General features: G+C 43.0%; 2 protein-coding genes and 3 pseudogenes across 2 annotated transcripts in view; 2 read left to right on the top strand and 3 right to left on the bottom strand.

Annotated features, from left to right (window-relative positions):
- Positions 1–9,123, bottom strand: part of LOC109571940 (zinc finger protein 665-like) — a 348,725-nt gene extending 339,602 nt beyond the window's left edge. The window contains exon 1 of the mRNA XM_070771587.1: positions 9,063–9,123. The gene's annotated coding sequence lies outside the window, so the exon portion shown is untranslated. The remainder of the gene's footprint in view (positions 1–9,062) is intronic.
- Positions 1–9,197, bottom strand: part of LOC109571942 (zinc finger protein 665-like) — a 16,086-nt gene extending 6,889 nt beyond the window's left edge. The window contains 3 exon segments of the mRNA XM_019978471.2: positions 2,316–2,442; positions 7,703–7,784; positions 9,063–9,197. Coding sequence (XP_019834030.2) covers positions 2,316–2,442; positions 7,703–7,717 — 142 coding nt within the window. The 5' untranslated portion in view covers positions 7,718–7,784; positions 9,063–9,197.
- Positions 3,270–3,666, top strand: LOC139177256 (ATP synthase F(0) complex subunit C2, mitochondrial pseudogene; annotated as a pseudogene).
- A 30,620-nt stretch (positions 9,198–39,817) lies between the features above and the next one.
- On the bottom strand, positions 39,818–49,918 carry LOC139177323 (zinc finger protein 83-like; annotated as a pseudogene).
- Positions 49,919–58,745: 8,827 nt separating this feature from the next.
- Positions 58,746–59,114, top strand: LOC109572287 (glutaredoxin-1 pseudogene; annotated as a pseudogene).
- Positions 59,115–72,089: the final 12,975 nt, after the last annotated feature.

Genomic DNA, 72,089 nt, shown 5'->3' with positions numbered 1-72,089 from the left:
ATCTTGTAAACTGCTGTATACCTGAAACACAACATTGTAAATTAACTATACTTAAAAACTGGAGAAGGAAATGGCAACCCACTCCAGTACGCTTGCCTGGAGAATCCCAGGGACAGAGGAGCCTGGTGGGCTGCCATCTATGGGGTCGCACAGAGTCGGACATGGCTGAAGTGACTTGGTGTACATGCATGCATGCATTGGAGAAGGAAATGGCAACCCATGCCAGTGTTTTTGCCTGGAGAATCCCAGGGACAGAGGAGCCTGGTGGGCTGCCGTCTGTGGGGTTGCACAGAGGCACCCATGACTGAAGCGACTTAGCAGCAGCAGCAGCATCATACCTAAAAAGAATGGTTAAAACAAAAACAAAAACACCTCTTGTGCAAATGTTCAAAAGATGTTTCGCAAGGGTGTAAAAACTACTAAATGGGGGAAGCAGTCTATGAAACAAGACATGTTGACAAACTGAATACCCACCAGCAAAAGAATTTACTTGGAACATTATCTTACACTATAGACAAAAATGAACTCAAAATGGTTCAAAGACCTAAACCTAAGTCCCAAATGTATAAAACTCCTGGAAGTAAACATACAGGAAATGTTTCTGGAAATTGGACCCACAAATGATTTACCAGATATAACACCAAAAGCACAGGCCACAAAATAAAACCAGATATCAATAAATTGAACTATATCAAAATTATAAACTACTGTGCATTAAAGTGCAGTGAGTTTGAAAAGACAATCAACAGTAAAAGAGAAAATATGTGGAAGTCATACATCTGATAGTAAATGAGTACAAAGAATATATCAAGAATTTTAAGAGGGACTGATCACCAGTTCCACCATAGGGACCATTTCCCAATCAACCATCCAACGCATTGCAAATACAAAACAGAAACATTAAGAGTAATACAGAAATTTGAACTTAATGATAAAATAAAAAATACCTACAATGCCCAGAACAACAGTGCAGCCAATAGCCTCATAGATATGAGAATGTGAACTTGGACAAAGCTGTCCTGAGATAAATTCCCATACCATTTACAGAGGCTAAAATATATGGTCCTTGATACACATGAACAACACTGTCACGGTGCCCTTAACAGAGTCTCCAAAGCCATAAAATAACCTGGAAAGATGTATCGGGCTCTCGTGATACTTTCTCTCTCATAATCCTAGAACATACTGACCACTCTACTGGATAGCTTCAAGTGGTGACTTTGTACAGAGCAAGAAAATAACATTAGGGATAGTGTCTCCATCACAGTTTTCTGTTACCTAGTAAATCCACTCCAAAGAGACTCACCAGAGGTTGCCAATTAAACATAGGTGGATTATCACAGCAAGGAAACTAGATAAAATTTCAGACCCTCAGGAATATATTTCAAAGAAATTTAAGAGGAAAAAGGATACAAAGTAAGGAGAATGTAACATCAGGAACAGTTCACATTCCTAGACTGGGTAGGGCAGTACAAGAGTAAAAATAATACAACATGAACGTCAGACATCACAGCATCTTGAGATGTGACCATGCTCTCAACCTACAGATGGCAAGCTAAGAGCCTGCGAGATTCACATATGCTCCCCTCGTAGGATCTAGGATCAAAAAGACGATCTCTCTATCCACTCTCCTTACATTTTCCTAAGTAACAACCACAGAGGATCCAATCCACCAACTTGTCCCACTCCTAAACAGAAAAAAACAGCCCTTTTGAAATACTCGTTTTTCTTTATACATTGTATTTTTGGCTACCTTTACATCACTCCCCACTGTCCAGAGCTTTTTCTCCTGCTCCAATGTTGAAATACTATTCAGATCAGAAACAGAAATTCTGGGACTCCCCTGGTGATCCAGTGGTTTAGACTCTGCATTTCCAATGCAGGGGGTGCAGGTTTCATCCTTCGTCAGGGAACTAAGATCCCACATGCAGAATGGCACAGCAAAAAAAAAAAGTAAACAAGCAAGCAAAAACAAACAAATAGATATTCAGCGTTATCAGAAGAGAGAAATCTAAAGTGCTGTGGATTTTTTAAAACACTGAGCCAAAAGTCAAAAGGTAGAAAATAGGAAATCGGGTTTTTTGGTATTTTTTTTAACACTTGCCAGTGAGCTTTGTACATGATAAAGCTCTGGGACAACCTCAGATATGACATGAAACAGACACAGCATCTGAAGAGGGTCAGTTTAACCTTGTGAAGCTGTGTCATGCCCCAGTCACCAGAACTCTCAGATGAAAGACATCAGGGCCTCCCAAGGGGGCACACAGGGAAAATGCAGATACCCAAGGGCAGCTCGGGAAGGAAGTCATCCTCACCCACAGATAGCAGGTTCCTATAGGTCTCCAGCATCACGTCCCTGTATAAGGCCCTCTGAGCAGGATCCAGAAATACCCACTCCTCGTGAGTGAATTCGATGGCCACATCCTCACAGGTCAGTCGTTCCTGAAATGAAACCACACGTCACCAAAAGGGCCATGAAAAGTTCTCATTTTCATGCAAAAGAGAAAGGGTAGTAAGGGCTAAGGATTGACTTGGTTCAAGTATGTGTTCTAACAGATCCATGCAGGGGTATCTGGAGAAATTATGGATCTCTAATTTTAATTTTTTATGCTTTTCCCTAAGACCTTATGAGATCCTCCAGTTAATATGGATTTTTCATCATTGTTCAAAATCCATGAAATAAATAAAGCTCAAAACTGTTGTGGCTATACAGAAGTGTCAGATATTATGTTCTACCCAGTGATGCAATTCATTATCTAGATGAGGTACAGCATGAGTGGTGTCTTCAGAGATGATGAAGTCCACGGCACTTTTAATGGAAAGGTCAAAATTTTCAGTTATGATGTTGATAACAGCAGCAAGGACCAAAAGTGTCTGAAGGCTTCCTGTTGCTCTAAATTACTCTAATACTACTCTAAACATTAAATAAGTACTTTACAGGCAAGAATCTGTCATCAATGTAATAGCTCATTAAACAATGATCTGTTCCCACCTTACAGAAGAAAACCTGTGTCACAGACACTCTGAGAAACTCGACTCAGGTCAAGAAGGTAAGAAATGTTACGTGAAGCACCTGAACTCAAAAGCTTGGGCTCAGCAACTGAAGCTTAAACATCTAACAGTTAAGTAATACAGAGAACATTAAAAGTCCTTTGACAGAGGGCTTCTAAAGAAAACTTGAAAGAAGTCCAAGGTGAGCCTCCTCCCTGCCCGTCTGTCTTCTCTGCAAGGGGAGCAGCTCTCGGGCCTTGGGCCTTCATCCCTTGAAAATGGACACCTGCGCCAAATTAGTCTCTACCCCCTCCCTGATCAGGAGAACCTCCTCCCTGTTGAGTGATCACTGTCCACAGTGGTGGTGAAGGACTGGAGATACTGACCGATGAGAGCCACAGCAGCTTGGCAGCCCCAGGTCCCCCGACCGTCTCACTTATTCCTAGCCTCAGCTTCCTAACCAGTGCCATTTCAAAGGACTTTGACACAGCAGCCAAGTTCCCTGAAGCTGGAGCTGCCACAGCAAGGGTGGCTGGCTCCAGGCCTGGAAGTGGGACTGTGTTCGGGAGCTTCAACACTGTTATGCCAGGAACCCTTCTCTCAAACAGGAGCTCTTCTACGCCATGGGCTTGGCCCTCAAAGGCCATGGGGCTCTTTTGCCTGATGGTGGTCTAGCTCATCTTCTTCACGATATGAAGGAGCTGTTTCCACTTCCCATAGTTCTTTCTCCTTTGTCTGCCCTGTATGTTCCCTTTCCTGTAACTCCTCAGGCAGCCTGGGAAAAGTGGTGGGCTCAGGGTTTGACAGAAGGAAAACAAATAAATATTGTATTAATATGAAAAAAAAAAAGTCCATGGTGAACAATTTGGACTGGCATGAAAGGTCATTATAGACGTGGATACAGAAACACAACTGTTAGTGATTTACTACTTAAAACACTAACAGGATTGTTTAGAAAATTCCAAGGCCACAGATTATACTGATAACATAATTTCAACTTAAAAAAAAAAGGTGATACGTAGTTTTTAAATCATGATGTCTTCTATCTAAACCACAGACTTGCACATGTATGCATGCTTATCTATAAAAAATTAACTGACACGAGAGGATTTGTCTTTTGACAGATTTTTTGGACAATTTTATATCATCCTTTTATTTACATGTATTTCAACACCTTTGAGATGATAAAAATGTATCCTTTGTACTCAGTTGAGTTTGTCAACAGGATTCTATACTAGGCTACCAAGAGAAAACAGGTAAAAACAGTAAAAAAAAAAAAAAAAGAATACTTGAACTCAATTCATAATAAAATTACCATATACAAAGATACAAATAAAATTTTATCCATTTAAATTTACATAGCAAGGCATTAACAGAAGCCAAAGACTTTCTTTACTTTTTTTTTCCATTAATAAAACAGTGATTTGAAATTAGAAGAGTCATTAGATTATGACAAAAAAAAGTATCACAATAGCAAAGTAAAAAAACTTCTTGGAGAATTAAAAATCATGGCAAAAAAGAATATGGAAAAAAATATAGTTATTAAGCAAGACTATGTCAAGAAACATCATGATAGGAAGGAAACATTCAATACATTCTTTCTGAAATTACAGTGGCATGAAAGGAGCAGTCCTGGGGGCCTGTCTTTCACCACAATACGATGCACATGAGCAGGGGCCACCAGAAGTAACAGGAGGAAAATCCCAGGGCAAGAGACACAGAGTTTGTCAGAGACGTGAAACAGGTAGTACTCATGTTTGTGAGGACATGGAAAGGTGAAAAGTGAAAGGATGGAAAAAGACAGTCCATCCTACAGAGAGCAGGGGAGACTGTTATATCAGACAAAATAAACTGGAAAAAAAAAAAAAAAAAACTGCAACGAGATAAATATTGTATAATGATAAAATGGTCAATTTACCAAAAAGCTGTAACAAGTAAAATATACATATACATCTAACATTAAATATCTCAGAAAAATGAAGCAAACATTGAACAGGCATGTACAGACCACATGGCCCAACAAAAGCATAAAACACATGTATCTCAAGGACACATGAAGCATTCTCTATCAGAGACCACATGTTAGGCCAAAATTAACCATCTTAAGAGACTGATAGCAGGAAAGTATCTTCCCTGACAACAATGAAATAAACACAAGAAAAAAAGAAAATTCCTCAAATGTGGACATTAAACAGCTCACTCTTACACCACAAATGGGTCTAAGAAAAAATCACATGGAAATTTTTAAATACATGGATGAAAACGAAAAGAAAACATTACAAAATTTATAACACACAGAGAGCACTGTACTAAAAGGAAAGTCTGAACTGTTAAATGCTTACAGTAAAAAACAGAAAAGATCTGATATCTGAAATCTATTTTTAGACCTTTAGGAAGCAAAAAACGGAAAACAAACTAAACTCGTTTAGCAGAAGGAAACATGTAAATAAGAAAGATTAAACCAGAGATACAACAGAAAGTAGAAAAATACAAAAATCAACAAACCAAGAGTTGATGTTTTGAAAAAACTATGTAGGAAAATCCCCACCTAGACTAAGGAAAAGAGAAAAAAAGATTCAAGTAACTAAAAACAGATATGAAACAGAAGTGAATACAACTGAGGTCAAAGAAAGTTTCTAAAGATAAGGAAGTACTATGACCAATAATGCCAATAAATGACAGAATATAGGAGATACTGGCAAATTCTCAGAAACATACAAACTATTTTACTTATTAAGAAATAAAAAAATTGATAAGTGTTGAAAGTGAAAGTGTTAGTCACTCAGTCATGTCTGACTCTTTGTGACCTCATGGATTGTAGCCCACAAGGCTCCTCTGTCCATGGAATTTCTCCAGATAAGAATACTGGACTAGATAGCCATTCCTTTCTCCAGGGAATCTTCCAACCCAGGGATGGAACCTGGGTCTCCTACACTGCAGGCAGTTTCTTTATGATTTGAGTCACTAAGGAAGCCCATTATAACTAGAGAGATTTAAAAAGTAGTCAGAAACCTCTAAGAAAAATACAGGACCAAATTCTACCAAACATTTACAAAAGAATTACCACTAATCCTGTAATTCTATGGAGCAAGCATGATTCTAATAGTTTGCTGATTTCCCAAAGACACAAGAAAGGAAAACTAGAAACCAATACCCCTGACAAATACTGATGCAAAATTAAAATACTTACAAACCAACTTCAACACATATTTAAAAGATCTGGAGAAATGGAAACAGAACAGATGGGGGGGGGGGGGAGGGGAGGAAGGAGAGGGTGAGTGAGATGTATGCAGAGAGTAACATGGAAACTTACATTACCATATATAAAAGTAGAGAGCCAATGCGAATTTGCTGACTGACTCAAGGAACTCAAACAGGGGCTCTTTAACAACCTACAAGGGTGGGATAGGGAGGAAGATGGGAGGGAGGGCACATATGTATACCTATGGCTGATTCATGTTGGTATTTGGCAGAAAACAACAACTTCTGTAAAGCAATTATCTTTCAATTAAAATAATTTAAATAAATAAATAAAAAGATCTGACACCATAACCAAACGGATTTTATTCATATAAGGCAAGGAGAAGTCAACATACAAAAATCAATTAATATGACACACTACATTAACAGATTAAAGGGGAAAAAAAAAAACAGGATCATCTCGATGAAGGAAAAAACCATTCGACAAAACTTTGACAACCTTTCAAGATGGAACACTCAATAAACTACAAACAATACATTATACCAACATCAACATAATAAATGCCATTATGAAAACAGCACAACAATGGGGAAAGAATGAAAGCTTTTCCTCTGAGGTCAAGAAGAAGGCAAGGATGCACACTCTGCACTACAGTTCAACAAAGCACTGAAACCCTTAGAGCAATTAGATGAGAAAAAGAAATCAAAGGTCCCCAAATTGAAAAAGAAGTAAATTTATCTTCTTTCCCACAAGACAAAGTTTCATCAGTAAAAATCATAAAGATTACAAAAGAAACATACTATATGAAAAAAGATTCTTTAATAACCAAAGGATCAATAAACCAATTAATTCATTATCAAAACTGCCAAGACAATCTTTATAGAAGCAGAATAAAACATGGTGAAATTCATAGAACTATTCAAAGAGCAAACAGCAAAACTCTTGAAGAAGGAAGATGGAGGTCTTTCTATTTCAACAACTATTACAAGGTAATCAAGGTGAGGTGGTACTGGTATAAAAACAGACAAATAAACCAACTGAACAGAACACAGTACTCAGACATAATTCTTTGTGGATATGTAAAGTATATTCACAAGGATGTCAAGATACACAAAAGGGAAAGGACAGGCTCAATTGATCTGATTCCCAGATTTGACCAGCTACTGTGCACACACCTGACTTCCACATGCAGTTTCCTTACCCTGGTTGACAGCAGACAGCGCATCCAGATAGGCCCTAAGCAATCCCTGCTGCCCAACAGCACTGAGACCCCGTCTCCAACCCATGGGTGAGAAGTCCGGCCCAGGATGGTGCCCAGGGGAGCCTCCTCACAAGGGCCAGGTCACCGGGTCATGGGGAGACGGGATCTAAGTGGAGACGACAGGGCCTGAGGGAAGGCCCCAGGTGAGTGTGCGTGTACAGGAGTCACACAGGACACTCCAGAGTCAGACATGATTAGCGAGTCCAGAGAAGGGCATTTCAGGAAGGACAGACTAAATATGACCTTACCTGAGAAAGAGCCATGCCTCACTCCTTTTCTTTCCTCTTCCTTAACTTCAGGGCTTCCTAGGCAACACGAGTCTTCAGAGGTCTATTATCAAAGTTGAAAACATGCTGTTTAATGCTTAGAGTCAACACATCCTCTTCCTGAGCCCCAGCCACACACAGCGAAGCCCTCACCATGAGGAACAGACAGTCCCCTGTGGCCACTGTCTCAGGAGGGACTCAGGACAGTCAAAACCTGCAGAGAGACCACCATGGGACATTCCCACACTTTCCCTCAGATCACACTCCCCTCCTGGTGAGGCCTCATGTACACAGCAGCAGGAGGCACCTCTGCTGACCAGGCAATCTCCTTCAGGTCACACAGCAGGCCCTGATCCATCCCCACTCAGAACAGAGCATCCCCTCCTCAGCCCAGATCTGAGCCCTCAGGACTGGGAAGACTCAGAGTCCTGATGCTCAGTGGAGGATCCAGACTGGAATCAACTGGGGCATCTTAAACACTCTCGAGCTGTGGACCAACACAAACTACCTGAAGGGGAATCTCTGGTCAGAGGGTACAAAACGTGTGTCGGGAGCCGCGTTAGGCATTACTGACAAAATGGAGGCACGGCCCCAAACCCCTCTATTTGTCCCACAGGCATGGACCCGGGATGAAGGAGTTAGGTCTTGTGATTCTGACCTGTTTTTTCATTTCCTCGGTTGAGTTGACTGAAAAGAATGTTAAGGTGCTTATTGTCCTTGAGAGGAGGATGAGAAGGCACAAAGCCTTGTGCAGTTGTGCCCAGAGAAGAATCCATAAAGTTAACCATTGACATTTGTTCAAGGATCTTTACAAAGAGTGTTCCAGGATGAGCACGTAGGCCACAGCTTGAGGCCATGGGAAGGATTGTCATCTGAGATCTATTTGTGAGGGAAATGTTTATGGCAAAGGAAGTTTGCTGAATTTAGGGTTTAGGAATAATTAAGAATAGTTAGAAGCTAAAAATTTAAGGAATGTTGTAGTGCTAGCATATTTTACTATAGCTTATAGAGATTAAGAATTTCAGAGATATTAACAGCTAGAAGCCATTTCAGGAGATAGTGAGCTTAGGATGCTAGGGGCAAACAGGATTTAGAAAGATAAGAAATAAACTGAGGAATGTGGTATGCAGCCCAGACATAAGCATGAGTTACAATGTAATCACAAGTTAAACAGGATTCTGAGAGAATTGCTGAAGCAGAAACTCTGTTTGAAGGGCAACAATGTTTTATGGAGACAATAAATCTGGGTGAGGGGAACTGAAAATGCCAAACTTCTGACTTAATGCTTTTGTCAAAGTATAAAAGAGAACCTGAAGCTTGAAATAAACATGCAGTCCCGTACCTTGAGTCAGAGGCTGCATCATCCTCCGCCGACACTGCTCATCTCTTCAGGCTGATTCCCTGGCTGCTAGAGCTGGACTCCGGCACATGTGTATGCAAAATGTGTCATCAATGAAACGTGAAGCCCGGACTGAGCACCATTCAGAGGAGAAAAGCACCCCCCAACTCTCTTTTTCTTTCCCAGCCTTACTAAGGTGTAACTAACAAAAATGGTATAAATGTACTGTGTACAAAGTGATCATGTCATAGACTCGTACACTGAATAATTATTATACTCGAGTAAGTTACACATCCACCTATGAGTACACTGTATTATTTCTCTCTGGGCGAATTTCAAGGATATAGAAACACTACAGGCAGCATGCAGTACCTCAGATCCCCAGACCTTACTTATTTTACAATTGAAAATCTCTACTCTTTGACTACCAGTGCCCCATTTCCCCTTCCACCCGGCTCCTGGTAACAGCCTTATTACTCGATGGCTCTATGAGTTTGACAATTCTAGTATCCACATAGTGTCTGTCCTCCTTTGTGAGGCTTATTTAACTTGGCATAATGTTCTCTAGGTTCATTCATTCTGGCATAAATGCAGGATCCTTGATTTTTATATTTATATACAGAGAAAAAATAGTTCATGAATATACAGTATATAATAAATATTTCTATACCACACTTTTGTAACCTATTCTTTCGTCAAGAGACATCTGGGCTATGTCTATGCCTTGGCTACTGTAAATCCAGTCACACTCATGGGACTGTGGACATATCCCTGAAAAACTGATTGCTTTTCCTTTGGATATCTGTCAGAAATGGGTTTGATTGACTGTAGGCCTGTAGGCCTGTTCTAATGGAGAAGGCAGTGGCACCCCACTCCAGTACTCTTGCCTGGAAAATCCCATGAATGGAGAAGCCTGGTAGGCTGCAGTCCATGGGGTTGCTAAGAGTCGGGCAGGACTGAGCGACTTCACTTTCGCTCTTCACTTTCATGCATTGGAGAAGGAAATGGCAACCCACTCCAGTGTTCTTGCCTGGAGAATCCCAGGGTCGGGGGAGCCTAGTGGGTTTCTGCCTATGGGGTCGGACAGAGTTGGACACGACTGAAGCCACTTAGCAGCAGCAGCAGGCCTGTTCTATATTAATTTGTTAAGGAACTTCCATTTTATTTTCCCACATAGCAGTACCATTTACATTACCACCAACAGTGCAGTTAAGATTCCGTGTTTTCTGTACTGTGCCTGTATGTGTGCTTACTAGGGGAGGGACAGTAGTGGATAACAGAGAACACAGCCTGGCAGCAAGACAGTTGCAGCTGCATCTTCTAGAGGACAAGCCTCCAGGCTGCAGATCACTGTGGCATCGCTGCCCTCTGATTTTTTGGAGCCATCCTCCCCTACATCACAGGAGTTTATGACTCTTCTCAGGTTGGGCCCAGAGATCGCTATCGAGCAGGACCACCTTATAACAAGCATTCTGTGATCTTAACCTTAGTACTCCTATTTTCCCGGCGGGACTCAAACAAACTTACAAACTTTCATGGTGTCCAACAGAGTGTCCACAGAGCCCACAATGAGCCTCTGACCCTCTTGTACAAACACAAAGCATTCCAAGCCCTGATAACTCATGCATGAGGCAAAATACAAAGAGGACACCCAAGGATCCACAGACACAAGACACCATATTTTCATTTACAGTGAGTGATCCAGGTCAAACATCAAAATCTCCAAAGACTATGAAAACGACGGATCATTCCAATGATGCACATGGCCCACTGAGACCTCAGCATCTTCCAAGGAAACACTCCAGATTCTCTTGGCATCTTCCCAAATGCACATGAAGCTTTCTTCACCGGCAACCCCAAGTACACAATGATACCAAAGTTGATGCAAAAAATGACCTGAGATGTTCCCTGTTATTCTATGGTGCCTGCCTGCTAAAAGAGCCAACAAAAGCCAGGGAGTGAGTGGATGCTGGGGGCACCTGCTAGAACCAGCCCCTCAAGCCCAAGGCTCCCATCCTCCTGCACACACAGGTATCTGCGGGCTCAGCCCAGGCCACAGTTCTAACAGTGGAAAAGACTTCTCTTGGCTGAATTCCACGTCCTTCGTTGCTGCTCACGTGTGGTCACAAGTTGTCAAATCAAACCTGCGCAGGCAAGTGTCAGCCTCAGCACTGCTGTCCCAGGAACACGAGCTAAGGCATTGGAACCTCAAACCATTCCATGCAGGCTTTCCAACAAACCCACTTCCAGGTTCTGCAACCTGAACTGAGACACTATTTTCCAACAGATCCACACCTGCCTTGTCCCTGCAACTACACTTGGGATGGGCGCATGCTCCATTCACTGGGCTCACCTTGATGCCCCCAAATACTGCTCCAAGCCTCCTGCAGACCCCACCAGGCTCCCTCCACTTTCCCCATTTGTCTACCTCTCCTCCCTGCATGACTGAACTAAGCAAGACTAAAGCACACAGGGATTTCTTGGCAAAGGGGATCACAAGACGTGTGCACACGAACTACCACCCAAAGGACACTGCACATTTAGTATGAAAATCAAGAAACTGGCCCTCCTGGGAAAGTCTGCCACCACCTGGGGACATTATGGAGTCCACGTACAAAGGCATTTGTGATGAGGAAGTCTCAAAGCAAGGGTGTCCAGGTCTCACCATCTCCTGTTTTCTCCATCCACACCTATTTGGAAAATATTCTACCTCTTGGGGGGAGCGGGGGGCAGCGTCCCCTTCCTGCCCCATTAGGTTTTGGATTTCTGCTCATCCTCAGTGCACTGAAATCACAATCACTGACAAGAGCACATGAACTCCTAGATGGCAAAGCTGCTGTCCACGATGGTGACTGGTCCTGGATGGACAGAGCTTAGATCTGGGGGCTGCAGAGGACGAAACCCAGCAGACTAAACATGGGGACATCTTAGCACACTGCTTGAGGACACCAGCTCTGTAGGGCTTTTCAGGACTTCCTATATTTCTTGGCTCATCTTTTGAGTAATTAAGTAGTCACATGGGGTAAAGATCAATTATAGCTGAAATGTCCAGAACATGGGAAACATCTTCATCACCTGCCCTGTTCTCTTGGTCTTCCCTGAGGATTATTCAGCTCAACCCATAGTCCAGTCATCTAAAGACATTTCCAGTATCAGGTACTGCAGCCACACTGGGAAGAAGAAGAACACTATCAGCCCTAAAAAGAGGGGAACCAGGAAGGACTCAAAATAACCCATGAAGAAGGGCCTTAATTTCTGCTGATGGCAACTGATACAGAGGCAATAAACCTGGGTAACATGAGAGAGACTGTTAGGAGGGGATGGGGAGACCTCTCTGAGCCTAAACTTGAAGGGTGACAAAGGGCCTGAGCCAGGGTGACCTGAAGGTGAGAAAAGGAACTATGATGCCAGACAGAAATGGTTTTGGTATTTAGAAACAGAGAAAAGGTAAATGAGACCAGGACAGGCTAAACCATGAGCAAAGGGTCAGCTCCCGGGATGAGGCTGGAGACACTGACAGGGCCCTGAGCTTGACAGAGAGTTGTGGAGCCACAGCAAGGAGTAAGCTTTTGTCCCAAGAACAAATGAAAGCCAGTGGAGGTCTGAATGTCAGGACATAAAAAAAAAAAAAAAAAACTCCCTTCAGATTTAGCCTTATTCATAGAAGTCATCTAATTCTGAGCCTGTGATCCTGCCTCCATCCTACAGTTTTCCTTTTCGTTTTTCATTGAGGGAGGATTGGGATCTATTTAAAATTCGAATTACCACCAGAAACTCCCTCCAAACCAGAACTGCCACACACAGACACACAGCCAATTTGGCTAATCATTTCAGGGGTCAGTGTTGCTCACGCTCAGAGTTTCCGGTCTAGTTTCTCATCTCCATGTTACAAGTGGGCTCCCTCAGGCCCAGAGAGAAGCCGTTTATGAGAAGGTCTGAGCTGAGTGAAGACAACTGGGTATAACTGAATAGTGAAATGGGAGGCTGAAGGGCAAGGGGGCCAAGTTTGTCCTTATTGCCCATCCCATTTAAGACCATGAACATCTGTCATGTATCTGAGCAAAAGAAACTTTTCTTTCAAGATTGGGTCAAAGTGATACCAAGCAGGTAATTCTTTATTATAAGACTGCAGTAAAATATTTTAAAAATACAGAATTGCAAATATATATCCACTGGTACAAAAAACAGTGTAACGGGTCAGCTTAGAAATAGGATCTGAGCAATCTTTTTCATTATGAATAGAGAGGCTCTGTTGGAAGGTTCCAAGTCAATCCAGTCCATCCTTCCTCATTTGCACAGAAAAGTCAAAAAGGGACCTGAGGGAAACATCTTCATATCACCACACAGCTCACTTTTTTTTTTTCACTGATCATAGAAAATGGAGAAAACAGACCACTAAACTAACCAGTTAAACTAGGTGTTTTGTTTTGTTTTTCTTTTTTTGAAAGGAAAGAATGAAGCATGTTGGGAGCCGCGTTAGGCATTACTGACAAAACGGAGGCACGGCCACAACCCCTTCTCTTTGTCCCGCAGGCACAGAACTGAGATGAAGAGGTTAGGCTTTGTGATTCTGACTTGCTTTTTCCTTTCCTTGGCTGAGTTGACTGAAAAGAATATTAAGGTGCTTACTGTTCTTGAGAGGAGCATTCTAATGCTAAGTCGCTTCAGTTGTGTCCGACTCTGTGTCACCCCATAGATGGCAGCCCACCAGGCTCTGCAGTCCCTGGGATTCTAGAGGCAAGAATACTGGAGTGGGTTGCCATTTCCTTCTCTAATGCATGAAAGAGAAAAGTGAAAGTGAAGTCGCTCAGTCGTGTCCGACTCTTAGCGACCCCATGGACTGCAACCTACCAGGCTCCTCTGTCCATGGATTTTCCAGGCAAGAGTACTGCATGAGAAGGCACAAAGCCTTCTGCAGCTGTGCTCAGCGAATAATTCATAAAGTTAATCACTGACATTTGTTCAAGGAGTTTTACAAAAGAGTGATTGCTATCTGAAGCCTATTTGTAAGGAAAGTGTTTTTGGCAAAGGAGTTTGCTGAATTTAGCGCTTAGGAATATTTAAAATAGTTAGAAGCTAAAGACTTAAGGCATGTTGTAATCTTAGCATATTCTATTATAGCTTATAGAGTTTAGGGACTTTAGAGATATTAACAGCTAGAAGCCCTTTCTAAGAAATAGTGAGCCAGGATACTAGGGGCAAACAGGACTTAGAAAGATAAGAAATAAACTGAGGGATGTGGTATGCAGCCCAGACATTAGCATGAGTTACAACGTATTCACAAGGACACAAGAGAAGAAGTAAATAAGAGAATCTCTGAGGCAAGAACTCCTTTTGAGGGGCAACAATGATTCATGGAGACAACAAATCTGGGTCAGGGGGAACTGAAAATGTCAAACCCCTGACCTAATGTTTTTGTAAAAGTATAAAAAAGAATCATAAGCTTGAAATAAATAGGCAGTCCAAGAAAACTGAGAGGCTGTCTCGTTTCGTGCTGACACCGCTCACCCCTTCAGGTTGAATCCCTGGCTGCTGAAGCTGGATGCCGGTAGAAGCATTTTATTTTGTTGGTTTTATCATGTTAAATGTTCTTTTTTCCCCCCATTTCTCAAAGAAATGCCTTTAATTTCACAAGATCTAATGTCATACCTCCGTTATTCTCTGGTAAAGAGCTAAGACCAGAAATATCCATTTGTGTGTGCACACATAACAACATACACACAATTCATGTCTTTGGTAAAACCACAGTTGAAAATATGTCTGTTTTATTACACGATGTTGAGAGGGTAACAGGCAGGAAGGCCAGGGGGTCTCCAAATGGAGGAAATAGGCTGCAAGTGTCAGACATTTTTATCTCTCTTAAGCGGCAGGAGGAAACAAACTAGCGATATTTTTTTCCTTCTCTATACAAACTTAAAAGGAGGTTTCTCTTAAAATACTGTGTTGTCATAATGATACCTGAGGTCACACTCTCAAGACAACCAGGACTGAAGGTGCCCAGGGGTCCCCACACAAGCTCCCATCCTAATTACACCTGAGGAACCCCAAGTATTAATAACTGTGGGGGGCCAATCTGTCGATTTTCTTTTAGATACTGGGACAACTTACCCCGTGCTTACTGAATCCCCTGGCCCACTTCCTTCCCAATCCACTTCCGTAATGGGACTGTCTGGACGAGCCAAAGGGTATTATTTCAGTTATTCTTTATGCTGTAACTGAGATTCTGTGCTATTTTCATTCGAGTTTCTGATTGTGCCAGAGTCTCCATCACCCCTTTGGGGAGGAATATACTGATCAGTTTGCATTCCAATCTCAAAGAAAGGCAATGCCAAAGAACGCTCAAACTACCACACAATTTCACTCATCTCACACGCTAGTAAAGTAATGCTCAAAATTCTCCAAGCCAGGGTTCAGCAATATGTGAACTGTGAACTTTTTGATGTTCAAGCTGGTTTTAGAAAAGGCAGAGGAACAGAGATCAAATTGCCAACATCCGCTGGATCATCAAAAAAGCAAGAGAGTTCCAGAAAACCATCTATTTCTGCTTAACTGACTATGCGAAAGCCTTTGACTGTGTGGGTCACAATCAACTGTGGAAAATTCTGAAAGAGATGGGCATACCAGATCACCTGACCTGACTCTTAAGAAATCTATATGCAGGTCAGGAAGCAACAGTTAGAACTGGACATGGAACGACAGACTGTTTCCAAATAGGAAAAGGAGTATGTCATGCAGAGTACATCATGAGAAACGCTGGGCTGGAAGAAGCAAAAGCTGGAATCAAGATTGCTGGGAGAAGTATCAATAACTTCAGATATGCAGATGACATCACCCTTATGGCAGAAAGTGAAGAAGAACTAAAAAGCCTCTTGATGAAAGTGTAAGTGGAGAGTGAAAAAGTTGGCTTAAAGCTCAACATTCAGAAAATGAAAATCATGGCATCCGGTTCCATCACTTCATGGGAAATAGATGGGGAAACAGTGGAAACAGTGTCGGACTTTATTTTTTGGGCTCCAAAATCACTGCAGATGGTGACTGCAGCCATGAAATTAAAAGACGCTTACTCCTTGGAAGGAAAGTTATGACCAACCTAGACAGCATATTCAAAAGCAGAGATATTACTTTGCCAACAAAGGTCCGTCTAGTCAAGGCTATGGTTTTTCCTGTGGTCATGTATGGGTGTGAGAGTTGGACTATGAAGAAGGGTGAGTGCCGAAGAATTGATGCTTTTGAACTGTGGTGTTAGAGAAGACTCTTGAGAGTCCCTTGGATTGCAAGGAGATCCAACCAGTCCATTCTGAAGGAGATCAGCCCCGGGATTTCTTTGGAAGGAATGATGCTAAAGCTGAAACTCCAGTACTTTGGCCACCTGATGCGAAGAGTTGACTCATCGGAAAAGACTCTGATGCTGGGAGGGATTGGGGGCAGAAGGAGAAGGGGACAACAGGATGAGATGACTGGATGTCATCACTGACTCGATGGACATGAGTCTGAGTGAACTCTGGGAGTTGGTGATGGACAGGGAGGCCTGGCGTACTGCGATTCATGGGGTCGCAAAGAGTAAGACACGACTGAGCAGCTGAACTGAACTGACACAGAACAAGGTCCATGCCTCTGTTTTCCTGATTATGGAGCCCTCCCTTTCTCTCCCTTTAGTTGAACAAAATATAAATCCTAGAGTATGGGCTGATGGAAAATCTGTGGGTCGAGCACAAAATGCTATTCCTGTAGTTGTCAAGCTCAAAGACCCACACTTACTTCCACATAAGAAGCAGTATCCACTGAAACCTGAGGTTAAGGAAGGGTTAAAACCCATCGTCGAAAATTTAAAGGTGCGGGGACTATTAGTTCCCTGTAACACTCCATGCAACACTCCTATTTTGGGTATAAAGAAATCAAATGGAAAATGGAGACTAGTTTAAGATTTACGAATAATAAATGAGGCTGTAATTCCTTTACACCCCGTGGTGCCTGATCCTTATACTCTATTGTCTGAAATTCCTGAATGAGCCAAATATTTCTCAGTAGTTGATTTAAAAGATGCTTTCTATGCTGTGCCTTTGGCGGAAGAAAGTCAATTTCTATTTGCCTTTGAAGACCCTACACAGCCAGCTTCTCAGTTAACCTGGAGAGTTTTGCCCCAGGGATTTCGTGACAGTCCTCACTTATTTGGACAAAGTTTGTCACGGGATCTACAAAACTTTAATAGCTCTGAAGTGGTGGTGTTACAATATGTAGATGATATTTTGCTCTGTGCTGAGACAGAATAAGCTTGTTCAAGAGCCTCAGAAGATTTCTTAAACTTTCTGGCAGGCTGCAGTTATAAGGCATCAAGAGAAAAGGCTCAGCTTTGTCAACCATCGGTTAGATATCTGGGCCTAATCATATCAGAAGGGATTAGGGCCATAGGCCCTGAAAATTAAACCCATACTAAATCATCCCCTACCTATGACTTTAAGACAATTGCGAAGATTTCTGGGAATCACAGACTACTGTCGTATTTGGATTCCGGGTTATGGGGAACTTGCCTGACCTTTATATAAACTTAGAGCTGAAACTCAGCAGGCCCCAACAGACAAACTGGTTTGGTCTCCAGATACTCAAAAGGCTTTTAAGGTTCTTCAGACTGCCCTCCTGCAAGCTCCCACTTTGAGCTTGCCCACAGGGTCAGGATTTAATTTCTCACTGAAAGAAAAGGTATGGCCTTGGGAATTTTGACACAAGCCCGAGGCCCACACCAGCAACCTATTGCTTATCTACGCAGAAAATCAGATGTAATTTCATTTGGGTCGCCCCACTGCCTAAGAGTAATTGGGGCAGCGGCTTTATTAGCACCTGAAGCTTTAAAAATAATTAATGGACAAAATCTTACTGTACTGCCTTCTCATGATGTGAATGGAATCTTAAATTCTAAGGTTAATATTTGGATGGCAGACAGTAGACTTTTAAATATCAGTCATTGTTGTTAGAAGGACCAGTAACTAAGCTGAAAGTTTGTGGAAATTTAAATCCTGCCACGTTCCTTCCTGAGAAGGAAAATGAAACACCTGATCACGACTGTTCCCAATTTCTAACTTTAAACTATGCAGCTTGGGAGGATCTAATGGATACCCCATTAGACAATCCTGACATGGAAATATTTACAGATGGCAGCTCTTTTGTTTGGGATGGAAAGCATAAAGCAGGTTACACCTTGGTGACTGCTGAATAGGTTTCAGAAACAAAATCTCTCCCCCAGGGAACCAGTGCTCAGTTAGCAGAGCTTGTGGCTCTGACCCGAGCTGTAGAGTTAAGCAAAGGGCAGCTAGTAAATATCTACATGGATTTTAAGTATGCTTATTTGACTTTATATGCTCATGCTGCAATATGGAACGAAAGTTTAAAACAGCAAGAGGAGAACCTATTAACTGCTATATATTGTCCTAAAGAAGAAGCTGTTATGCATTGCAAAGGGCACAGCAGGGATGGGAGTAAAGCAGCTGAAGGTAATCAGCAGGCTGACTGCCAAGCCAGAAAAGCAGCACTTTAGGAAACCCCTTCACTGCAGAGGCCTTTGATCTGGACAGGTCCTGTGGAACAGGAAAAACCACAATATACTGAGGAAGAATTAGAAAGATATGAGAAAAGAGGAAGTAAGATTACAGATAACGGATGGTTACAGTCTGAGGATGGACGATTAATAATTCCTGAAAATGCTCAATGGAAAATTCTTAAAGGGTTTACACCAGAGTTTTCATTTGGGTGCACAGAGTACTTACCAAATGGCTTCGCGTTTGTTTGAAAGTAAAAACGTAATGAAAACTTTAAAGAACGTATCAAAATATGTGAGGTTTGTCAGAAAAATAACCCGAAGACTGAGAACCTAGCAATATCTGGATTACAACGAAGTGGAAAGTATCCTGGAGAGGCCTGGGAAATTGATTTTACTCATATGCCAAAAGCTATTTGATATTCTTGCTTACAAGTTTGGGTAGATACTTTTACTGGATGGACTGAGGCTTTTCCCTGTCGTAGTAAGCAGGCTAAGGAAGTTCTAAAGATTTTAATCCATGAAATTATCCCCAGGTTTGGGCTGCCAAGGAGCCTTCAGAGTGACAATGGCTCCGCATTTAAAGCTGCTGTAACTCAGGGGGTATCTAAAGCTCTAGGAATAAAATATCACTTACAGTGATAAATGAAGATTGGGAAACCCCAATCTTCAGGAAAGTTTGAAAAAGCTAATGACATTATCAAAAGACATCTCTGCAAATTAACTCAAGAGATGGAGGACAATTGGATTAAAGTCCTACCCATAGCTTTAGTGAGGGCTTGAACTGCCGCCAAAAAGGAGGGACTGTCCCCCTTTGAATCTATTTATGGAAGGCTTTTCTTGTGCACAGACATCGTTATAGACCCTGAAGCCTTGGAATTAACTAGTTATGTAACTCAGCTCTCAGCTTTTCAACAGGCATTAACAGAACTCTGGGAGACAACTCCTGACCCAGGCTCTGAGTCAAGCAAGCCTCTATTTGAGCCAGGAACCAAGGTCCTCATAAAAACATTGGGATCTGGGGTCCCATTCCTCGAGCCCCTCTGGGAAGGCCCTTAACAGGTTATTCTTTCTTCTCCCACAGCTGTCAAAGTGCCAGGAATTGATTCGTGGTTACATCACACTTGAGTTAAGAGATGGCACCCTGACCAGAACTAAGTGACTTCATTTTATGTCTTTACTTTCTATGCTCTGACTTTGTACTTTTCAGATAGGCCTGTAATCTATGTAAGCCTACTTCTGCTGACTCCAAAAATCCTGAGTGTGCCGTTTGATCCTCAAGACAATGCCTACCTGTCCTGGGCTCACCCCTAGGCTGCATTGCACATTGGTCTAACTGCTGGGTCTGCGGAGCGCTCCCCTCTTCATCAGTGAAAGGCTTCCTGTGGTGGACATCTCACTTCAAGAAAAAGACTTTCTCCAAGTCTGTGAATACTTTTGACAACAATCATATGTCATGCCTCTTCTTCATCTGATGACATCTACCAGCCCTAAAATGGACTGGTGCAACACTTTGTACTTTAACTATGGACATAACATGACGTTTAATTTTGATTATACATTGTCTCGGTTTAATGACTATTGTGCTACACATAACACAAATGGGTCTGGATCTAATGGTTTTTTACCTGATGTTTATCAAATATGGGATGAGGTTATATGGCTAACTCCTGAAAAAGGACGTCAAGTATCTACTGCCCCTATATGCTGGGAACAAACAGAGCCATCCCCAAAAGTTAGCCAACAACTTAATTACAATGATTGGAAACAATTGGGATTTTTGCCTCAGGGAATATGCACCACAATCATTCCCCTGTTTTCCAACCCCAATTCAGGTCCTCCCTTTGTCTGGCCAGGCACTAACTGGGACTGGATATCTCAGTCAGGTGGCTTGCTCCAAAAGGGACCTATTGGATATGTGGCTCTTACCTATGGGCATGGCTTCCCCCTGGTTGGATAGGGAGATGCACCCTGGGTCTAGCCTTTACTCACAGCTTTATATTTTCAGAGCTTCCAGAAAAGCCTGCTAATTTACACCACCTTAAAACTCGGTGGGCAAGGTCTGTATTTCACTGGTATGATTATTTGGCTGAAGTCTTTGTTCCCTCTTTGGGAACTACAGATGTTATGCTACGAGTGGATGCTTTGACTAACTTTATTCAACAGGCATTACAAGATTCTCAAAAAGCTATTTCAGCTCTTAATGCTGAACAAGCACTAATTAGAAAGGTAGTTTTACAAAACAGATTGGCTTTAGATATTCTGACAGCTGCATAAGGAGGAACTTGTGCCATTATTCATACCCAATGCTGTACATATATACCTGATAGGAGCACTAATGTTACTCATTTTACTGAACACATGAACAAGATGACTGGGGCTATGGATATTCCTGAAGCCTCAATTGCCTCATTTTGGGAGATGGTAACTAGTGCCCCATGGTGGAAAACTATCTGACTTACAATAATTCTGATTGTTTTGTTTTTGCTGTTTGCTCCCTGCATCTGTAACTGTGTAACTGGATTTGTTTCTAGTTGCATGAAAGCTTTTAAGTGACAAATGGTTGTGTTAGGGGAAGCACACTGATTGAAACCGCCCACCCTGGCCAGGCACCATAGTAACCATTTGCATGAGTTGTTTTATGACAGGAGATCCTGATAAGGAATATGGAACTAATGAGCCACCACCAACCTGAAGAGTTCGGGAAAGGTTGAAAGGAGACACGGAGTGTCTGTCCACTTCCCAGAATCCCTCTTGCTAGCATCCATCTTGGCTGAGCGATGCATGTGCCACCAGGAAAGACTCTGAATTAGAATGATTGGCTAAAGACCACCCGGAAACTAATCTCATCACCATAAAACCCGAGACTCGGAGCCACGTGGCAGAGCAGTTCTCCTGGGTTCCGTTTCCCTACTGCTCTACACGCGGGTGCCCTTTCCCAATAAAATCTCTTGCTTTGTCAGCACATGTGTCTCCTCGGACAATTCATTTCCGAGTGTTAGACAAGAGCCCAGTTTCGGGCCCTGGCAGGGGTCCCCCTTCCTGCAATAGTTGCTCAAACTCCTGCTACTGCTGCAGCTTCTTCCAACTATTATTTGGGGCCCCTGGATCAGACATCTTCAGTACGAGGGTTAGGAGAATATGTTGCCCCACCAATTTAGGGACAATGCCCCTTGTCAGCTCGAAAGCAGTTATGGAACGAGAACGATGCCCCTTTCCCCTAGGCAACATAATTCTTCTAAAAGAAAAGGGGTCAATGAGACGGTAACAGGCAGGAAGGCCAGGGGTCTCCAAATGGAGGAAATAGGCTGCAAGTGTCAAACATTTTTATCTCTCTTAAGTGGCAGGAGGAAACAAACTAGCGGTATTTTTTTCCTTCTCTATACAAATTTAAAAGGAGGTTTCTCTTAAAATACTGTGTTGCCATAATGACACCTGGTTTCACCTGAAGTTAACTATTCTCAAACCTTGAGTAAACCAATGCATGTTTTTTATGGAAATGTTTGTCTTAAGCTATGTTAATAGACTATGCATTTACCCCAGACTCTGTCTTCAAGTTGGTTCTGCCTAATGGCTCAGAACCTACTTCACAAACCAGTATGTTGTACTCAGATATTGTTCCCCTAATCTATGTAAACAAAACTATTTGTATGGTAATCTGCTCTTCTACAAGATTCAAGTTAATCATTTTATGGCCTGGGATGAATCATCTGGTGCCAAGATTATCCCAAAATGCATCTTATGGACCAGGGGCCTGGTGCCATTCTGAGTTTTAAAACATTCCTTTCCTTCATTTACAGACTGCTACTGACTATAATGGCACCCACTCCAGTACTCTTGCCTGGAAAATCCCATGGATGGTGGAGCCTGGTAGGCTGCTGTCCATGGGGTCGCTAAGAATCTAAGAGTCGGACACGACTGAGCGACTTCACTTTCCCTTTTCACGTTCATGCATTGGAAAACGAAATGGCAACGCACTCCAGTGTTCTTGCCTGGAGAATCCCAGGGTCAGAGGAGCCTGTTGGGCTGCCGTCTATGGGGTCCCACAGAGTTGGACACGACTGACACGACATAGCAGCAGCAGCAGCCCCCCCATTCTGAACCCTCTCCCACCTCCCTCCTTACCAGATCTCTCTGGGTTGTTCCAGAGCACTGGCTTTGGGTGCCCTGCTTCGTGCATTGAACTTGCACTGATCATTCTATCTTACATATGGTAATTTACATGTTTCAATGCTATTCTCTCAAATCATCCCACCCTCACCTTCTCCCACTGAGTCCAAAAGTCTGTTCTTTACATCTGTGTCTCCCTTTGTTGCCCTGCATGTAGGGTCACTGGTACCATCTTTCTAAATTCCATATATATGCATTAATATACAGTATTTCTCTTTCTCTTTCTGACTTATTTCACTCTGTATAATAGGCTCTAGGTTCATCTACCTCATTAGAACTGATAAACGAGGTGACATTTTTGCTAAGTATGCCACAAAATAGTCTAAGATGATTTACTACTTACCAAAGAAAATTTCAAATTTATGAGATGAAGGGAAGAAAGCACTCAGGCAAGGAATGAATCTGAAAAAAAGTTGAAAAAAAAAAACTGTGAAATATTTTTAATCTAAAATTCTGGTGTCAAAGTTTTAAAAAATGTGGAGAATAATCATATTTAGAAAAGGATGATACAAGTCGAATACTGGAAACTAACAAAGGTTATTTCTAAAGTTAAAAATGATTACAGAAACTGAATGAATTAAGACCTATTCCAAGCTACAAAAAGCACCATACATAAAGAAAGGAGAAAATGTGAATCCGTTTAAAAAAAAAAGTGTCCCCTTAAAAACGCTATCCGATAATGATACAGTGAATAAGAATCTGCCTGACATTGCAGGGGACATGGGTTCTATCCCTGGTTCAGGAAGATCCCACAAGTACAAGCAACTAAGCCTGTGCACAACTACTGAGCCTGTGCTTTAGAACCTGGGAGCCTCAACTCCTGAGCCCAGGGCACAGAACCGAAGACACACAGCCAAAAAATTAATTAAAAAAAAAAAAAAAGCTACCACAGGGTGACACTCTAGAGTCAGTCATTTCTTGCCCCAGGTCTCTTCTTCCCTGACCTCTATCTTATGATAGGACAAGGGAAGGGGGTCACTCACAACTCAGTGAATCAAGCCACTGCCCCAGGCTCAACAGGGTTTGCAAATGAAAGTTATCTTCTGCCACAAGTAATAAAAAAAAAAAGACACAAGCCTTATAGACAGGAGTTTTGAAATTCTCAGCCTCCTCTGTATAACTAAAAAAATCATCTGTATCCAAACAACTGGCCACACCTGGATCGAGCTTACCCCTCTGTTCACCTATCTACCTGTTTCATCTAGGTCTCTTTTTCTCCCCCTCTGCTCTCCTGCTGTTCCTGTCCTATTTCCTCCCTCACATGTGTCCTGTCCCAGGCTGCTGCAATTCGTTCCCCCTCGAAATGCTCTCTCTCTCCAACCTTCCTGAGTCTTTCAAAAATCCATACCTATGTCTGCCTCTTTCTTCCCCCATTTGGGCTCCCTCTCTGCGCTCCAGATTACTCCCCTTCTCTCGCCGTGACTCTCCCTTCCTCCCCACTCTCTGGCAGGCCATGTGGCTATGCTTCCTTCCAGCCCCTTTCTTCCTCTGCTCCTTACCTCTTTCTCTGCCAGCACCATAAAACCGGCCACCTCGGATTGAGACGTGAACCCTTGTGGCGGGACTCCATCCGGGTGAAAACACAACCCCGGACTGTAACCCAAGAGGCCTGGACTCAAACCCGGCCAAAACCCAGTTAGGGACTCTCCACCTCTGATGTCCTCATCGCCCTTCGCCTCCCCGCTCTCATCACTGATACAGGGCAGTTCTCCCTACGCTGTTTTCCAATCCCTGGAGATCTGGCTTTCTAATTTATTAATACTTCTCTATTTTACTCACTTGGCTATTTTCAAGGCTTAACCTCTTTGACTTGCCTATCCCTTTGCAAATCCCTCAGCCATTCTCAGTTTTCCTATTGGTTCTCCCTGATGCTTTTCTCCTCAGTTGCAGTTATTTCTCTCAGTCCTTCTGACTCTGCTTCTCCTGATCCTCCTGCCTCCTGAATTTACTGAGTGGGCCACAGAACGAGACGCCCCCGGACCGGAAGATCACCTTTTCCGACCGAGATGAATTGGGCATGGAACAGCACTGGCGGTCACAAGGCTGGACCAGGTCACCTACCCTACGCAGGGTGAGGGGACGGGCTGACAGGAAAGGGGGCTGCTGCGGGGCAGAAGGACCGGCCTCAGGAGACGCGAGGACAGACGGGCTGGGAGGGACAGGGCTCAGGAGCGAGACGGACTCTCCGGAATCCCGGGACCGGGGAGACGGCGCGGCCTCTCTGGGCTCTGCCTCTAGCGGTCGAGAAGACGACGCGGCGGGCGCGACTCCAACTCGCGAGAGAGGGCTTTACTTGGCGAGGCCAGAGGTAAAAAAGGGTTTTAAGCCGGAAAATGTCGCCAGAGGCGGTGCCTACGCGGACCGAGAGCCGAAACCGCCTCAGCAACACTTAAAAACCAAACGAAAAGATAACTGGGCCGCCAACGGCAGCGGCAGCGTTTTTTCGGTGCTGAGCACCGGGTGCCACGGTTTTCAGGTCGCTGGCAATTCCCACACCATGAGGACGAGTGAGCGGGGTCGGAGGTGTGGATTTGAGGGGTGGCGTGCTCTTCAAACTTACTCTAGAAGGAAGCTTAGGCGCAGCTCGGGGACCTCGGGTCCGCGCTCTCCAACTTCCGGCTCTGTGTGAAAGGGGTTTTGGTATTAGAGCTGAGCTGAGGCTTCCGATCGGGGGCGGGGACGAGCACCGGCTGCGCGCAGAGTTCGTGGGAGGAGCGGGCCGCGAAGGGGGCGGGGCCTGTTACCTTGACAGCACTAAGTTACCTTCTGTAACACAGCTCAAGTAAAACTTCAAGCTTCAGCTGAGGCTGAAACTCCAATACTTTGGCCACCACGTGCAAAGAGTTTGAGAGGGTAACAGGCAGGAAGGCCAGGGGTCTCCAAAGGGAGGAAATAGCCTGCAAGTGTCAGACATTTTTCTCTCTCTTAAGCAGCAGGAGGAAACAAACTAGTGATATTTTTTCCTTCTCTATACAAATTTAAAAGGAGGTTTCTCTTAAAATACTGTGTGGCCATAATGACACCTGGTTTCACCTGAAGTGAACTATTCTCAAACCTAGAGATAACCAATGCCTTTTTCTTATGGAAATGTTTGTCTTAAGCTATGCTAATGTGCTATGCATTTACCCCCAAACTCTGTCTTCTAGTCGGTTCTGCCTCTTGGCTCAGAACCTACTTGACAAACCAGTATGTTTTACTCAGGTATTGTTCCCCTAATCTATGTAAATAAAACTATTTGTATGGTGGTCTGCCCTTCTTCAAGATTCAAGTTAATTATTTTATGGCCCAGGATAAACCATTTGCTGCCAAGATTATCCCAAAATACATCTTACGTGGGAGGGGCCTGGTGCCATTCTGAATTTTAAGACATTCCTTTCTTTCATTAACAGACTGCTAGTGATATATAACATCCAGCTGAAGACTAGCAGGGGGTTACTCTTTCTGCCCACTTCTGATGCCTATATCAGAAGCTTTCTCTATCTCCTTTATACTTTAATAAAACTTTATTACACAAAAGCTCTGAGCGATCAAGCCTCATCTCTGGCCCCGGATTGAATTCTTCTCCTCTGGGGGCCAAGAATCTCGGTGTCTTTGCGTGATTCAACAATAACCTTTCATCTTGGGGGCTCGTCCGGGATCCTCAGGACAAGGTAAGGACGCTTGGAGCTCTAGTTCTTTGTTCTCTTAGCGAACACGTTTTCTGGTGTGCTTTACTAACGCTACGGTGTGCTTGTGTGAATGAATGACATGCCCTGCGCGAAGCAAGTGAGGAGCCCTACTCTGCGGTTCCACGGTGATCTCATACGGCTTATGGCAGAAACCTGTCGGGGGTTTATACCGACCTGCCAATGCCAAGAGGCACCCAATGTTCAGAAACTGACCAGAAATGGACAACGCGTGTGGACCGAACTCTCCCTTCTCGGTCAAACTTTTCCGTCTCTTTGACCGTTTCATAACTCCTTGGGAATTAGAAGTACTAACCTAATCTATCAGATCATAGACTTTCAAGGGACTGGTGATCTATACTGTTACTGTGTACTGTGGCTTAGGTCCCAAACTTAGATTGGTAGTCAAGAAAGCGCCTAGCCTCGCTAGGAATCAAAAGTTCGGAAGCTAGATGGAGCTCTAGCTCCAAGAACATCTCTAAGGTTAAAGGTTACTCAGATTGGGACTGCAATGGTTTTTTTCCCCTTTGGTAACGCTGGCTCTTAGTGGACCAGATGGAGGCTCTTATATTGGTGTGGTGATGCTTGGTAAGAACATCTCAACTTCATGTTCGTATCAGTCTTATTGTGGTCAGGAATATGCTCAAGGTTGTGCACAGGCACTCAGGTCTTAGCTTGGGAGACATTCCGGAAGGTTACTCTGATTCACCCCTGGTGACATCAGAGGCAAGCAAGGTTAAAGGTGAAGAGCTGGACGTCAAGTAGGGATGCTATCAGGTCTACCCCTGGTACATCCCCACCCCATCTCGGTTGTAGAACCGGGAGGGACGCGGACAGCGCCTACGTCGGTAAGGGACAGACTAAATCCGACCAGGAAGGAAAAGCTTTTGGTGTAAAGTCTGTCTACACCCCCATCTAGCGCACGGAGGGACGCCTCCAGTAGAAAAAATGGCGCTGGTTGCTTTTTTTCTCTCTTACAGACGGGAGCTAACAATTCCAGCCTCACTCCTTTGAACTGTATCCTGAAAAACTGGGATAGATTTGATCCCCAGGGCTTAAAGAAGACACACCTGGTCTTCCTATGTGATACTGCATGGCCACGGTATCCATTGGAGGACGGCGAACGGTGGCCAGTTGGAAGGTCTCTTAAGTATAATACTGTTTTACAATTAGACTGGTTCTGTAAGGAACTAGGAAAAAGTGATCTTAAAAGATAGCTTTCTCACTCAGTTGGCTCCAGATATCCGCCGTAAGCTATTAAAACGGGCGTATAGACCAAATCAGTCTTTAGATACTCTGTTACAACTGGCTCAGACAGTCTATTATGGTAGGGAATATCAGGGAAAGAAAGAAAGGCAAAAAAAGACAAAGGAAAAGGCGGAAGCCTTCACCATGGCTATGAAAATCGTTCTTAAACAGCCTGAAAAAAATGCCCAGGTAAAAAGGGATGGGCTTGCTATTACTGTGGAAAGGAGGGGCACCTCAAGCGGGATTGCCCTCAGGCATGTAAGCCGCCTCAGGCATCTAAGCCACCCCGGCTCCATGTCCGGTCTACAAAGGACCACACTGGAAGAGAGACTGCCCTCAGAAGCCTAGGTCTCCGGGGCCGGACTCTCAAGACAATCCGGACTGAAGGTGCCTGGGGGTCCCCACACAAGCTCCCGTACTAATTGCACCTGAGGAACTCCGGGTATTAATAATTGTGGGGGGCCGATCCGTCGATTTCCTTTTAGATACTGCGGCAACTTACTCTGTCCTTACTGAAGCCCCTGGCCCACTTTTTTCCCGATCTGCTTACATAATGGGACTGTCTGGACGAGCCAAAAGGTGTTATTTCAGTTATTCTTTATTTTGCAACTGGGATTCTATTTTCACACGAGTTTCTGATCGTGCCAGAATCTCCCTCACCCCTTTTGGGGAGGGATATACTAAACAAGGTCCATGCCTCTGTTTTTCTGATTATGGAGCCCTCCCTTTCTCTCCCTTTAGTTGAACAAAATATAAATCCTAGAGTATGGGCTGATGGAAAATCTGTGGGTCGAGCACAAAATGCTATTCCTGTAGTTGTCAAGCTCAAAGAACCGCACTTATTTCCACATAAGAAGCAGTATCCACTGAAAAACCTGAGGTTAAGGAAGGGTTAAAACCCATCATCAAAAATTTAAAGGAGCACGGACTATTAGTTCTCTGTAACAGTCCTTACAACACTCCTATTTTGGGTATAAAGAAATCAAATGGTAAATGGAGACTAGTTCAAGATTTACGAATAATAAATGAGGTTGTAGTTCCTTTACACCCCTTGGTGCCTAATCCTTATACTCTATTGTCTGAAATTCCTGAATGAGCCAAATATTTCTCAGTAGTTGATTTAAAAGATGCCTTCTATTCAGTGCCTTTGGCAGAAGAAAGTCAATTTCTATTTGCTTTTGAAGACCCTACACAGCCAGCTTCTCAGTTAACCTGGACAGTTTTGCCCCAGGGATTTCGTGACAGTCCCCACTTATTTGGACAAAGTTTGTCACGGGATCTACAAAACTTCAATAGCTCTGAAGCGGTGGTGTTACAATATGTAGATTATATTTCCCTCTGTGCTGAGACAGAGGAAGCTTGTTCGCGAGCCTCAGAAGATTTCTTAAACTTTCTGGCAGGCTGTGGTTACAAGGCATCAAGAGAAAAGGCTCAGCTTTGTCAACTATCTGTTAGATATCTGGGCCTAATCATATCAGAAGGGACTAGGGCCATAGGCCCTGAGAGAATTAAACCTATACTAAATCATCCCCTACCCATGACTTTAAGACAATTGAGAGGATTTTGGGGAATCACAGGTTACTGTCATATTTGGATTCTGGGTTATGGAGAACTTGCCCAGCCTTTACATAAACTTATAGCTAAAACTCAGCAGGCCCAAACTGACAAACTGGTTTGGTCTCCAGAAACTCAAAAGGCTTTTAAGGTTCTTCAGACTGCTCTCTTGCAAGCTCCAGCTCTGAGCTTGCCCACAGGGTCACAATTTAATTTGTTTGTCACTGAAAGAAAAAGTATGGCCTTGGGAGTTTTGACACAACCCTGAGGGCCTCACCAGCAACCTATTGCTTATCTAAGCAGAAAATTAGATGTAAGTTCACGTGGGTGGCCCCACTGCCTAAGAGTAATTGGGGCAGCGGCTTTATTAACACCTGAAGCTTTAAAAATAATTAATGGACAAAACCTTACTGTACTGACTTCCCATGATGTGAGTGGAATCTTAAATACTAAGGTTAATATTTGGATGACAGACAGTAGGCTTCTTAAATATCAGTCACTCTTGTTAGAAGGACCCATAACTAAGCTTAAAGTTTGTGATCCTGCCACTTTCCTTCCTGAGAAGGAAAATGCAACACCTGATCACGATTGTTTCCAATTCCCAACTTTAAACTATGCAGCTCGGGAAGATCTAATGGATGCCCCATTAGACAATCCTGACATGGAAATATTTACAGATGGCAGTTCTTTTGTCCGGGATGGAAAGCGTAAAGCAGGTTACGCCTTGGTGACTGCTGAATAGGTTTCAGAAACAAAATCTCTCCCCCAGGAAACCAGTGCTCAGTTAGTGGAGCTTGTGGCTCTGACCAGAGCTCTAGAGTTAAGCAAAGGGCAGTGGGTAAATATCTACACTGATTCTAAGTATGCTTATTTGACTTTACATGCTCATGCTGCAATATGGAAAGAAAGACAGTTTAAAACAGCAACAGGAGAACCTATTAAACATTTCAGAGAGGTCGAAAGACTTTTAACTGCTATATATTGTCCTAAAGAAGTAGCTGTTAAACATTGCAAAGGGGACAGCAGGGATGGAAGTAGCCAAAGGTAATCAGCTGACTGACTGCCAAGCCAGAAGAGCGACACTTTATGAAACCCCTTCACTGCAGACGCCTTTGATTTGGACAGGTCCTGTGGAACAGGAAAAACCACAATATACTGAGGAAAAATTAGTAAGATATGAGAAACAAGGAACAAAGATTACTGATAAAGGATGGTTACAGTCTGAAGATGGACAATTAATAATTCCTGAAAACGCTCAGTGGAAAAATTCTTAAGGGCTTACATCAGAGCTTTCATTTGGGTGCAGAGAGTACTTACCAAATGGCTTCTCGTTTGTGTGAAGGTTAAAATGTAATGAAAACTTTAAAAAATATTATCAAAAGGTGTGAGGTTTGTCAGAAAAATAACCCAAAGACTAAAAAGCTAGCAAAATCTGGATTACAACGAAGTGGAGAGGACCGCGAAATTGATTTTACTCATAGCTAATAGATATTCTTGCTTACAAGTTTGGGTAGATACTTTTACTGGATGGATTGAGGCTTTTCCCTGTCATAGTGAACAGGCTAAGGAGGTTATAAAGATTGTAATCCATAAAATTATCCCCAGGTCTGGGCTGCCACGGAGCCTTCAGAGTGACAATGGCTCTGCCTTTAAAGCTGCTGTAACTCAGGGGGTATCTAAAGCTCTAGGAATAAAATATCACTTACACTGTTCCTGGAGACCCCAATCCTCAGGAAAGGTTGAAAAAGCTAATGACATTATCAAAAGACATCTGCGCAAATTAACCCAAGAGACGCAGGACAATTGGATTAAAGTCCTACCCATAGCTTTAATGAGGGCTCGAACTGTCCCTAAAAAAGAGGGACTGTCCCCCTTTAAATATATTTATGAAAGGCCTTTCTCACGCACAGACATTGTTATAGACCCTAAAGCCTTGGAATTAACTAGTTATGTAATTCAGCTCTCAGCTTTTCAACAGGCATTAACAGAACTCTGGGAGACAACTCCTGACCCCACCTCTAAGTCAAACAAGCCTCTATTTGAGCCAAAAACTGAGGTCCTCATAAAAACATTGGGATCTGGAGGCCCATCCCTCGAGCCCCTCTGGGAAGGCCCTTACCAGGTTATTCTTTCTTCTCCCACAGCTGTCAAAGTGCCAGAAATTGATTCGTGGGTACATCACACTCAAGTTAAGAGGTGATACCATGACCAAAACTAAGTGACATCTGTTTATATCTTTACTTTCTGTACTCTGACTTTGTACTTTTCAGATGGGCCTGATAACCTAGGTGAGCCTACTTCTGCTGACTCCAGAAATCTTGAGTGTACCGTTTGATCCTCAAGACAATGCCTTCTTCTGGGCTCACTCCTACCCTGCATTCCACAATCGGTCTAACTGCTGGGTCTGTAGAACACTCCCCTCTTCATCAGTGGGAGGTTTCCCATGGTGGACATCTCCACTTAAAAGAAAAGACTTTCTCCAAGTCTCTAAATACCTTCAACAATAATCACATGCGATACCTCTTCTTCATCTGATGACATCTACCAACCCTAAAATGAACTAGTGCAACACATTTCACTTTAACTATATACATAATGTGAATTTAAATTTTGGTTTTAACTTGTTTTAATGACTATGTTGCCTTACATCTGTAACTGTGTAACTAGATTTGTTTCTAGCCACATAAAAGCTTTTAAGTTACAAATGGTTGCTCAAACTCCTGCTACTGCTACAGCTTCCTCCAACTACTACTTGGGGCCCCTGGATCAGATATCCTCAATATGAGGATTAGGAGAATATGTTGCCTCACCAATTTAGGGACAATGCCCCTTGTCAGCTCCGAAGCAGTTATGGAACAAAAAAGATGCCCCTTTTCCCTAGGCAACATAATTCTCCTAAAAGAAAAGGGGGCAATAAGAGGGTAACAGGCAGGAAGGCCAGGGGTCTCCAAACGGAGGAAATAGCCTGCAAGTGTCAGACATTTTTCTCTCTCTTAAGCGGCAGGAGGAAACAAACTAGTGATATTTTTTCCTTCTCTAAACAAATTTAAAAGGAGGTTTCTCTTAAAATACTGTGTGGCCATAATGACACCTGGTTTCACCTGGTTAACTATTCTCAAACCTAGAGATAACCAATGCCTTTTTCTTACGGAAATGTTTGTCTTAAGTTATGTTAATGGACTATGCTTTTACCCCAAACTCTGTCTTCAAGTCCCTTCAGCCTCTTGGCTCAGAACCTACTTGACATACCAGTATGTTATACTCAGATATTGTTCCCCTAATCTATGTAAACAAAACTATTTGTATGGTGGTCTGCCCTTCTTCAAGATTCAAGTTAATCATTTGATGGCCCAGGATAAACCATTTGCTGCCAAGATTATCCCGAAATACATCTTATGAGTGAGGGGCCTGGTGCCATTCTGAATTTTAAGACATTCCTTTCTTTCATTAACAGACTGCTAGTGATATATAACATCCAGCTGAAGACTAAGAGGGGGGTACTCTTTCTGCCCCCTTCTGATGCCTATGTCAGAAGCTTTCTCTATCTCCTTTATACTTTAATAAAACTTTATTACACAAAAGCTCTGAGCGATCAAGCCTCGTCTCTGGCCCCGGATTGAATTCTCCTCTGGGGGCTAAGAATCCCAGTGTCTTTGCCTGATTCAACAACAATCTTTCAAGTTGACTCACTGGAAAAGACTCTGATGATGGGAGGGATTGGGGGCAGGAGGAGAAGGGGACGACAGAGGATGAGATGGCTGGATGGCATCACCAACTCGATGGACATGAGTTTGAGTGAACTCCAGGAGTTGGTGATGGACAGGGAGGCCTGGTGTGCTGCAATTCATGGGGTCGCAAAGAGTAGGACTCGACTGAGCGACTGAACTGAACTGAAGATAATATAACAACAATGAATCCTGCTTGAGGACATGTTTCTCCTTCTTGAGAACCTTCTGATTAATCCTGTCATCTTGAAATGTAAATTCTGGGCATGGGTCTCTTAAGACCTTTACAACCTTGAGACATTCTTTTGACTTACTGTAATAACTAATTGAGAAAGTATATAGCTCCCTTGCTAAGACTAGCGAGGGGTGTGGGGGGCATTCTCCATCCCCCTTCTGATGTTTATGTCAGAAGCTTTCTCTGTCCCATTTCATACTTTAATAAAACTCTGCTACACCAAAGCTCTTGAGTGATCAAGCCTGGTCTGTGGTCCCAAAGCTATATCTACTTCTTTGGAGATCATGAATCTGACATTGTTCACTGTAAGCTATCATCTCTATGTACATTACAAGAGGTTTCCAACCACTATTAATGTTGTGCTTTCCTCTCTGCCCTGAGATCTCATCTCTGTTTACACTTTTGATACATTCCCGTCCATTTGGGGGATATGTTTTGTTTCCAAAACAAGTATCTCAAACTAAAATATATGATGTATGAAAAGAGCACACCTAACATTGTTTTCAATGGTGAAAGACTGAAAACTTTTCCTCTGAGATCGGGAAGAAGGCAAGGACGCGCACTCTGCATCACTGTTCAACAAAGGACTAAAAACCCCTAACCAGAGCAATTAGACAAGAAAAAGAAATCAAAGCTTCCCAAAGTGAAAAATTAGAAAGTTATCTTCTTCCTTAGAGGACAAGGTCTTTTATGTATAAACTGTAGATCCCACACAGACACAAAAAACCCCTGCCACATCAAATAGCAGCTTTAGCAAACTTGCAGGATACAAAAGTCAACGTGCAAATCAGCTGCATTTCTATACACAATGAACAATGTTAAAAGAAAATCACATAACAATTTTATTTACTACTGTATTAAAAATGGATGAAATATTTAGGAATAATTCACCAAGGAGGTGAAACATATACACTGAAAACTACTTAACCATTTCTAAAAGAAATCCAAAATAAATAAATCTAGTAGTCATGGGCTGGAAATCTCAGTACTCTATATTTCCAAGTTACTCAAAGTGCTCCACAGATTTAATGAATTCATTATGAAACTTACAATAGAAGTGTTTGCAGAAATAGAAAAAACTTGCCAGAAGTCATAAAGATTCTCAATGGGACCACAAACTGCAAAAATACTCTTCAATAAGTACAAAGATGCAAGATGAAGGCCACCCTTTTTAAAATTTCAAGCCATATCACAATATAATCCAGATGGTGTAGTATTGGCATAAACACAGATTTATACACCAAGGGAACAGAAGAGAATGCTCAGAAACAACCATTTGCATATATTTAAAATCTAATGACAAGGATGTTAAGAAAACCCAGTGGAAAAAAGACAGTTGCCATAATAAATGGTGAATCTATGAGTTAAACAATGAAGAGGAAACCTCACCTGCATCAAAAGTAAAAGCATCTCTGTGCCAAACCACAAAATGAACACCGTGAAAAGACAAAATCTGAAGAATGAAGGCAATGAAAGTGAATTTCCAGCTTTCAGAGATTTAGATTCATGTCACAGTTTCAAACAGATGATGGAATAGCACATCCTCTATCACTGATACCTGATTCTGAACTTTGCATCCCATTTCCAATCAAGATTTTGAAGTCAGTGACTCACTCAGTTAGCTTCAATTACGTTAGAACAAATTTCTCTTTTTAGGTCTACTTCCAGATTTTACCAGGTACTCTGCATGTTAGTACCTGACTTCCACCCACAGCTTCTTAATCCTGACTGACAGAGAGCAGACTGCACATCCAGAAGGACCCGAGGCAATCCCTGCTCCCCAACAGCACTGAGACCCCTTCTCAAGCCTGTAGGTGAGAAGCCCTGCCCAGGATGGTGCCCTCCACACAAGGTCCAGGCCACTGGGTCATGGGGAGATGGGATCCAAGTGGAGACGACAGGCCCTGAGGGAAGTTCCCTGGTGAGTGTGCATGTACAGGTGTCAGGAAGGATACTTCAGAGTCAGACATGACTAGTAAGTCCAAAGAAGGGATTTCAGGAGGACAGACTGAGAATCAACTGAGAATATGATTTTACCTGAGAAAGAGCCATTCCTGTTTTCTTTCCTTTTTTCCTCCTCTTCCCAGCTTCTTCCTCAGACAATGTAAGTTTTTAGAAGTTGATCTTGCAAGTGGAAAACAGGCTGCTTAAGGCTTAGAATCAACATCCCCCCTTCGTTTGCCACAACCACAAAAACAGGAAGACCTCACTATGTGGAACAGTTCTTTGGTGTTCACTGCCTCAGGTGGGATGCTGTTTCTGCCCTCCTATTTCTTCCCTCACACCTGTCCTGCTCCGCTCTGCAACTTGTTCTCCTCTTGCTGCTCTTCTCCCCACCCCCACCCTTCTAATTGTCCTAAATATCTATACATCTGTCTCTTTCCCCAACTCTGCTCCCTTTCTGCCTTCTTGTCACACGCCTTCTCTCCCTGTTACACTCCCACTCTGGGGCACTCCAGGTGTCTAGGCTTACTTCCTTCTCTTCTCTTCTAGTCAACATCTATCCTTGTTTCTCTCCTGGGATCACCCCTGTCAGCCCTCCTACCGCAGACGCAGGGCCCCTGTCTCCTTGTCTCCAACTCCTGGAGATCCCATGCCTTTGTCCGTTATTCTTTCACCCACCCGCTACTTTAAGGGCTAACTCTATTTCATTTTACCATCCCTTTGCAATTGCCTCAGCCATCCTGGGCGACCCCGTCGCTTCTCATTGTTTTCCACTTCTGAGTTTGCCTTTCACTCTCAGTCACTGCTTCTTCGGATCCCCCTCGCCTACGTATCTACAGAAATGATGAGTAAATGAAATGCCCACCTATCAAAAGAGCACATTTTCCAACCAGCCGGACTCGAGACGGAAAAACACTGGCTGTCACACGTCCAGCCCAGGGGTGAGGAAAAGGGACTGATCAGGAAGGGAGGCCTGCGGGGCCGAACGATCGGCCTGAGGAGACGCGAGGGCAGAGAGGCTGGGAGCGAGGGGGGGTCTCGGGCCGGGCGGGCTCTCCAGAATCGCAGGACGGGAGAGAGGACGCGGCTTCTCCGGGAGCGGGGCTGTCGACGCGGCCTCCAGGGGCCGAAAGGGTGAGGCGGTGGAGGTGGGCGTGCCACGGGCATAGGTACTAACGGTTAAGTTTTAAGCAGGAAAATATCCCGAAAGGCGGTGTCTCTGGGGCCGAAAGCCGAAAAGCAAACGGCAAGGACAAGCCTCAGAGCGATTTCGAATACTCGACCTGCAACCGCGGCCTCTGGGTTTATTTGGGGCGGAGGAAGGGTATTGGGATATTACTTTCGCAGAACCAGAGGGACCCTGAAGATGGGCGTGGCGAGGGCTGGTTGGAAGGCTAAGCGCGCAGCACACGTTTACACTCAGTTCAGTTCAGTTCAGTCGCTCAGTCGTGTCCGACTCTTTGCGACCCAATGAATCGCAGCACGCCAGGCCTCCCTGTCCATCACCAACTCCCAGAGTTCACTCAGATTCACATCCATCGGGTCAGTGATGCCATCCAGCCATCTCATCCTCTGTCTTCCCCTTCTCCTCCTGCCCCCAATCCCTCCCAGCATCAGAGTCTTTTCCAATGAGTCAACTCTTCGCACGAGGTGGCCAAAGTACTGGAGTTTCAGCTTTAGCATCATTCCTTCCAAAGAAATCCCAGGGCTGATCTCCTTCAGAATGGACTGGATGGATCTCCTTGCACTCCAAGGGAGTCTCAAGAGTCTTCTCCAACACCACTCTGCAAAAGCATCAATTCTTCCGCCCTCAGCTTTCTTCACAGTCCAACTCTCACATCCATACATGACTACTGGAAAAACCATAGCCTTGACTAGACGGACCTTAGTTGGCGAAGTAATGTCTCGGCTTTTCAATACGCTATCTAAGTTGGTCATAACTTTTCTTCCAAGGAGTAAGCGTCTTTTAATTTCATGGCTGCAGTCACCATCTGCAGTGATTTTGGAGCCCCCAAAAATAAAGTCTGACACTGGTTCCACTCTTTCCCCATCTATTTCCAATGAAGTGATGGGACCATATGCCATGATCTTCGTTTTCTGAATGTTGAGTTTTAAGCCAACTTTTTCACTCTCCACCTTCACCAAGAGACTTTTTAGTTCTTCTTCACTTTCTGCCATAAGGGTGGTGTCATCTGCATATCTGAGGTTCTTGATACTTCTCCCAGCAATCTTGAGTCCAGCTTGTGATTCCTCCAGCCCAGAGTTTCTCATGATGTACTCTGCGTATAAGTTAAATACACAGGGTGACAATATACAGTCTTGACGTACTCCTTTTTCTATTTGGAACCAGTCTGTTGTTCCATGTCCAGATCTAACTGTTACTTCCTGACCTGCATACAAATTTCTCAAGAGGCAGGTCAGGTGGTCTGGTATTCCCATCTCTTTCAGAATTTTCCACAGTTTATTGTGATCCACACAGTCAAAGGCTTTGGCATGGTCAATAAAGCAGAAATAGATGTTTTTCTGGAACTCTTGCTTTTTCCATGATCCAGCAGATATTGAAAATTTGATCTCTGCTTCGTCTGCCGTTTCTAAAACCAGCTTGAACATCTGGAAGTTCCCAGTTCACGTATTGCTGAAGCCTGGCTTGGAGAATTTTGAGCATTACTTTTACTAGCATGTGAGATGAGTGCAATTCTGCGGTAGTTTGAGCATTCTTTGGCATTGCCTTTCTTTGGGATTGGAATGAAAACTGACCTTTTCCAGTCCTGTGGCCACTGCTGAGTTTTCTGAATTTGCTGGCACATTGAGTGCAGCACTTTCACAGCATCATCTCTCAGGAGTTGGAATAGCTCAACTGGAATTCCATCACCTCCACCAGCTTTGTTCGTAGTTATGCTTTCTAAGGCCCACTTGACTTCACATTCCAGGATGTCTGGCTCTAAGTGAGTGATCACACCATCATGATTATCTGGGTTGTGTAGATCTTTTTTGTACAGTTCTTCTATGTATTCTTGCCACCTCTTCTTAATATCTTCTGCTTCTGTAAGGTCCATGCCATTTCTGTCCTTTATCGAGCCCATCTTTGCATGAAATGTTCCCTTGGTATCTCTAATTTTCTTGACGAGATCTCTAGTCTTTCCCATTCTGTTGTTTGCCTCTATTTCTTGCATTGGTCCCTGAGGAAGGCTTTCTTATCTCTTCTTGGTATTCTTTGGAACTCTGCATTCAGATGCTTATATCTTTCCTTTTCTCCTTTGCTTTTCACTTCTCTTCTTTTCACAGCTATTTGTAAGACCTCCCCAGACAGCCATTTTGCTTTTTTGCATTTCTTTTCCATGGGGATGGTCTTGATCCCTGTGTCCTGTACAATATCACGAATCTCAGTCCATAGTTCATCAGGCACTCTATCAGATCTAGTCCCTTAAATCTATTTCTCACTTCCACTGTATCATCATAAGGGATTTGATTTAAGTCATACCTGAATGGTCTAGTGGTTTTCCCTACTTTCTTCAATTTAAGTCTGACTTTGGTAATAAGGAGTTCATGATCTGAGCCACAGTCAGCTCCCAGTCTTGTTTTTGTTGACGTTTACACTAGAAGTAAAAACTCAATGGGTGCCCGGTGACCTTCCCTTGTGGCCTTCCGCTTCCTCAGGAAACTGCACAGGTGCAGATTCCGAGGTGGAGCTTAGAGGTAGCCACGCAGGTCTGATCCCTGCAGGCGAGGGGAGGGGCTCAGCATCCAGGTCTGCAGAGCCAGAGCAAGGCGGGGCAAGGGGCAGGGAGGTGTTTAACAGTCCTGTGATTCCCCATAAATTACATCCTGTTTTTTTTTTAATGTGTTGCTTTAACATCTAAATACATAGCATATTCTTCTATAATTACAGTATGGAAATGTCTCTGAACAAAATAAACTTTTTGTCATATGTTCAGGAAAGAACGGTGGTAGTAGTGAAAGTCGCTCAGTCATGTCCAACTCTGCGACCCCATGGTCTATACAGTCCATGGAATTCTCCAGGCCAGAATACTGGAGTGGGTAGTCTTTCCCTTCTGCGTGGGATCTTTTCAAACCAGGGATCTAACCCAGGTCTCCCGCATTGCAGGCAGATCCTTTACCAGCTGAGCCACAAGGGAAGCCCCTCTTAGTAAGATTCATCCAGTGTTTTAGCAACAACATCTAAGCAGCCATGATATGGTCAGTGTTTGGGGACAGACTTAAAAATCTGCAATCCATGCCTACCTTTGATTTCTTCTTTGAGTGCCTATTGGCTGCTAGGCAGTACTCTCCTCCTTAAATTCTTCCGATTTAATTTGAATTTTATACATTCCCCCACAGCCTCCTGGAAATTGTGAGGATTTGGGCCGCTTTGAGCTCCCCCTCGGGATGAGAGGACAACATGCACTGGGCACAGTGGAGAGGAGGAAGCTGGTGGGTTCCGCGGACCAGAGGCACTGCTGCGGTGCGGCTCCCCGCCACCATTCCGGCAGAGGTGGCCAGCCTTCCCAGGTTGCTGTGTCACCCCGTTACACTTTTAAGACAAAAGCTTATAACTTTGTAGACCAGTATGTTGGAAACTAGGATATGTCCTCCTAACAAGTAGAAAAGTTTCAATAAAGATTTTATTTTCCTTTTTAAAATTGTTTGAAATTACGAAAGTATGACAACACATTTACATGAGGCTTTGAAAATAGTTACAGACAGTTCCACTATATATTACAATTTTTTAAAGAGTAGACAAATTAAGATTTTTAGTTGGAATTTCAATATTAAACTCTCAAAAATTAATAGAATGGACAGGAAAGTAGGATATACTAGACCTGAAAAGAATTGTGAACCAATTCAACATAATTAAGACTTATACAATTTTCACACAAGAGCAGGATACAAATTTTATTCAAGTTCCCATAGACTATTAACCAGGAGACACTGGCACATGACGTAAAACAAGGTGCAAAAGTTTCATGGCCTAAATAAAGAGTATTGAAATCATTCAGAGCCTATTCTCTTATTACTGTGAAACTATGTGAGAAATCAATACCAAAAAGTATTTGAAAATAACCCACATATTTTCAAGTGCAATAAATAAATAAATAAATGTTTTTGTGAGCAGGTTCTTGCCTGTCCTACTCCTGGCAATTCAGGGGTTGGGAACCTGGGTCTCCAAAGAGTTCCTGTAGGGCGATAATTGGATGCAGAACATTTCCTGCCATTAGAATACTTGAACCATCTTAAGAAAACAAGAAATTTTTTCTGGATTTCTCTCTGTATTGCAAACTAAAATAAGAAATACAAAACTATCCCTGGGGAAAACGTGCCATTTTACAATGCAATCCTGTATAACAACTTTTCCTCTTTGTTCTTCATTCAGCTGGAAGGCCAAACTCCACATGGCTCAGTTCCAGAGACACAAGGTCAAAACCTACAGTCTGAGACTGGAGGACTAAGGTATGTGATGGGAACTTCCGTCAGTACCTTTTTTAAATTTTGAAATTGACAAAGTTTACCAACCATTACTTTAAAAAGAGCAGTTTTGTTTGATGCACGATACTGGATGCTTGGGGCTAGTGCACTGGGACGACCCAGAGGGATTGTATGGGGAGGGAGGAGGGAGGAGGGTTCAGGATGGGGAACACATGTATACCTGTGGCAGATTCATTTTGATATTTGGCAAAACTAATACAATTATGTAAAGTTTAAAAATAAAATAAAATTTAAAAAAAAAATAAAAAGAGCAGTTTTCATTGATCAGTTGCTAAGTCGAATCTGACTCTGCAACTCCATGAACTGCAGCACACCAGGCTTCCCTGTCCTTCACTATCTCCCAGGGTTTTCTCAAACTTGTGTTCATTGAGTGGGTAATGCCATCCAACCATCTCATCCTCTGTCGCCCTCTTCTCCTGCCCACAATCTTCCCCAGCATCAAGGTCTTGTCCATTGAGTCTGTCTTCGCATCATGTGGCCAAAAAGAGCAATACATCTTTAAAACTTGATGAAAACCGCATTGTTCCTTTAGTTCACATTCTAAGCTTCTACTGCTCTCCACACAACAGGCCAATAATTGAGAGACAAGTTGCTGGGGCAGGAATAACGACTTTATTCAGAAAGTCAGCAAACCGAAAATATGGTGGACTGTACCCCCAAAACCATCTTATCCGAGTTAGAACTCAGTCCCCTTTTATATAAAAGAGGAGGGAGTAAGTCAAGTCAAATTCCTTTGAACCTAAGGAATCAAACAGTTAAGTAACAGAGCATAAAAGTCCATCAATAAGAGTTCCCTGAGAAACCTCAAATAACATCAAGGAATTTGAAGAGCAATGGAAGGCCATAAAAGGTCATTGTATAGGGTCACTCCTCAACCCCTCCCCTCCACACAATATCAGTAATCTTATTACTATTTAAATCATTCCTGTGCTGGGGTAGAAAAAAATTTAAGGCTACATAATATATTTAGGATATAATTTCAACTGTTAAAGGAGAAGGCAATGGCACCCCACTCCAGTACTCTTGCCTGGAAAATCCCATGGACGTAGGAGCCTGGTAGGCTGCAGTCCATGGGGTCGCTAGGAGTCAGACACGACTGAGCGACTTCACTTTCACTTTTCACTTTCATGCATTGGAGAAGGAAATGGAAACCTACTCCAGTGTTCTTGCCTGGAGAATCCCAGGGACGGGGGAGCCTGGTGGGCTGCCGTCTATGGGGTCGCACAGAGTCAGACATGACTGAAGCGGCTTAGCAGCAGCAGCAGCAAAAGTACAAAGCTTATTTATGAGATGATGTTTTGTAATAAAACCATGGAGTTGCATATCCATGCACACATGCGTGCACATGTAAATACACAATTGACTGAAACGAAGAGTTGCCTCTTGACACATTTTTAAATCATTTTCTCATTATCACTTTTAGTCATATGTATTTCAGCATCTCTGGGGCCATGAAAATGAATCAACTGTACTTAAGTTTGCCAATAGTACTTCTTTTTAAAGCTTGTTTATTTATTTAGGTTGTGCTGGTCTTTCTTACTTTGTGTGGCTTTCTCTAGTTGCACTGAGCAGGAGATACTCTGTAGTTGTGGTGAGTGGGCTTCTCACTGCAATGGCGTCTTTTGTTACAGAGAACAGGTTGTAGGTGAACGGCAGGCACAAGGCTTCTGTAGTTGCAATACATGGGGTCTGCAGTTTTGGCTCACAGGCTCTCGAGCATGGGCTCAGTAGTTGTGGTGGCTGGGCTTAGTTCCTCCCAGGCATGCGGAATCTTCTCGGACCAGGGAGATCAAACCCATATCCCCTGCATTCGCAGACACATTCTTATCCACTATACCAATAGGGACATCTCAACTCTAATACTATATTAGTTTAAAAAAAAAAAAAGAAAAAGTAGTAGACATATAAAAAACATATATAGAATACTTTGAGTCCTATCTCTATAAAATACCTATATTCAAAAATAATATGAGGGCATGTCTCCTGGTGCAATGCTAAAGAATCCACCTGCAAATGCGGAAGACATGAGTTCTGCTCCAGGATAACGCCACATGCCTCGGGGCAACTAAGACCAAGTGACACAACTACTGAGCCTGTGCTGTAACGCCCAAGAGCCCAAACTACTAGGCCCACGTGCTGAAACTACTGAAGCCCAAGCATCATACAGCCCATGCTCTGCAACAAGACACAAGAATCCCACGCACCACGACTAGACAACAGCCCCTACTGCTGGCAACTAGAGAAAAGACCAAGCAGCAACAAAGACCCAGAACACCTAAATAAATAATTTTTCTTAAAAAAATGATTTTATCTGCAGTTAACTTTAGTTCTGTAGTTATTAACAAAAACCAAAGTCTATTTGTTAATTCCATAATAAAACAATGAACCAAGGTTAGTAAAGTTGGGGACTTCCCTGGCAGTCCCATGATTAAGACCTCACACTTCCATTTCAGGAGTTTCCGGTTCAATCCATACTCAGGGAACTAAGATTCTGCAAGCTGCACCATGTGACAAAGAAGACAAAAAAATATCAGTAAACTTGGATTTCATAGTGAAAAATAGATGATGGAATGAAAAGCCCCCTAGCCCTGAGGTCTCTTTCTGAACTTTCCATTCCATTCTCAAACACCAAGATTTTCAAGGAGGTCCTTAAATGTACTATAAATAGTCAGGGCTGATTTCCCCTTATTGGCCCTTTTCCATATTTTACCACGTACTGTGAGTGTTAATACCTAATGTCCACATGCAGCTTCTTTATTCTGGTTGACAGAGAGCAGACAGCACATCCAGATGGGCCCTAAGCAAACTTGCTGCCCAACAGCACTGAGACCACGTCTCCAACCCGTGGGTGAGAAGCCCTGCCCAGGACGGTGCCCAAGGGAGCCTCCTCACAAGGTCCAGGTCACTAGGTCATGGGGAGACGGGATCTAAGTGGAGATGACAGGCCCTCAGAGAGGGCCCCTGGTGAATATGCATGTACAGGAGACAGACAGGGTACTCCAGAGTCAGACACGATTAGTGAGTCCAGAGATGGGCATTTCAGGAAGGACAGACTGAGAATCAACTCAGAATATGACATCTGAGAAAGAGCCATTCCTGACACTTTTTCTCCCCTCTTCCATATTTTTCTCAGGAATCCTGCAGAGATGGATACTGAAAGTTGAAAACATGCTGTTTAATACCTACAATCAACATTCCCCCTTCCTGAGCCCCAGCTACTCACGAAGGGAAGCCCTCCATGGGGAACAGACAGTCCTCTGTGCCCACTATCTCAGGAGGGACTCAGGACAGTCAGTTCCAGCACAGAGACCAACACAGGAGCTTTCCCACACTTTCCCTCGGATCACACCCCCCTCCTGGTGAGGCCTCATGTATCCAGCAGCAGGGGGCACCTCCGCTGACCCCACGATCCCCTTCAGGTCACACAGCAGGCCCTGGTCCATCCCCACTCAGAGCAGAGTGGCCTCCTCATCCCTGGGGCTGTTCTCAGTCTCAGAAGTGGAGCCTAAGAGCCTTGGTTCTCAATGTAGGATCCAGATCAGATTTGCTGCACTGTGAACATACCTGGGACTAGGACCCACACAGGTATCTGAGGACGTCTGATAGGGCAGGGGGCACCATACATGGTTTTGCAAAATGCTTCACGGATCTCATGGGAAACATGGGTTGAACACCATTAAAGGTGGCAAACCCAGCCCACCTCCTACTTTCTTCTTTTCCAGCCTTACTGAGATAGAACTAATGAAATGGATATGTGTATACTTATCAGGCATGATGTGCCATTTGACAGATGTATACACTGTGAAATATTATCACAATCCAGTCATCAACACATCCATGAACTCCCAGTTTCCATGTTTGTATGGTGAGAACACTTCAGATTTACTCTACTGGCAAATTTAAAGTATGTAGTAACACAGAAGAATTTACTGCAGTTAGAATGCTGCACATAGGTCCCCAGAACTTACTCATTTTACAACTCAAAGTTCATACATGAGCACCTCCCCATCTATAGAATGCTTTGGGTAGAATATTCATTTTCACTATATCGATTCTTCCAATCCACGAACATGGTATATTGCTCCATCTATTTGTGTCATCTTTCTTTCACTAGTGTTTTATAGTTCTGTACACGTAAGTCTTTTTGTTTCTTTAGGTGAATTTATTCATAAGTACTTTATTCTTTTCATTGCAATGGTGAATGGGATTGTTGCCTTGGTTTCTCTTTTTTCATTGTTAGTATATAGGAATGCAAGAGATTTCTGAGTATTAACTTTATATCCTGCAACTTTACTATATTCATTGATTAGCTCTAGTAATTTTCTGGTGGTATCTTTAGAGTTTTCTATGTAGTGGATCGTGTCATCTGCAAACAGTAAGAATTTTACTTCTTTTCCAACCTGGATTCCTTTTATTTCTTTTTATTCTCTGACTGCTAGGACTTCCAAAACTGTGTTGAATAGTGGTGGTGAGAGTGGGCACCCTTGTCTTCTTCCTGAAGAAGTTAGATAGAGGAAATAGCATGCACAACTTTTGTGTGGTTTCTTTGAAAGACATATATTTTTAAGTCTAATACACTCTGATGTCTTGAGAAAGCCCTTGCCTACACAGTTCATAACTTCTATTCAATATGGACTCTTATTGCATAATACTTCAACTCAAGGTAGAACTTATTTCACTCCGATCGCATCTGTAAAGCATTGCTGTAGTATCATCCCCAAACTTTGCTCTTTCAGAAAATTCCTTCCTACAAACACATTTGTGTGGCTTGTCTCCAGGATATATATTCCTACATACCTAAAGAGTGAGTAGTAATTGTAAAAGCTGCCATAGTCATTGCATTTTTAAGTATAAGCATTTGATAAATCCTGAGTTTAAGGCAGCACCTAAAAGCCTTGCCACATTACATACACTTATAAGGATTTCCCTAGTATGGATCATCTGATGATTGGTGAAATATGAGCCCCCAGTGAAGGTTTTACACATTCATTATCACTTGTAACCTTGTCCTTCAGAATGACTTCTTTGGCTAAGTGGCTAAGTCACGTCAGTCGTGTCCAACTCTGTGTGACCCCATAGACAGCAGCCCACTAGGCTCCCCCATCCTTGGATTCTCCAGGCAAGAACACTGGAGTGGGTTGCCATTTCCTTCTCCAATGCAGCAAATTGAAAAGTGAAAGGGAAGTCGCTCAGTCGTGTCCGAATCATCGGAATCCCATAGACTGCAGCCTACCAGGCTCTTCCGTCCATGGGATTTGCCAGGCAAGAGTACTGGAGTGGGGTGCCATAGCCTTCTCGAATGACTTCTTTCAGTTCAGTTCAGTCACTCAGTTGTGTCCGACTGTTTGCCACCCCATGAATCGCAGCACACCAGGCCTCCCTGTCCATCACCAACTCCCGGAGTTCACCCAGACTCACGTCCATCAAGTTGGTGATGCCATCCAGCCATCTCATCCTCTGTCGTCCCCTTCCCCTCCTGCCCCCAATCCCTCCCAGCATCAGAGTCTTTTCCAGTGAGTCAACTCTTCGCATGAGGTGGCCAAAGTACTGGAGTTTCAGCTTTAGCATCATTCCTTCCAAAGAAATCCCAGGGCTGATCTCCATCAGAATGGACTGGTTGGCTCTCCTTGCAGTCCAAGGGACTCTCAAGAGTCTTCTCCAACACCACAGTTCAATTGAGACTGTCGTCTATAAGCTCTCTATAAGACTGTTGTCAAGACACACTCATTACATCAACATAGCTTCTAGTATCAGGGTATGAGTTTTCTCATGAAGGCTAAATGGAAACACCTGACAAAAGCCTCACCACAATGAGTACATTTGTAGGGTCTCTTGCGTATGGATCACCTGATGTCTTTCTAGGCCTGAATGCTACCTGATGCATTTGCCCCACTTATTACATTTCCTTTCTCTGGATTATGAATTCCCTGATGATGTGACTAATGAGACTTGTATTGAAGCACTGGTCACATATATTACATTTACATCCTTTCTCTCATGTACATTTGAATGCCTTCTAAAACATTTGCCACAATCACTACATGGGTAAGATCTCAGAATTCATTACATGACGGTTAGTTAGTTCTGAACTCAGAATCCAAAGCTTTGCCACACCCACTGTATTTGTGCAGTTTTCCTACAGTTTGACTTTCCTGAAGGTCAAAAGGATGATATACTTTACTGCATTTATTACATCTGTAAGGTTTCACTCCAGTATGGGTTCACTGATTATCTGCAAAACGATTCCTGTGACTGAAGGCTTTGACATATAAATTACATTTATATCATTTTCCCTAATGGTCAGTTACAGATGAATGTGCAATGAAAGCTCTGCCACACTAATTACATTTGTATTATTTCTCTCTAGTATGAGTTCCCTCATGAACTACAAGCTAGAAATCCGACTAAAGGCTTTGTCACACACATTACATTTGTAAGGTTTCTCTCCAGTATGAATTCTCTGAATACTTCCAAGGTTTCCATTTTGAGTAAAGCACTGGCCACAAATATCACATTTATATGGTTTCTCTCCAGTATTAATTCTCCAATGAACTACAACATTTGCACTTTGACTAAAGGTTTGCCACATATATCACATTTATATGGTTTCTCTCCAGTAGATAGGCAGAGTGCCTGATGAACTATGGATGGAGGTTTATGACATGTACAGGAGACAGGAATCAAGACTATTCCCAGGAAAAAGAAATGCAAAAAAGCAAAATGGCTGTCTGAGGAGGCCTTACAAATAGCCTTGAAAAGAAGGGAAGCAAAAAGCAAAGGAAAAAGGAAACATATATGCATTTGAATGCAGAGTTCCAAAGAAGAGCAAGGAGAGATAAGAAAGCCTTCGTTAGCGATCAATGCAAAGAAATAGAGGAAAAGAATAGAATGGGAAGGACTAGTGATCTCTTCAAGAAAATTAGAGATACCAAGGGAACATTTCATGCAAAGATGGGCTCAATAAAGGACAGAAATGGTAGGGACCGAACAGAAGCAGAAGATATTAAAGGAGAGGTGGCAAGAATACACAGAAGAAGTGTACAAAAAACATCTTCATGACCCAGATAATCACGATGGTGTGATCACACACCTAGAGCCAGACATTCTGGAATGTGAAGTCAAGTGGGCCTTAGGAAGCATCACTATGAACAAAGCTAGTGGAAGTGATGGAATTCCAGTTGAGCTATTTCAAATCCTGAAAGATGACACTGTGAAAGTGCTGCACTCAATATGCCAGCAAATTTGGAATACTCAGCAATGGCCACAGGACTCGAAAAGGTCAGTTTTCATTCCAATCCCAAAGAATGCTCAAACTACCACAGAATTGCACTCATCTCACACACTAGTAAAGTAATGCTTAAAATTCTGCAAGCCACCCTTCAGAAATATGTGAACCATGAACTTCCAGGTGTTCGAGATGGATTTAGAAAAAGGCAGAGAAATGAGAGATCAGATTGCCAACCTCCACTGGATCATCAAAAAAGCAAGAGAGTTCCAGAAAAAACATCTATTTCTGCTTTATTGACTATGCCAAAGCCTTTGACTGTGTGGATCACAATAAACTGTGGAAAATTCTGAAACAGATGGGAATACCAGACCACCTGACCTGCCTCTTGAGAAACCTGTATGCAGGTCAGGAAGCAACAGTTAGAACTAGACATGGAACAACAAACTGGTTCCAATTAGGAAAAGGAGTATATCAAGGCTGTATATTGTCACCCTGCTTATTTAACTTCTATGCAGAGTACATCATGAGAAACGCTGGGCTGGAAGAAGCACAAGCTGGAATCAAGATTGCTGGGAGAAATATCAATAACCTCAGATATGCAGATGACACCACCCTTATGGCAGACAGTGAAGAAGAACTAAAGAGCCTCTTGATGAAAGTGAAAGAGGAGAGGGAAAAAGTTGGCTTAAAGCTCGACATTCAGAAAACTAAGATCATGGCATCTGGTTCCATTACTTCATGGCAAATAGATGGGGAACCAGTGGAAACAGTGGCTGACTTTATTTTTCTCGGCTCCAAAATCACTGCAGATGCTGATTACAGCCATGAAATTAAAAGACGCTTACTCTTTGGAAGGAAAGCCATGACCAACCTAGACAGAATATTAAAAAGCAGAGACATTACTTTGCCAACAAAGGTCCATCTAGTCAATGCTACGGTTTTTCCAGTGGTCATGTATGGATGTGAGAGCTCGACTATAAAGAAAGCTGAGCACTGAAGAATTGATGCTTTTGAACTGTGGTGTTGGAGAAGACTCTTGAGAGTCCCTTGGACTGCAAGGAGATCCAACCAGTACATCTTAAAGCTGATAAGTTCTGGGTGTTCATTGGAGGGACTGATGTTGAAGCTGAAATTCCAATACTTTGGCCACCTGATGTGAAGACCTAACTCATTTGAAAAGACCCTGATGTTGGGAAACATTCAGGGCAGGAGGAGAAGGGGACGACAGAGGATGAGATGGTTGGATGGCATCACCGACTCAATGGACATGGGTTTGGGTGGACTCTGGGAGTTGGTGATGAACAGGGAAGCCTGGCGTGCTGTGGTTCATGGGGTCACAAAGAGTCAGACACGACTGAGCAACTGAACTGAACTGAATTCCAGCATGAATTCTCTGATGAACCGTAAGGTGTGCATTTTGACTAAAGGCTTTGCCACATATATCACATTTATATGGTTTCACTCCAGGATGAACTCCCAGATGAATTCCAAGGTGTGCATTTTGAGTCAAGCACCGGCCACACACATCACATTTATATGGTTTCTCTCCAGTATGAATTCTCCAATGAACCGTAATATAAAACCTGTAACAGAAGGCTTTGCCACATAAATTACATTTATACGATTTCTTTCCTGTATGAACTGCTTGATGGTTGGTTAGAGCTGAACGTGCATTGAAATCTTGATCACACTCATTACATTTGTAAGTTTTCCCTCTAGTATGAATTCTCTGAAGAATTCCAAGGCTCGCATTTTGAGTAAAGCGCTGGCCACAAACATCACATTTATATGGTTCCTCTCCAGTATGAATTCTCTGATGAACTGTAAAATAAGATCTGTAACTAAAGGCTTTGCCACATACATTTAAAAAGTTTCTCTCCTATATGTCTTAACTGTTTGATGGCCAGTTAAGACTAAATGTGCACTATAGGTTTACCACCCTCATTACATTTCTATGGTTTCTCTCCATTATGTACATGTTGATGAATTATAAGGCCCCAACACCAACTAAAGACTTTTCCACATTCTTACATTTGTAACTTTTCTTTCCAGTATGAATTCTCTGATGAATTCCAAGGTGTGAATATTGATTAAAGCATTAAAGATGGAAAGAACAATACTTCACAAATTTGTTCACTCTCTACCTCCTTCTGAATGCATAAGGAATAGTACAATATGAAAATATCTATTACTTTTAAAGAACTACTAAACCAAGACCATAGGGGTAGAAAATAGGAAATTGGATATTGCAAAAGGTTGAAATCAACTTTATAAATAATTAAGCTCTGGAAAAACTCCTTGTGTATCATGTAGTGGACAGATCACCTGAAGAAAGGACAAGTTTAAATTCCTAATGCCAGTCATGAGGCTTTTCTTGTCTGAGTCAACAGGGCTTTGAGCTGAGTCACTAAAACGGGCTACCAAGAGGCATACAGAGAAAATGTAGAGACCCACCCCCAGGGCAGACCCCAAACTTCAGAGGCAAGTTATCCTTAACCACAGAGAGCATGTTTCTGAGGGTCTCTATCATCACATCCCTGTACAAGGCCCTCTGAACCGGGTTCAGGCATTCCCATGCCTCAGGAGTGAATTTGATGGCCACATCCTTGAAGGTCAACTGTCCCTGATATGAAAATACATTTCACCAATAGGCCCTGAGCAGAGTTTTTATTTTCACACAAAAGGAGAAGAAGAAAAAGAGGTAAGGATCATTTCAGTAGAAATAATATTCTGATAATTCAATGGAAAGCTATTTGGAGCCAATTCTTAGTCTCTAATTTCCTACATTAAATATTGTTTCCAAAATAAATAATGAATCAAAATGAGTAAAGTTGGGACTTTCCTGGTGGTCCAGTGCTTAAGACCCTGCATTTCTGCTGAAGGGATTTTAGGTTCAATTCCTCCTCAGGAACTAAGATCCTGCAAGACGCAACTTGCAACCAAGAAGAAAAGACAAAAAATATTAGTAAACTTGATTTCATGATTTAAATAGACAATGGAAAGATGGGAAAAAATGAAAAGAATTTAAAAAAGGGGAAAAAAGAAACTGAAAGAGAAGCAAAAAGATAAAACAGACAGTGATATGAAACACCATCTAGTCCTGAGATCTCTTTCTGAACATTCCATTCCATTCCCAAACACTTAAGTTTTCAAGGAGATGCTCATTTAGTTTTAAATGTACTATAAAAAGTCAGAACTGATTCCCACTCATTGGCCTCTTTTGCAGATTTTACCGTGTACTGTACATGTTAATACCTGAGGTCCACATACAGCTTCTTTACCCTGGTTGACTGAGAGCAGACAGTGCATGCAGATGGGCCCTAAACAATCCCTATTGCCCAACAGCACCGAGACCCCATCTGCTACCCGTGGGTGAGAAGCCGTGCCCAGGACGGTGCCCAGGGGAGCCTTCTCACAAGGTCCAGGTCACCAGGTCATGGGGAGATGGGATCTAAGTGGAGATGACAAGCCCTGAGGGAAGGCCCCAGGTGAGTGTGCATGTACAGTAGTCAGACAGGACACTTCAGAGTCAGATACGATGAGCCAGTCTTGAGAAGGGCATTTCAGGAAGGCAGTGTGAGAATCCACTGAGAATATGACCCTACCTGAGAAAGAACCATGCCTGACTTCTGCTTTTTCCTCTTCTGGTCTTCTTCGTCCATGAGTCTTCACAGTCTTGAGAAGGGCATTTCAGGAAGGCAGTGTGAGAATCCACTGAGAATATGACCCTACCTGAGAAAGAACCATGCCTGACTTCTGCTTTTTCCTCTTCTGGTCTTCTTCGTCCATGAGTCTTCACAGTTCTATCATGAAAGTGGAAAACATGCTGTTTAATGCTTAGGATCAACACACCCCCTTCCTGAGCCCCAACCACACACACAGGGAAGCCCTCATCATGAGGAACACACAGTCCCCTGTGGCCACTGTCTCAGGAGGGACTCAGGATGGTCAACTCCTGCACAGAGTCCAACATGGGACTTTCCCACACTGTCCCTCAGATCACACTCCCCTCCTGATGAGGCATCATGCACACAGCAGCAGGGGGCACCTCTGCTCATCCCATGATGCCCTTCAGGTCACACAGCAGGCCCTGGTCAGCTCTGCTCGGAGCAGAGCGCCCTTCTCTCCCCCAGGGCCTGATCTCAGTCTCAGAAGTAGAGGCTAAAAGCCCTGGTGCTCAATGCAGGATCCAGATCAGAATCATCTGAGGCTCTGTGCACATTCCTGGGGCGAGGCCCCACTAGAGAACCTGAGGAGTCTGTCTGATGAGGGAGGGGTACAAAACATGCCCAGACCCCCAACACATACCTTTCAGTAACAGCACTGCAGGCGGATTCTTTACCAGCTGGGCTACATTGCTCAAAACAGGTTCCAAATCTGGAAGAGCATTACGTAAGGCCTCAGTCTGTTTATTTGTAGCTAGACCCAGAACCTCAGTGTTTCGTACTGCAGCGTCTATTAAGTCTTTTATCTCAGTTATAGAGTTAATCTGTTTTTTAGTTTTGTTAGTATCATTTGGTCGTAAGGGTGGCTTCCTTGTCCCTCAAGAATCAGAGTGGAGCCTAATTTAACTAGTAAGTCCCTTGAGTTAAAAGAGAGGTGACAGGCACAAAAATCGATATAGAAACCACTGACCATTGTTGGAGCACGAAGGGGGTTCCTGGAAAGTGGGCCTGTGTTGTTACTGATGTTCTGATTATGTGTTTTTTATGGTTGTTAAAATTTCCAGCCCTTCGGGTTAAGATGGAAAGGACTGCACTGGTGTCCGAGGAATTCCATCTCGGCCCCTGCTTCAGTGACCCCCCAAGCTTCAGTGACCCCTCGAGCTTCAGCACTAGTCATATACACGGTGCTGTAGGCAGAGCCACTTGTGACTTCAGGGCCCCTCAGTGTTGGGAAACCATCCAAGGCCGAGGGGCCCCATGGATCTCAGGTGTCTGGGGCATTCCCTCCTCCAGTTCCCTAGCTGTCTATAAAAGGGCGAGTCTGCCACAGTCTCTCCTCCAGTGCCCTTCTGTCCACACAGGGCACCCTGGGTTGGTCTGGGTACCTGTGGGCTTTGTGGTCCATCATGGCCAGCTTGGTCTGCAAAGACTGACCTCCCCTCTGGTGGTCTCTAAGTGGACAAAGCTACAACCATCATTTCAGCCCTTTGTGTATTTCTTTGGGAGTGTTCAGCCTTTTCAACCATGTCCCTATTATCAAAAACTGAATAAGCCACTTGGAGCAAATCGCTCAGAGGGGTCTGAGGGCTAGCAGTTGCTCTTTGAATCTCGCTCCTGATGTCTGTGGCAGGGTGGGCTATGAAATGCATAGCCAAAAGGGCCTGTCCTTCGAGGGAGAAGGGACCCACACTCCTATATATATATTTTGTCTATGCTCTGTCTTTGTTGCTGTGTGAGCTTTCTCAGCATGGGCTTCTCACTGCAGTGGCTTCTCTTGTTTCAGAGCGCAGGCTCAAGGGCATGGGCTTCAGTAGTTTCAGCTTCTGGGCTTAATTGCTCCATCAAACATGGGATCTCCCTGGATCAGGGATAGAGCTCATGTGCCCTGCATTGGCACATGGATTCTTTCCCAGTGAGCCACCAGAAAAGCCCCTGCTATATTTTTTTAAAGCTTCTACCAATGTCTCTTGAAATGCTTTCCGATTTTCATCTCACCCCTGTTGTACTACCTGCACTTTTTCATAATGGACAGGTTTTACTGTAAGTGTTTTCACAACCTCTGTTAAACAGTCATGTAGCCGCGGACCTGCCTCAGGGACAGTGGCAGTGCCCCCCACCCCGCGCGTGGCCCGTTGGGCTTGGGCTGCCACTGGGTCAGCACGGACCCTACCTGCCTGTGGGAGAGTCTGCAAATTTCCCTCTGGATGAGATCAAAAGACCTCATTAACTGGGTAAACTCCATCCTGGAAAGTTCAGGGTTCTCAGAAAAATGTATCAATTTATCTTCTGCTGACTATGGACAAGGAGATGGACAAGGAGAAAGGCAGAGAAAGACGGACATGGAGAAAGGCGCTTCTCACAGAGGCGGAGCCATGGGGCAATTGGTCCATAACTTACACGCTGCAGGTGCTGTCTGGGCTGAGATTTGGCCCTTGGGCAACTCGGGGTACAGAGAAGGAGCTCCTGAATATAGTGGGCAGTCTCCTCACCCTTGGGTGCCCTTGACTCTGGGCTAGTGGCCTTGGCTGGAACCCCGGCCGAGACAGTCCTTGCCATTCCCATCCCTCGAGCAGTAGTTAGCTATCCAGAAGTTGTGTTCCTGTGTCGCACTTCACTGTGAAGTTTAATCAGGACTTGTGCTTACAGCTTTAGATGTTATCCCTTCCGAGTAGTCTCTCAGTCAGGTGTGAATGGCTGAGAAACTGTCCCAAAGGAATAGTACAGAGTGTGTGTCCAGTGGCATTGACAGGGAGCTTTCAGGAAGTGGTCTGGCTGCAAATTGGAAGTAAAGGGTCAGGGGAGGAGGGTAAATCCTGGAAGCTGATTTCCTTCAGTATCCTTGTGCAGGATGTTGAGAATACCTCATAAGAGGCATTTATCCAGGCTGGACATAATCCTTTAAATGATGTGATTTTTTTCCCCCTAGAACATATAATCCCCTGGTTATAGATTATGGGCATCTGATCTGCATCCAAAGATAGCTTACACCGCTGAACTTCAGACCCAAGCCTAGACTATCTTCCTAACAACTCAATTAAACTTTAGAATAATATGACAAAAGCGCTATTTAAAAAGTGAGTTTTAGACAGTAGATACTGATCTCAGCCAAACTAAAATTTAATATCTATTAAAACATAATTCCTTTCTTCTTAAATCACCCTCATTTGTCCCAAACATAAGCAAGTTAAGATTAATTTGCTTGTAAAATGAGTCTGGTAAATTGATAACATAGGCTTGTAAAATTGGTCCAGGATAGTGAGTGTCTTGATCACTAAAAATTGTACAAAGTATACCCCAACTGAAAAACATATTTCAAAAATACTTATTTATTTAATTTTGGCTGTGCTGGGTCTGCGTTGCTGCTCGAACTTTCTCTATTTGCAGCAAGTAGGGGCTACTGTTTGCTGAGGTGCACTGGCTTCTCACTGCGCTGGCTTCTCTTTTGCAGAGCACGGGCTCTAGGGCACGTGGGCTTCAGTAGTCGTGGCTTCCAGGCTTTAGAGCACAGGCTCGGTAGTTGGGTCGCATGGGATTAGTTGCTCCACAGCATGTGGGATCTTCCCAGATCAGGGATCGAACCCACGTCTCCTGCATTGGTAAGGGGATTCTTCACTGCTGAGCCTCCGGGAAAGCCATGAGTTAATTTTCTTGCTGACAAACTTTACAACAAATATACTTACTGACTTTGAGTAAACCTGAGTACCATAAAAACGTTGTGCTTAATAGTGATGTGTCTGAATGACATGTCTCTATTAAATAACAAGCAAACAACAAACTTTAATGCCAGATGTTAATTTAATACTAAATGTTTCTTGGGTCATATGAATCCAAAATCCATTTAGCTTAGTTTCTATTATATTTAGAAATGTTTAATTTGTAAGCACTTTTTAAAAAGACAGTTGAATAGAGCTCACCTATATATTAACCTGGGCAATATATATATCCCAATAGAGATCTCATAGTTTCATTTTAAAACTTAGTCACAAAACAGGCATTGCAATGCGAAACTTACCAGCTTAGACATATTTGAGGACTTCCCTGGTGGCCCAGTAACTAAGACTCCATGCTTCCAATGCAGTGGGCCCAGGTTCCATTCCTGGACGGGAAACTAAATCCCACTTGCCACAACTAAGAGTCATTGCAGCCAAATAAATAATAAATAAGTATTTATTTTTTAAAAATACATAAATAGCAGGTAGAATACCTAAATTTACAGACTTGAGTTTTAACAGGGTTAGACTTAGAACATAGGAGAAAAATCCCCAAATTAAGAAGAATGTCGATTTTCAGATCCTGTGAGCAGCACTCAGACAGTAAAATTTCTTCCTCCTCACATACCATCTACCCTGTCTCCTGTGCTAGCAACAAGATCTCTTCTGTGTCTCTAGACATCTATATCATATTTCTATGGCAGCCTGTGCTGATTGAAACAAACAAACAAAAAAAGATAGGACACTTGTGAGTCTTACAAGCAGAGGGGGAGAGGGTGCTGCCCAGAGTAATTAGTGGGCTACAGTTTTATAATAAAAGGAGAAGTGGGGAGGGGGAGAGTGTCCTTCTCTCTCTTTTCTGCTTCCTCTTCTTGAGTTGTTGTTCAGTTGCGCAAGTTGTGTCCAACTCTTTGTGACCCCATGGACTGCAGCACACCAGGCTCCCCTGTCCTTCCCATCTCCTGGAGCTTGCTCAAACTCATGTCCATTGAGTCAGTAATGCCATCCAACCATCTCATCCTCTGCCCCCTTCTCCTCCTGCCTTCAATCTTTCCCAGCATCAGGGTCTTTTCTAATGAGTCACTTCTTTGCATCAGGTGGCCAAAATATTGAAGCTTTATCTTCAGTCCTTCCAATGAATATTTCACGTTGATCTGCTTTAGGATTGACTGGTTTGATCTCCTTACCGTCCTAGGGACTCTCAAGAGTCTTCTCCAACACCATCATTCAAAAGCATCAATTCTTCAACACTCAGCCTTCTTTATGGCCCAACTCTCACATCTATACATGACTACCAGAAAAAATGACTACTGGAACAACCATAGCTTTGTGGGCAAAGTAATGTCTCTGCTTCTAAATATGCTGTCTAGGTTGGTCATACTTTTTCTTCCAAGGAGCAAGTGTCTTTTAATTTCATGGCTGCAGTCACCTTCTGCAGTGATTTTGGAGCCTAAGAAAATAAAGTCTCTCACTGTTTCCATTGTTTCCCCATCTATTTGCCATGAAGTGATGGGACCAGATGTTGTGATCTTAGTTTTTTGAATGTTGAATTTTAAGTCAGCTTTTCCACTCTCCTCTTTCACTTCAGTTCCTCTTCACTTTCTGCATTAAGGGTGCTATCATCTGCATATCTGAGGTTATTGATATTTCTCCCAGCAATCTTGATTCCAGCTGGTGCTTCATCCAGCCTAGCATTTTGCATGATGTACTCTGAAGCTAAGTTAAATAAGCAGAGTGACAATATACAGCCTTGACGTACTTCTTTGTACTCCATTCCCAATTTGGAACCAGTCCATTGTTCCATGTTTGGATCTAACTGTTGCTTCTTGACCTGCATACAGGTTTCTCGGGAAGCAGGTAAGGTGGTCTGGTATTCCCATCTCTTTAAGAATTTTCCAAAATTTGTTGTGATCCACACAGTAAAAGGCTGTAGTGTAGTCAGTGACGCAGATGTTTTTCTGACATTCTATTGATTTTTGGATGTTAGAAATTTGATTTCTTGTTCCTCTGCCTTTTCTAAATCCAGTTTGAATGTCTGGAAGTTCTTGGTTCGTGTACTGTTGAAGCCTAGCTTGGAGAATTTTGAGCCTTACTTTGCTAGCATCAACACTATGAAAAGGCAAAAAGATACGACACTGAAAGATGAACTCCCCAGCTTGGTAGATGCCCAGTGTGCTACTGGAGGAAAGCAGAGAAATAGCTCCAAAAGGTGTGAAGACGCTGAGCCAAAGCAAAAACTGCGCCCAATTTGGATGTCTCTAGTGGTGGAAGTAATGTCCGAAGCTGTAAAGCATGTATTGTGTGGGAACCTGGAATGTTAGGTCCATGAATCAAGGTAAATTGGAAGTGGTCAAACAGGAGATGGAAAGAGTGAACATCAACTTTCTAGGAATCAGTGACCTAAAATGGACCAGAATGGGTGAATTTAGTTCAGATGACCATTATATTTACTACTGTGGGCAAGAATCCCTTAGAAGTAATGGAGTAGCTATCATAGTCAACAAAAGAGTCCAAAATGCAGTACTTGGATGCAATCTCAAAAACTACAGAGAATGATCTCTGTTCATTTCCAAAGCAAGCCATTCAATATCACAGTAATCCAAGTCTATGCCCCAGCCACTAATTTCAAAGAAGCTGAAGTTGAACAGTTCTATGAAGACCTACAGATTTCATAGAACTAATACCAAAAAAAGATGTCCTTTTCATCATAGAGGACTGGAATGTAAAAGTAGGAAGTCAAGAGATACCTGGAGTAACAGGCAAGTTTGGCCTTGGAGTACAGAATGAAGCAGGGCAAAGCTAACGATTTTGTTAAGAGAACACACTGGTCATAGCAAACGCCTGTCAACTACAAAGTGGCATTGACCAAGAGCACTGCCAGTGACTGAACAACAAAGGCATTTGCCATCTGCCCTATGGAGAGTGAACCCCATGATCCTATAGCTGTTGCCCTTCAACAGCTGTGGAGGGAGGCACTCCACGTTCCAGGGCATCCGGTGAGATGGGTCTTTAGACAGTTGGATTTTTTTTTTTTTTTAATGTTTTTAGGACCAGATTTTTTTTTTTTTCTATATTGTGCATCTTTTTTTTTTTAAATGTTCTTTTATTTATTTTTTTAATTTTATTTTATTTTTAAACAGGAACAGATTTTATGGTCTCAATCATTGCATTTCCTCCTATCTAGAGAAGGAGATGTCACTCTTTATGGTGACATCATATCCTCATGACCAACAAAAAACCTTTTGTAAAATAAGTGCTTCATGGTATTGAACTTCCCATTCACCAAAACCTTATATATTGACCTTCCACACTGCCGCTTTGAAGCAGTCTCTCAGAGCTATCTGAGATGCTGCCTCCCGGGCTACAGTCCTCATTTTGCCCTCATTTTGTTTGGTGTCATCCTAAAATGTTCTCTCTAAGAAAGCAAAGGTTTTAGAAATTATCACTGGTATTTATGCTCACCAATCTACAAAATGCTAATATAAAAGTCAGTTCTTGGCAGTTAAGGTGTCCTCCCGGGAGAGGCAGCATGTCTCAAGCATTCATGAATAGCAGGGTCCAGTCTGGGAAGGTGGTCGTGTTCATCAAGCCCACCTGCCCCTACTGCAGAAGGACTCAGAAGCTCCTCAGTGAACTACCCTTCAAACAAGGGCTTCTGGAATTTGTTGATATCCAAATATTGTATCTCATTGGTGCCAACGGTGACACCGATGAGATACAAGATTACTTGCAACAGCTCACAGAAGCCAGAACGGTACCTCGGGTCTTCATCGGTAAAGACTGCATAGGTGGATGCACTGATCTAGTAAATATTCATGAGCGAGGGGAACTGTTGACACGGATAAAGCAAATTGGAGCTCTGCAATAATTACAGAGCAGATTCAGGCTGATATCCCCCTTGAAGACTGGATGGCATTGCTGATAATGACAGCAGTTCCTGGAGGATGGACCTGGGGAAACTTTACCCAGTTACTGCATCTGTTTACTTAAAATTCTGAAATATGTTAACCTCAATAAAAAGGGACGGGCACTTTGGGAGGCCAAAAATAGCTTCTTTTGGCTCATTGTTAAAAATGGACCAACTTATCGGAAAAAAAAAAAAAAAGGCAATTCTTGGTTACTTAACGAAGGTACGAAGTGTGTTTTCAGTAAAGAAGCTATGAGGAATGGAACTGCATTTTGTGAAGGGAAAAGGAAGTAAGCCTGACTTACAGGTGGCTTTTTATGATGGAAGAACAAAGTAATGGGTACAGAAAGTGGTAAGGTTTGTGAAAAGTGAAACATGAGAAGTGAGTTTTGTACATGGTTTAAAATAAGTGTAAAATAAATTTAATTAAGTTTGCCTTTTAAATAAAGTAAAGCTTATTTAGCTTTGAATTTTGCTTTTCCGTCAGTTGCAAAACTTGAATTTAGCTTTTCTGTCTGTTAAGATGACACCTTTTTTTCACATGGTGAACTGCCTTTGATAACAGATTTAAATTTCTTTATCTCTTAAGATTTCAGATCTGTTCTGAAATCTTTTATTGTTACTTTAGCTATATGAAAAGCTATTGTTTCACAATGACCTATAATTCTATCTGGCTGAGTGTTCTAAACCTTTTTGATATTTGTTGACAAAACTTCCTAAGTCATTGTAATGAAGAACTTGATTTCTAGCTAACTTTGGTATGCTTCAGAGGGCCCTCAAACACCCCAAAGAGAGATATTACACTAATTAGGCTCATTTTCTATACAGAATGACATGGGAAGTATTATCAAGTGAGTAATAAGTCTCGGCTTATATTGTATGGTAAATGTTACTAATATAGATATCGTAGAAACAATACGGCACTCCTAAAATTCTGATATGTTTGGGAAAAATGTTATCAGGCATAACCCTAATTACTATCTCAAAATATTGTCATAGCACTAATCAAGTTTCGCAAAAATACTTGCTCTTCAAGAAGATGTACAGAAAGGACTTATGGATAAATACCACTTTCTGAACTGGGTAAGAATTCTAATGGAAAACCTGATGACTTCATAAAGCTTAACAGAAGGACTGATGAATATACTTATAACTTCTATGCTTTGTATCTGAAAAATTGCTGGTTAGAATATGTGTTTTCCAGGTGTATGGGAAAAAAAACCTTCCCCGAAACTAATTATGACAGCAATTTGGGAAAATTATATTTTACGCACAAATTGAAACATTTATATTTTCTCTCTATCTGAACCATTCTGGAATGCAAAAGTAGGAAGTCAAGAAACACCTGCAGTAACAGGCAAATTTGGCCTTGGAATACAGAATGAAGCAGGGCAAAGGCTTCTGCCAAGAGAACACACTGGTCATAGCAAACACCCTATTCCAACAACCCAAGAGAAGAGTCTACACATGGACATCACAAGATGGCCAACACCAAAGTCAGATTGATTATATCCTTTGTAGCCAAAGATGGAGAAGTTCTATGCAGTCAGCAAAAACAAGACCAGGAGCGGACTATGGATCAGTTGATGAACTCCTTATTGCCAAATTCAGACTGAAATTGAAGAAAGTAGGGAAAACCACTAGACCATTCAGGTATGACCTAAATCAAATCCCTTATGACTATACAGTAGAAGTGAGAAATAGATTTAAGGGACTGGATCTGACAGACATAGTGCCTGATGAAGTATGGACGGGGGTTTGTGACATTGTAGAGGAGATAGGAATCAAGACCATCCCCAAGAAAAAGAAGTGCAAAAAAGCAAACTGGCTGTCTAAGAAGGCCTTAGAAATAGCTGTGAAAAGAAGAGAAGTGAAAAGCAGAGGAAAAAAGGAAAGATATACCAATTTGAATGCAGAGTTCCAAGGAATAGCAAGGAGAAATAAGAAAGACTTCTTTGGTGATCAGTGCAAAGAAATAGAGGAAAACAATAGAATGGGAAAAACTAGAGCTCTCTTCTGGAAAATTAGAGGTACCGAGGGAACATTTCATGCAAAGATGGGCTCAATAAAGGACAGAAATGGTATGGACCTAACAGAAGGAGAAGATATTAAGAAGACGTGGCAAGAATACATAGAAGAACTGTACAAAAAAGATCTTCACGACCCAGATAATCACAAAGGTGTGATCACTCACACTCAACTAGAGCCAGACATTCTGGAATGTGAAGTCAGGTGGGCCTTAGGAAGCATTACTAGGAACAAACCTAATGGATGCGATGGAATTCCAGTTGAGCTATTTCAAATCCTAAAAGATGATGCTGTGAAAGTGCTGCACTCAATATGTCAGGAAATTTGGAAAACTCAGCAGTGGCCACAGGACTGGAAAAGGTCCATTTTCATTCCAATCCCAAAGAAAGGTAATGCCAAAGAAGCCTCAAACTATGGTACAATTGCACTCATCTCACACCCTAGTAAAGTAGTGCTCAAAATTCTCCAAGCCGGGTTTCAGCAATATGTGAACCGGGAACTTCCAGATGCTCAAGCTGGTTTTAGAGAAGGCAGAGGAATCAGATATCAAATAGCCAACATCCGCTGAATCATCGAAAAAGCAAGAGAGTTCCAGAAAAACATATATTTCTGCTTTATTAACTATGCAAAAGACTTTGACTGTGTGGATCACAGTAAACTGTGGAAAATTCTGAAAGAGATGGGAATACCAGACTACCTGACTTGCTGCTTGAGAAACCTGTATGCAGGTCCGGAAGCAACACCTAGAACTGGACATGGAACAGCAGAATGGTTCTAAATCGGAAAAGGAGTATGTCAAAGCTGTATATTGTCACCCTGCTTATTTAACTTCTATGCAGAGTATATCATGAGAAACGCTGGACTGAAAAGCACAAGCTGGAATCAAGATTTCTGGGAGAAATATCAATAACCTCAGATATGCAGATGACACCACCCTTATGGCACAAAGTGAAGAAGAACTAAAGAGCCTCTTGATGAAAGTGAAAGAGGAGAGGGAAAAAGTTGGCTTAAAGTTCAACGTTCAGAAAACTAAGATAATGGCATCCAGTCCCATCATTTCATGGCAAAGAGATGGAGAAACAGTGGAAACAGTGGCTGACTTTATTTTTCTGAGCTCCAGAAGCACTGCAGATGCTGATTGCAGCCATGAAATTAAAAGACGCTTGCTCCTTGGAAGGAAAGCCATGACCAATCTAGACAGAATATTAAGAAGCAGAGACATTACTTTGTCAACAAAGGTCCGTCTAGTCAAGCCTATGGTTTTTCCAATAGTCATGTATGGATGTGAGAGTTGGACTATTAAGAAAGCTGAGAGATGAAGAATTAATGCTTTTGAACTGTGGTGTTGGAGAAGACTCTTGAGAATCCCTTGGCCTGCAAGGAGATCTAACCAGTTCATTCTAAAGAAGATCAGTCCTGGGTATTCATTGGAGGGACTGATGTTGAAGCTGAAACTCCAATAATTTGGCCACCTGATGTGGAGAGCTGACTCATTTGAAAAGACCCTGACGGTGGGAAAGATTGAGGGCAGGAGGAGAAGGGGACGACAGAGGATAAGATTGTTGGAAGGCATCACCGACTCAATGGACATGGGTTTCGGTGGACTCCGGGAGTTGGTGATGGACAGGGAGGCTTGGCATGTTGTGGTTTTTGGGGTTGGAAAGAGTCGGACACGACTGAGCGACTGAACTGAACTGAACCCTTCAGAGATTGGACACCCTTAGTTTCCAAAACTTTATCAGATAAGTTAGGAAGGTTATCTCACTAACAGGTACAGAACTGTCAAGGAATTTTTGGAAACCTTGAGATGGGAGTAATTCATGTAAATCTTTGATAAGCCTGTGGCTTGACTTTCCTAGCCCTGAAAGATTTATTTTAAAAGTTCAGTTGAGACTCTAGACAAATCTCATCAATTCATGTTGAGGTTTGACAGAAAACAAGAAAATTATGTAAAGCAATTATCCTTCAATTAAAAAATAAAATTTTTTTTTAGAAAGTCTCAAAAGAGCAAAAAAGTCTATAATCAATTATGGTTATATAAATCATCAGGCCAAGTTTATTGAGCCCAGACCTATATTACCAAGGGAGTTGTCTTAATTTGGTTATATTTGGTAAAAATGATGGTGATTTTAGGGAGAAAAAGATGTTTCAATGAATGTTAAATCCCAATTTGTTAATGGAGGTCTGTATCTAGTAAGACTCATTTCCTGGACAGTTCTTTGCTGTTAGGGTACATTAATGTAAGTTTTAATTAAATTATTAAGGACACTCTAGGTTTGTCTCTGAAGCTTATCTCAGTAATCTCTTTTTGGATGAAGATCAGATGCCTCATGCACAACGTGCAACCAAGACTGGAAAAAGACTTAATTTGAGAAACTATCTCAAACCTGGATGGAACGACCTTTTTATAGGTACTCTTAACTAGTTCATGTACGGTGAAATTGAAGGGAAATTGACTCTTAGATTAATTCTCATTTCCAAAGGCCCCTAAGCTGGACTAGTCTATAGAGAGGTCTGCTGACCTCAAACTCACCTTAAAGCAATGCTCAAACAGAGGAAACTGCACTACACTAGGATGAGAGGACGACGACATCAGAAGCAGACAGCTTGCCCAAGATGCTGACCTGACTCGTATGATCATTATAATGCTTTCATGATTCCTTGGAGCTGTGCTTATCAGTCAAATGTTTTCTATCATAGGTACAATTCTATGCTAGTTTAAAACTCAATCCAGTTGTTGGGTTGTGGCTAATTATCTGTGTCTAGTACTTCTGGGTTACGTTGGTGGAGTTCTGTTCTCCAGGGCTCTGATTGGATACCACCTAGGAAATTTATTTTAGATGAGAGTTCAGTCCTCTTCTGTCTACTCATGATATTGCTAGATAGGATCCTCTCACTTGGCCAGTTAATAATACCTGCTCTGAGGTTGGCCATAGATTTAAGTTTTCTCTTAAGGTCATTCAAACTCAAATTTCTCTTAAGGTCGTTCAAAATCAGAGTGACGAGCTAAGTCTCAAAATTAACCTCTCATCTATTAAAAGGAAAAGTCTGACAATTATGTCACGTATCTGTATGGTTAACACAAGGCTATGGTTATTTAAGTTTGAAAGCTCCTGTATGTTAGGAACAATTAAATCATACTAAAAATGATCAACTTAGTAATATTATGAGACAAAGCCAGGTGTTTATGAACTATGCTTATTATCACCCTTAGAGAGAGTGATTGGTGTGGAACTCAGTGGATTTGTGGCACTAATTTATGGCCTTGACATCTACAGGGATGCATACAAAGGTGTAGCCTGGGATTCACATGAATTTAAGGTCATACACATTAACAAATTAGAGGTAACCCCAACCAAACCTACCATTGGTATGATCCCAATGGGTCAAAATATCTTTATTCTACTGGTATGACCATGTAGCACCTATTTTCTTTGTGTGTGTGTGTACCTTCAATGAGATTGGAGGATGTAATTTGCCATATCGAAGTCTTCACAACTTACATAAGCTTTAAATGATAGTAACTAGGCTATTAACCTATTGTATTCTGAGATCTCTATGAGGAGAAAGGCCATGCTGCACAACTCCAAGGCCCTCGACACCTTACAGCATCTCAGGGAGATACAAGGGCTGCAATTCAAAGTGAATGCTATAATTTCATACCTGATAAATCCTTTAGTGTAACACATTTGGTGAGCCATATGAAAAACCAGATTTCTGCTTTAAGTGACCATTCCCCAGTCTTGATGATCTTTTAAAAAACTGGTTTGGTGCGGGAGGCTCATGGTTAAATTATTTACTTTTAATTCCACTAATGTTATTAGCTATGCTTTTGAAATGTGATGTTGGAGAAGACTCTTGAGAGTCCCTTGGACTGCAAGGACAGCCAACCAGTCCATTCTGAAAAAGATCAGCCCTGGGATTTCTTTGGAAGGAATGATGCTAAAGCTGAAACTCCACCTCATGCGAAGAGTTGACTCATTGGAAAAGACTCTAATGCTGGGAGGGATTGGGGGCAGGAGGAGAAGGGGACAACAGAGGATGAGATGGCTGGATGGCCTCACTGATCAGTCATGTCCGACTCTGTGTGACCCCATAGACGGCAGCCCACCAGGCTCTGCCATCCCTGGGATTCTCCAGGCAAGAACACTGGAGTGGGTTGCCATTTCCTTCTCCAATGCAGCAAATTGAAAAGTGAAAGTGAAGTCGCTCAGTCGTGTCCAACTCTTTGCGACCCCATGGACTGCAGCCTACCAGGCTCCTCCGTCCATGGGATTTTCCAGGCAAGAGTACTGGAGTGGGTGGCCACTGCCTTCTCTGAACCAAGTGTATGAGCCTCTGAGAAAAATAATCACTGGACTTGAGGCAGATGATCAAGTGTATAGCTTGATATGTGATCAGTGATTGTAATAATGTTACTCTATATATGGAGTAACTTCCACTTCCAGATGTTCAAGCTGGATTTAGAAAAGGCAGAGGAACCAGACATCAAAATGCCAACATCTGCTGAATCATCAAAAATGCAAGCATCCCAGAAAAACATATACTTCTGCTTTATTGACTATGCCAAAACCTTTGATTGTGTGGATCACAACAAACTGTGAAAATTCTTAAAGAGATGGGAATACGAGACCACCTGACCTGCCTCCTGAGAAATCTGTATGCAGGTCAAGAAACAACAGTTAAACTGGACATGGAACAACAGACTGGTTCCAAATCGGGAAAGGAGTACGTCAAGGCTGTGTACTGTCACCCTGCTTATTTAACTTCTATGCGGAGTACATCATGCACAATGAAGGGCTGGAGGAAACACAAGCTGGACTCAATATTGTTGGGAGAAATATCAATAACCTCTGATATACAAGTGACACCAGCCATATGGCAGAAAGTGAAGAAGAACTAAAGAGCCTCTTGATGAAAGTGAAAGAGGAGAGTGAAAAGGCTGGCATAAAACTCAACATTCAGAAAACGAAGATCATGGAATCTGGTCCCATCACTTCATGGCAAATAGTTGGGGAAACAATGGAAACAGTGAGAGACATTTTTTTGAGGGTAGGGGGCTCCAAAATCACTGCAGATGGTGACTGCAGCCATGAAATCAAGACACTTGCTCCTTGGAAGAAAAGCTGTGACTAACCTATACAGCATATTAGAAAACAGAGACTTGACTTTACTAAAAAAAGGTCCATGTAGTCAAAGCTATGGTTTTGCCAGTAGTCATGTATGGATACGAGAGTTGGACTATAAAAAAAGCTGAGCACCAAAGAATTGATGCTTTTGAACCATCATGTTGGACAACATTCTTGAGAGTCCCTTGGGCTGCAAGGAGATCAAATCAATCAATCCTAAAATAAATCAGCCTTGAATATTTATTGGAAGGACTGATGCTGAAGCTGAAATTCCAATTCTTTGGCCACCTGATGTGAAGAACTGGCTCATTGGAAAAGACCCTGATGCTGGGAAAGATTGAAGGCGGGAGGAGAAGGGGACGACAGAGGATGAGACGGTTGGATCACGTCACCGACACGATAGACATGAGTTTGAGTAAGCTCTGGGAGTTGAGGATGGACAGGGAGGCCTAACGTCCTGCAGTCCATGGGGTTTCAAAGAGTTGGACATGACTGAGTGACTGAATTGAACTGAGATATGGGAAGATGCAAAAAGAAGGAATACTTTCCTGGACCATAACTAGAAGACAGGTGTGGAGAGATCTTTGACTATGGGGATGTAGTCCAGTAACAGCACATTGAGTGACCTGTCAGCAAAAGCCTTCTTCAGAACTGGGAAGGAGCCTTACCAGCAACGTGAGACAAAATGTTCATGAAATGCTCCCCAAAACATAATCGGATGTATGACCACAAGAGGTCCGTGTCAGCTACAAATTGGTACTTACCAAGGGCATTGCCAACGAGTGAACGGCTAAGGCATTTACCCTCTGCCTCCACGGAGATTGAACCCCATTCTGCTAAAGCTATTGACTTTCAACAGCCTCAGAGGGACTTCAGAGTGGAGTAAGGCACTCTGCTCCAGGGACTCTGGTAGGACAGGTCTGTAGAGAGTTGGATGTTTTTAGGAACAGACTTTATGATCTCAATCCTTGCATCTCCTCCTATCTAGAGAAGCACTAAATCCCTTCATGGTGACATCAGATCCTCATGACTAACAAAAAACCTGTTGTGAAATGAGTGCTTCATGGTATTAAACTTCCCCTTCACCAAAACCTTGTATATTGAACTTCCCCCACTGCTGCTTTGGAGCAGTCTCTCAGACTGCTCAGACTGTTCTGCTGATATGAATGTTTTGCAAATATGACCCTATTTTGGGGGACATTTCATGACCATTTTGTCCCACATTGCTGGGAAGGGTCATTCCCAGTTCTGAAGAAGGTTTTTGCTGATACGCCGTTCAATGTGCTATTACTGGACTAGGTCTTAATAGTCAAAGATCTCTGGACACCTGTCAGAGCTATCTGACCTGCTGGCACCCTGGCTGCAGTCCTCATTTTCTCCAAATAAAACTTAACTTGCAACTCTCAAGTTGTACATCTTTTTTAGTTGACACACCCTCTTCCGACAACACGAGACGACTCTATACAAGGACATCACCAGATGGTCAAAACCGATATCAGATTGATTATGTTCCCTTCAGCTGAAGATGGGAAAGCCCTATACAGTCAGCAAAAACAAGACCAGGAGCTGACGGTGACTCAGATCATGAACTCCTTACTGCCAAATTCAGACTGAAATTCAAGAAAGTAGGGAAAACCACTCGATACCATTCAGGTCGGACCTAAATCAAATCTCTTATGATTACACAGTGGAAGTGACAAATAGATTCAAGGGATTCAATCTGATAGACAGAATGCCTGAAGAACTATGGACCGAGGTTCATGACATTGTACAGGAGGCAGTGATCAAGACCATCATGAGGAAAAAGAAATGCAAAAAGGCAAAATGGTTGTCTGAGGAGGCCTTAAAAATAGTTGAGAAAAGAAGAAAAGCGAAAGGCAAAAGAGAAAAGGAAAGGTAAACCTATTTGAATGAAATGTTCCAAAGAATAGCCAGGAGAAAGAAGAAAGCCTTCTCAAGTGGACAATGCAAAGAAATAGAGGAAAACAACAGAATGGGAAAGACTAGAGATCTCTTCAAGAAAATTAGAGGTACCAAGGGAGCATTTCATGCAAAGATGGGCACAATAGAGGATAGAAATGGCATGGACCTAACAGAAGCAGAGGGGATTAAGAAAAGGTGGCAAGAATACACAGAAGAACTATACAGAAAGGATCTTAATGAGCCAGGTAACCATGATGGTGTGATCACTCACCTAGAGCCAGACATCCTGGAATGTGAAGTCAAGTGGGCTTTAGGAAGCATTACTGTGAACAAAGCTAGTGGAGGTGATGGAATTCCAGATGAACTATTTCAAATCCTCAAAGATGATGCTGTGAAAGTGCTACACTCAATATGCCAGCAAATTTGGAAAACCCAGTAGTGGCCACCAGACTGGAAAAGGTGAGTTTTCATTCCAATCCCAAAGAAAGGCAATGCCAAAGAATGTTCAAACTACCGCACAATTGCACTCATGTCACCCACTAGCAAAGTTAACTTCAAACTTCTTGATTAGAAGTCAGCTTCCATCGTCAGTTCCTCCTCCTTGTTGGGTGGGAGAGTTTTCTTTTCCTTACATGGTCAAGCTTGGACTCTCACAGCTCAATGGAAATGCACAAAAATTTGGTAAATCATTTGAGGTTTCAGCATAATGTCACCTTTTCCTTATATTTTTGTGTTTAGTGCACACAAAGAAGCATGTCCGAGGGGGTCATTAACTTACTGAGCCCCCTGGGCAGGATGTGGGGCTCATACCACCATTGTTTTATTGTTTGGAGGCAGGTCCTCTGCCTTTGCCACATGGTTTTGTGGCTGAGCAAACCTGCTTTCTTGACTGATCCTTTAACTTACAGAGTCTCCCATACTTTTTTCTTTACTTACAATCCCCTAGTGGGATTAACTACTTAATCACCTACTCTGTCTCTTTTCTCTATCCTTATCAACTTGATTTACTTTAGTCTGCTTGCCAGTCCTGGGCGACCCAGGTTCCTGTGTTGGGTCCCCATCTGGGGAGGTCTGACAGCAGTCTTTATTTTTAGCACGAATCATGCAAGTCTGAGGGGCTCGCTGGATCGTCTTCTGCAGATTAGGCTCCATTATGAACTTGTGAATCTGTTGTGACTTCTCTCCTGGTGTGGGTGCTGTTACAGTGTGCTGTGGCACAGTGTGCAAGAGGACAGGACAGGAGTCAGGACAGTTCCACATGCACACATCTCTCCCAGGTGTGGTGTGGTCCAGAGTGAATCCCCAATCCTTTTCTGGATACGCCACCTGGTATTTTGACAAGTTGATCTGTAGTGACCCTCTCATGGCTTGAGAATCGCCTGCCTTTGCTGCCTGGCTTTGCAGCTTGGTCAGTTAACTGGTTGCTTTGGATTATATGAATTTCACCCTTCTGGTGGCCTGGACAGTGCACTCCGGCCACCAGTGAGGGCTTGTGGATGGCTTCTCATAGTGACAGGATCTCAAAGCATGTTTTCTGTCTTTATTGCCCAAAGCGAGGAGCCCCCTTCTCTGCTGGTGATGGTGCTGTGAGCAGGCACCACAGAGAACGCAGAGTGGAAGCCTCTGTACGTATCACTCACGTGCCTTCAGTGAGCAGTAGGGCTCTTGTCAGAGCAGTGACTTCTGCCTCCTGAGCTGAGCTCCCTAGGGGCAGGGCTTTTGCTTCTACCACCTTTTCAAGGGTTGGCAGCACAGGACTTCCCTGGCGGTCCAGTGGTTAAGACTCTGCACTTCCACTGCAGGGAGTGCAGAATTGAGCCCTGGTTGGGGAACGAAGATCTTGTAGGCTGTGTGGCAAAAAAAAAAAACGCAAAGGGTTTTCACTACATACCAAATACGTCCCCTGCCTTGGCCCATGAAGCTGCTTCCATCCATGAACAGGTCCACATCTGGCTCAGCCAAGGGTTGTGTGTTGAGCCCGGTCTGCTTGAGCCCGGTCTGCTCGTGCTCAGGGGGTTGTGCAGCAACCATCGGAAGCAGTGATGCTGGATTTAGGGCCAAAGTGACATGAAGTTTTAGAGTGGAATTGCCTGAGAGAATGGCTTGGTACTTCCCCATTCTCCCAGAAGTCAGCCAATAGACCCCTTTTTGTTCCAGTGAAGAAAGCACATGAAATAAAGTGAAAGTCGCTCAGTCATGTCTGACTATTTGCAACCGCACAGACTATACAGTCCATGGGATTCTCCCGGCCAGAATACTGGAGTGGGTAGCCTTTCTCTTCTCCAGCGGATCTTCCCGACCCAGGAATCGAACTGGGGTCTTTTGCATTGCAGGCAAATTCTTTACCAACTGAGCTACCAGGGAAACCCCAAGAAAGGACAGGGTGAGAGACATACACAGTGGTAGGTTGCCCCAGGGTGAACTACTCGGCTTCCAGAAGTCTGGCACAAGGAGTTGCTACCACTCAAAGGCTAAGGGGCCACCCTGAACACTCTGTTTAAGTTGAGAAGTAAGTAGTGGGCCGAGGGATGTTCCCCAGAGCTTGAATTAATATCTGAGACTCATGCTTTGTCTCTCATGGACCTACAGTGTGAAAGGTTTCAGTCTGCTATTTCCAAAGCTGGAGCCGAGACTAACCTTGTTTTTATCATTTCCCAGCCTGTTTGGTGCTCTTTTGTTGAAGTAAAGAGCTCAAGATATGTTCTTTTAAAGCCTTTATTCAGGATCCTAATTTGACAGAATCCTGCCTTTCCCTGAAGCCCCTCAGCTCTGTGTGTCTTGGGTGTTCCCAAGCCGGCAGTTGCCTATTTTCTGTCAGGCAGAGGATGAAACCCAGGTACGTGACTTGTTACTTACATACTTGTGCCTTCTTCTGGGAGCCGTTCCATCCACAATTGGCCGAGTTCAGGGTTCTTATGGTATTTTTTAGACACTTTGCTTGTTGTAAGCAAGTCATCCACACATATTGGAGTAAGAGCCCGAGCCAACATTTCCCCAAACAAGGTAGGGGAAATCTTCAGTCCTTGAGGCAACACTGTCCAGCAGTACGGTTGGACTCCCTGTGCTTCTGGGTCCTGCCGCTAGAAAGCAGACAGCTGCAGTGGTTCTTCTGCAGTAGGAATGCAGGGGAAAGTGTCCTTCAAGCCCAGAACTGAGAACCCGCAGTATTGTCCCACAGTAGTTGTGCGCAGAACATATAGGATTACTTACTACAGGGTGCAAATCTTGGGCTGTCTCACAAATGGCCCTCACGTCTTTGACAATGATTTGTACACTGCTGAGTTCAGCTCTTTGGGAGGAAAAGAGTTTATATAGGAATCTACAAGGTTTAATTAGTCCCAGTTAAGCCAACTTTTCAAGAATTGTCTGAATTATCTTTGGGGTCTCTTGCCTCAGAAAGTACTGTTTGAAATTAGGTGTCCCAGTGTCCTTTATTTTTTTTCTAGCTGTCCTGCATAGTTTGCAGGATCCTAAGTTCCCTCACGAGGAATTGAACCTGAACCACTGCAGCAAATGTGCCAACTTGTAACTACTGAACCACCAGGGAATCCCTCCAGTGTCCCTAATAACAGGATTTGTATTGGCCACATGTTTGTCGGCCTTCCCTGGGGTGCTGTCAGCCCACACTTCCTGCCTTACCTTTTTGTATACTTGGGGAGGGGGAATCAGTCGCCTTCTCCAGAGTGTCCATAAATGTCATCTGCCTTCTTACTGGGTGCCCCGACAGGATGCTGAGGTCAAGCTGTTTCGGTGAAAAAATCATTTGTGCATTTAATTTACAAAAGAGGGATTGGACATGTTGGCATATACAAGAAACTGTGTTTCAGGTTGAGGTCCCCTAATTGGCATTGCAGAGGTTGTAAGAAAGAACAGCTTTGCACTTCTC

The sequence above is a fragment of the Bos indicus genome, chromosome 18, assembly GCF_029378745.1.
Source record: "Bos indicus isolate NIAB-ARS_2022 breed Sahiwal x Tharparkar chromosome 18, NIAB-ARS_B.indTharparkar_mat_pri_1.0, whole genome shotgun sequence".
Classification (NCBI taxonomy): Eukaryota; Metazoa; Chordata; class Mammalia; order Artiodactyla; family Bovidae; genus Bos; species Bos indicus.
Note: the sequence above shows the minus strand (reverse complement) of the source record. Positions and strands in the feature narration are given on the sequence as shown.